Source organism: Euphorbia lathyris, chromosome 3 (assembly GCF_963576675.1).
Source record: "Euphorbia lathyris chromosome 3, ddEupLath1.1, whole genome shotgun sequence".
Lineage (NCBI taxonomy): Eukaryota > Viridiplantae > Streptophyta > Magnoliopsida > Malpighiales > Euphorbiaceae > Euphorbia > Euphorbia lathyris.
In genome coordinates, this window is record NC_088912.1 from 90085520 (window position 1) to 90157608 (window position 72089).

Sequence of the window (72089 nt, forward strand, 5' to 3'; positions counted from 1 at the left end):
GAGACAGACTCAATAGTTGGGTTACCTCCGATAGTACCTGAGCCGACTATCTTACCCTTCTTATTGTCTCCGAAGCTTACACTTCCACCTCGTTTAAGCTCTAGTGTGATGAATTGAGTTTCATCACCAGTCATGTGTCTTGAGCATGCGCTGTCTATATACCACAGCTTTGATTTCTCCACGCATGTCAAGCCGACCTGCATTTTAAACTATTCATTTTTAGGTATCCAATTCTTTTTGGGTCCTTTCTTGTTAGTGTAATCAGGTGCAAAATCATACTTTAACTTATGACGACATACTTTTATAGTGTGGCATGATTTTCCACAGAAGTCACAGAAAGCTGCCCTTTGAGGGTGATACTGAGTGTGGTCAGCATTGTTATGCTGAGCATGCCAACATACCTTAGTGGTATGTCCTTTTCTTCCGCAGAAGTCACATTGGACAATCCGCTTGTTGAACCAACACAACTCTTTTGTGTGCCCCCTTTTTCCACAACATTCACATTGAGTGAACTGCATATACTGACTAGTACTTGCGTACTCAGCATGGGGTTTATTTCTTTTTGAGCCTTTTATTTGACTTTGTAAGATTGTAACATCCTTCCTAAGTTTCTTTGACTCAGATTGAACCTCCGTGACAAGCTTATACATTATTTGCATGTTGGTATGTAAATCTGAGTTATCCTGGAGGAGATATCGGAGGTCACTCAGCTTGACCTCTTCAATCTCGTCACACCGCCTGCTGAGTGATTTGATTTTCTTTTTACACTTTTTGGTTAGTGTATATAAATCACTCAAGGCATTTACCATTTCGTTTCTAAACACAAGTAGGGATGTTACCTCATTGTTGTGTTCCTCCTGGTCAGTTTCATCAGAGAGGTCAGCTTGCTCATATTGAGATTGGTCAGCTCCATCATCTGCCATGAAACATATATTGGCAGTTTCATTTTGCTCAGCTTCTGATGAGGTTGACTCATCACTATCACTCCATGTTGCCACCATTGCCTTTTTGCTTCCTTTCTTTTCTTTCTTTAAATTAGGACAGCTTGACTTGATATGCCCAGTTTGGTGACACTCGAAGCAAGTGACAGACTTGGAGCTATCTTTCTTATATCTGTTGTCACTTGGCTCAGCTTTATACCCATCACCTCTTTTGTATGGCCTTTTGCTGTTCCTGTCATTTCTTCTGAACAGCTTCTTCATCTTTCTAGTGAACATAGCTATTTCCTCATCATTAGTTGACTCAGCTTCTGTGGAGTCAGCTTTCATCACCAGAAATTTCTGTTTCTTATCTTCAGATTTTTCTTTTGCCTCAAAATTTTTCATAGAGATCTCGTGGGTCAGCAGGGATCCGATTAGCTCATCATATTTGTAAGTAGTCAAGTCCTGAGCTTCTTTTATAGTTGTTTTCTTTGCTTGCCAACTCTTAGGTAAGCTTCTCAAGATCTTCTTCACTTGTTCTTCTTCAGTGAAGTTCTTTCCAAGCCTTTTAAGCTCATTTATAATATTTGTGAATCTTGAGTTCATTTCAGAGATGTCCTCATTCTCGTTCATCTCGAACAGCTCGTAGAGTCTCATATGCTGATTGACTTTGGACTCCTTAACTTTAATAGTGCCTTCATAGGTCACTTCAAGCTTTTTCCAAATCTCCTATGCTGACTCACAACCTGAAATCTTATTGTATTCTGCAGCATCTAACGCACAGTGAAGCATATTTATAGCCGAAGCGTTATTTTGTAATTTCTTAAGATCATCCTCTGTCCACTCAGCCTCACTCTTAATAACTTTCTCATTGTCAACAGTTTTGTATGGCACATGTGGACCTTGAACAATTGCAAGCCAGGCACTCATGTTTGTGGCTTGAATAAAGTTCTTCATTCTATTCTTCCATAATGTATAATTAGACCCAAAGAATAAAGGAGGTCTAGTGATTGATAATCCCTCAGGGAGTATCTGTGTTGTTTGGTTTCCTGGAAGGAAACGAGTGCTATTCTCACCCATTTTTCGGGATCAGCTCAAGATTGTTAGATCTTTGAGTAGTGAGCTTTGGATCTGATACCACTTGTTGGTCCCGTGTGATTAGTTCCAAGGGGGGGTTAGGAACTAATATACCTTTTTCTTTAATTATTTATGCTGACTTGTATGTTTTGGATAAATTTCGTCAACCTAGTTCTTGGTCAGCTTGGGCGAGCTAAGTGCGAAACAGCTTTAGTCAGATATTGACTAAGGCTATCAAGCTTGTGAGTTAAGAATTGACGCTTTAAGGAGTCAACTTCTAACTCAGCACCTTAACCTTAATTTACTCAGGGTCAGTTTAAGCAATTTATATGATGAGTAAATATGTCAAACAACACATGCAATATATATATATATATATATATATATATATATATATATATATATATATATATATATATATATATATATATATGGAGAGAGAGAGTTTAGAGATTACTCAGTATCACTTATCCTGGTTCGGCCTCTCTGCCTACGTCCAGTCCCCAGAGTCCTCCGGGCTTTTAGAATCCAATACTGAGCTCTTTAAAGGTAGAGCACAAACCGATTACAAGGCAGTTGAATATGCAAGAGTACCTTCCTCTATTCGTTTACTCAACTCCTACTAAGTGCTACAACCCAACACTTAGATTTCTCTACCATTGAATGTTTACAACCAAACACTCAGCACAACACTCTCAATGTTACAATTGATAAACACTTGTTCCTTTTCACATAAAGAGCACTTTAGAAGATTACAAGTAATCACTCTAGCATTTACACAAGGAATAGAAGATGGGTCTAAGATCTCTTTTTGTATCTAAGTGCTTTTTGTATCTTTTCTCTCTTGTACTTTTCTTTTTGTGAATCAGCAATGATCCAAGAGTTTTGATTGTCCTTATATAGGGAAAATCTGTGTTGGATCACTTTGAAATGATTTAGCCGTTAATGTTAAAACGGCTCTTTTAGGGGATAGATTCTGGTCAGCTTCAGACTGTTCCGGCCATTCCCTTCCTCTGTTTTCCTTCAGACGTCAGGCTTGTCTTCTTGCGTCAGGCTTGTCTTTTTATGTCAGTTCTCTTTACCAATAATCCATTGACCCATACATCTCGGAATATGTCTTCTGCGTATTTCCAAGGATTCAATTATTGGTACAGAGGGGCGGTAATCCTTGTCTTTTAGCGAACGACTCTTTCATGCTGTCTTGAGGGATCTCTCAGCTTCTACTGCGTAAGACTTTGTCTTCGGCAATTTCTAAGCTGAGTACATTTTTAGTCAGCTCAGCTTTGTAAGATAGTTGTTGTTGGGGCTTCTTACACTGAGCTTTATTTCGCTTTTCTTTGTTGGGCGTTTATGTCTTTGTCTTTTGATGCTAAGTTTGATTCCACTCAGCTTGATTTGTTCATCTCATGCTGACTTCGTCTTGTGTTGCTTTTTATATTTATCTTTATTTATATTTATACTCAAAATTGAACAAACGGATTAGTACAATTAAAGTAAAGCACTTAAATTTAATTGTCTCTTAATCGTGGATGATTTTGTCAAATCAAAATCTTGTGGAAAGGTGTTTCAACAGATTAGAGTTGTCCGTTTACATATTTCTATGAGAAAATGGTGGAATTTGGCTTCTATAACTGTTGTTTGGTACATTTGGTACATCAGGAATATGGCTATTTTTGAAAATGACCTCCCTTCAATCCAATTCCTTCAGAATTGGCTTCACTTTTACATTCAGGAACCAAAATGGATTGTCAATTTGTTGAGCCATGCTAGGCCTCCACCGGACCCTATCATTGTTCGCTGGTGCCCGCTTCCGTCGAGCTGGATAAAAGTTAATACCGACGGCGTGGCGGACGGTGCGCCGGGTATCGCCGGAGCTGGTGGAATTTTCAGAAATTCCCGTGGTTTTGTTATTGGATGCTATGCTATTAACCTCTCTAGTTCCTATGCGCACATTGCCGAGCTGTCTGCCATTATTTTTGCAGTTGAATCTGCCTGGGAACGGGGGTGGCACAATCTTTGGATTGAATCGGATTCTGCATATGCGGTGGATATGCTAAACAGAAGGATTACCATGGCTCCCTGAAAAATTAGACAAGACTAGCTTCAGTGTTTATCTAGATTCTCGAATATGAATTGTAGAGTCACTCATATCTATCGAGAGGGCAATCAGGCGGCGGATCAACTTGCCCGTTTTGGCAAGACGGCTACGGCTCTTACATGGTGGCATTCGGCTCCTCATTTTTGTCAATCATTTATTTTTGACTACCTGTGTAATGTTGCTCATGTTCGTTTTCTTTAATTTTCCTGTTTTGAACATTTTTTATTTTCATTTTCCTCCCTTTGTAATTTTCTTTTTTTTTTTATTAATAATATTCCGGGTTGATTTGGTGTGTTAGGGGTGCCAACCTAGTTGGGATGTCTAGCCACTTAATCGCGTTCCAATCTTTCATGAAAAAAAAAATTATGGATAATTTTTTGTTTTTTTTTAAATTTCAAAATAAATTTAGAATATTTAGAAAATAATAAATGTTTTCTTCACAAAAAAATAAACAAAACACATAAAAAAAAGAGAAAAATTGCCAAAATCTAGTAGCCAAAAGCCACCTAGAACAACTCTCACTTGCCGACACATGCCTCCAACGCGCTCGACACGTGGGTGCCATGTGCACTATGCAACGCGCAGGAAGTGGAGAATAGGGAGCCACATGTTGCAATGTTATTGGTATCTGTATCTCACGTGCTACATGTGGCGCACAACAGTTGATCCACATAAGAACCACATGTCGCACGACGATTAATTTGCACTTTTATTAGTTTTGCAACCTTTTTTGGTGAGGTCCATTTGTCAATACGATGAATAACACTAGGGATTTCGAATCATATATACCCTCTGTTGAGATTGGGATTCATATTATTCTAAATTAGAAACTCTAAAGCTAAAATACATCGTGTTTTCTATGATTCCAGGGTCGTTTTCTAGAAAAAAGTTCGCTAAACATATATTTATACGTAATAAATTAAATCTAACATAAAAGTTAATTTATATGCATAAAACATATAATTTTACACAAAATCAAGGATCAATTCTGACATCACACGAAATATGTGGCTCTGATACTAATAAAAGATGTTATCCACGAAGAATAAAATCTTAATATAAATATAATGGTTATCAAATTTCCTCTTGTAGTGGATACCCATCGAGTTGATTGCATTGCTGCAGGAGAAACGGACGGAAACCACGATCTTATATTGACCGATCACACAACAACTACATCGACATTAATCGGGAGAAAAAGCGACTTAGTTTGGATTTTAATGAAATTTTATTTATTTTCATTTTTTAAGTTTGTATTTTTTTTGGAATAATATTAATATATGTTTTTTTTATATAAATTTTTTTTTTTTTTGGTTAATAAACGAATTCAATGGGCGATGACAGAGTTTTAAAAAATATATTAATAATAAGAATCCCTAAATTATAGGAATTTTTTTGAAGAAAAATTATAGGAATTTTAAATCATAGAAAAAGGAAAGTTTTTTTTTTTTTTAAAGAAGAAAAAGGAAAGTTTAAAAATATAATTTAGTATAAATATTCCCTATAATTAAGTGATATTATGTGGAAAAAAATTCCATAAAAGTATAAATACCATGCGATATAATTCCTGAAGACAATCTATTATAAACTTTATGAAATCAAACTGTATTTTTAGCATGGCTTAATATCCATTTTGGTCACTCTTTTTTTCCAAAATTGTAATACAATAGCCACCGATTTATCAAATTTAAAAATAATTGATTCCATTTAAACCACTGTTTAAAATAAAGTCGCCTTGATCGTCTAGGCGCTTAAAATTGAGAACTTGACCCGATTTTCTTCGATTAGTTTATCTAGGCATTTTTTTATCTATAAACAATTTTTAGTCACCTAGAACCCGCCCATCTTCGATGCACAAATGAAAAAAAATACATAAATATAAATTCGATTAATCCTCGAAAGCCTTATTCATTTGATTAGCGCCTAACGATTTTTATAACATTGGGTTAAACAAAGTCTTCAAATAATGTCTAAATTGATAATAATATTTCTTTTCTCAATTTAAATGGTATAAGAATATTCCCCATAACCAGTAAACACACTATCAAACGGATAATTCTTTTAAAAAATATCTATTTTGAAAATAATTTTAATAAAAAAATCCGGTTAAAAAAATTTCTTCATGTAATGTTATATAAAATCTGACATGGTTAAATGAAACCGATATAAATCACCGACTTTATCAACTTTGAACACCGGCTTCTTCACAAAAATGAAACCGGTGATTTATTCACTGGTTTCATTTAATCATGTCGGATTTTATATAACATTACATGAAAAAATGTTTTTAACCAAATTTTTTTATTAAAATTATTTTCAAAATAGATATTTTCATTGGTTGCATAAATATTATTGCAACGCTAGTGGAGATGCACTTAGCATTTGCAATATTTTATTCGGAGCCAACAAAATTGCTCAATCATATTATTTCTTGAAGTCAGTGCAAGATGAGAGTTAATTTTATTTTTAGGATAAAAACCAAATTTAGTCCTTACATTTTAAGGAATGTGCAGATTTAATCTTAATGTATAAAATTATATAAATTTGATCTTAACATTTCTAAACAAAATCAATTTTAGCCCTATATTATTAAAAATTAGAAAAACTAGTTTAACTGGTATTTAACTATCACTTCAGACTTTCCAAATATCAATTATATCTAAGATATTTAGTGTATTACTAACGAAATTATAAAATTTCTGTTAAAATGTAAAAATTAAATTTGTTACATATAAGTTAAGCATATATTTTTTTTGTCAAAATGTCTAAAATATTTACTGTGTTATTAATATAGTAATGTTACAACAAAACCAACAAAAAAAAAAATATATGGAACTCCTTTCATTTATCGATAAATTTATTTGTAAAGTCCGATATGATAGCTAAATAATAATAAAATCCCGTCTTTTTAAATTTTTGATAACACAGAACTAGAATTAATCTTCCTTACAAACATTATGATTAAATTTGCACTATTCCATATATTACCTGCAATTCACTTTGAAAGCATCAATTTCTCTTGTTCCTTTACTTTCTTATGGATACATAGCATTTTGTTAATGTTTTTTATATTTAAATATTAATTTTAATCGTATAAATTAAAAAAAAAATAATACATTATAATATAAAATTAAATTCATATAAATATATTAACATGACAAATATTATTGGTTCAAAAAAAAACATGACAAATATTATTCTTTTTAAATGACAAATATTAAAAAGAATACATGGATTTAAAAAAATGACAATTTTTTTTTATTTGTTTGAATCATAATTCGATATATTTTATTTAATGCTATGCAAAAATTTAGGGCATTGATATCCTTCAATAATTAGGACATTTAGACAGATTTTCCTAAACTGTAAACCAAAACAGTATTTAAACTACACTGTTTTCCTATTTTCTTGCAAAATTCCTAATCGGTCGACCATGGAAGCAACACTCAATTCCGATCACCACCGTCTGCTGCGGAAGACATCCAGAGGCCGCCAAAAGATCGAGTTGAAGAAAATTGAGAATGAAAGCAGCCGATTTGTCTCTTTTTCCAAGCGGAAGAGCGGAATTTTCAGAAAAGCCACTGAGATTTCCACCTTGTGCGGTGCCGAAATCGCCGTCATCATCTTTTCTCAGCACGGTAAAGTGTTCTCTTATGGCGAACCGGAGGTGGATATGCTCTTAGACCGATATTTAGGGACACAGGAGGCTGGATCATCGTCTTCTCAATCGCAAAGCAGTCAATCACAGACTACAACAGTGGAAGAACACGAGTATTGGAAAGCTCTGGCAAAGAAGGAAGAACTTAAAAGAGCCCTAGAAATGGCGGAAAGTAATCGGAATCTGATGAACAATAACGGAGGGGGCTTTTGGTGGGAATCTCCGATTGAAACAATGGGGAAGGAAGAGCTTGAAGGTTTTAAGAAATCGCTTGAAGAATTGAAGAAGAATGTTATGATTCGGATTGAAGAAATGTCAGTTTATAATTCTGTGAATGATCAATCGTTTATGTTCGATAATCAGAGTTATGGAGGTTTGAGTTCCGATTACTTCTCTTCATTCAACAATGGAGGTAGCTTCTAGAATATTTATTCTAGTTAATTAGTCATAATTTAGTTTATGAATCTCATGTTTTGCTGCTAAGCAAAACATAATTGAACTTTGTTTCTGGTTTTAAGTTTTTCTTTAAGTGTGTTTTGGTTCTTAAATTCCATGATTAGGGTTGGTACTCAAAATATTAATTGATAATTTAGTGTTTTGAATTTAATGTGTTTTTTCAAGGGTAGTATTAGTGTTTTGATTGTTTAGTTTAATTTAGTATCCCTAAATTAAATTTTAATTTAGGATTATGGGCGGAGATAGGCCCGACCCTTTTAACTATCGGAATCATCCCTACTATAGGTAATTTTACCCTTTTATTGTTGGAATATTGAAATTGAAAGTGCAAAATAGTGTAATTTTTTTTTATATATACGGGGTTGTAAAATTGCTCGCCACGTAGCAATTATGTATTAACTACTGTTTAGGATAATGGGTGGGTAAATTTAGTAAACGATTTTAGTTTGGCATGCATACGGGCGAAAGTTTAATTCTCGATTCTTATCTAATTGTATTTAATAACTCCAAAACTTCAATCTTTCCGCAAACTTTTAAAAGTTTCCAAGTATTTGTCTATTTGCCATTTTCTTTTTAACACGTGACAAATATTTTGAAACGTGGTGGAGTGTGTCTCTCATCTCTTAGATCCAATAAATTCTATTCATATATATGAGTTATTGAATACAATTAGATAAGAATATGAGATCATTTAAAAGTTTTGAAAGTTTGAGAGCCAATTGAAGTTTTTGGCCAAATTTAGGAGCCAAAAAATATATTAGCCCATATTATTTGTTTGAACATTTAAATTGATATTGACAAGATTTTTGTATTTTTTTAGAAAAACAAGATCTTTTTATCAACAAGACATATCTTTGTTAGGGAATGAAATCACAATAGTTGATTAACCATACATTGGTTAATGTTTGATTTTACAATTTTAATAATGACATTCAAGTCATTACTGTCATCCTTTCTATTCAAATATGATTCTAATTCTCTTGTAAATTTAATAACAAAAAAACAAAAAAAAAAAACAAAAAGGAAACAGACAATTTCGTTTAATAGATTATATACTATAACAACCTAATTCAAACAACTAACTCATGTATCCTAAAATAAAAAAAATATATATTTTTATAATTAATTTTTTTTGGTTAACTTATGGTTAATGGTTTTCATATATTATTTATCTATTAAAATTTAAGAAATTTTTATTTTATCTCATTTCGATTTGATCCTAATTCCGAAATTTGAACCAAACACCTTAAAAGTAATCCAATTCCGATTTCGGATTAAACCATATAAAAAAAATAAATAATCATTCCGATTCTGATTACGTAAAATTCTAATTCCAAAATTTGAATCAAATGTTCCAAGGATATATATGCTAAGCACACTATTGTATGAGTATTTATTAGTTTTATTTTTTGAATTGTTTTTATTAGTTTCGTCACAAATTATTAAACTAGTTAAATAGATTAACCTGACTAACCCACTAGCTAACCTATTCATTAAATAAATAGGGATTAGTAACATATTTTTACTTTTAATATTTTGTAATCAAATTGTTTTTAAATAAAAAAAATATAGCAAAGGATAAAAAGACATAATTTTTTTTTAAATAAAAACCAATCCAACCCAACCCATTAGAATTGATTATTTCAGGCAAAAACTATAATTAAATTTTTAAACTTTACATGTTTTAAAAATCAAATTCATGATCAATTATATTTCGATATTAATCATTGATTTTGTTATGAATTTAACCCTTATTTTAATTTTTCTGTCGAGTTTGGGAGGGTACAAGATCGATTTGACGATTATAATACTGAAAATCTATAAATGGGAGAGAAGAAAATCGAGTTCGGAAGAACCTATTAGAAATTAATTTTTGTAATTTCTTGTTACTTTTTACTCTCTAGTCAATAAACTCTTATTTTTATTTATTCATATCAATAATCCAAATCGTTCTAACAATGTGTGTCGCCCAAACTTGACGGAAAAGTTAAATAAATGCCGAATCCATAATAAAATCAATGATAAAAGGCTCAATTTGGAAAAATAATTGTTAAAAGACTTGATCTTTAAAATAATTGTTATTTGTCCCATGAACTTGTCCAAAAAGGTTGATTGATCCCTGAACTCTCAAAGTGTCTCGATAGCCCCCTTAACTTGCATAAAATATTCAGTTAGTCTCATGAACTTGTGTAAAATGTAATCAATTGATCACTCGGTTACAAAAAAAATAAGTTATATGCGGAAGATGTATTCCATGCATTTTATGCAAGTTTTGACATAATTCAAAAATAGATTAAAAAGAAAGTTATTACTTGCTCAACTATAATTGTCTTCTATAGTATTAGAGCTGAATACCCCGATCGTGGTTGTTTTACCTTTTTTTTTAAAGACGCGTGCAACACATCTTCCTCATTTAACAAACTATTTTGCATTCGAGTTATCAATTGATTACATTTTGCGTAAGTTCAGAAAACTAAAATGAACATTTTATACAAAGTAAGTGAGCTATCGGAACACTTTAAAAATTGAGAGGGTCAATTAATTATTTTAGAAAAGTTTAGAAGGCTTAATAATGTATTAACCCAATAATTTCTTATACACCCATAATTTCGCGTATAATTATTTATAAACTTTTAATAAAATAATTATTTATAAACGAATATACTTAAAAAAAAACAAGTTTCAATATACGGCATAAAAAAATGAATTTGATTGGGCATTTCACATCGCACACGGATTGCAATCCGCGTGATTTATAAGATGAAGATTTATGACCGTCGATAGCGTAACGATCCAACGCCTGCAATTTACCCAATCAAATCTGTGAGAGTGTAAATTGCTTTTCGCTTCCCTCCCTTTCCTCTCCACTTCAGTCATAAATACCCATCCAATTCCTCATTTCCAGTCAACAATCTCTGAATCAGCTTCCCAATTTCTAAAAACTCCTTCAATGGCTCGAACTAAGCAAACAGCAAGGAAATCCACCGGAGGAAAGGCTCCTCGTAAGCAGCTAGCGACCAAGGCAGCCCGCAAATCAGCTCCGGCAACCGGAGGAGTGAAGAAGCCACATCGTTTCAGGCCCGGAACAGTGGCTCTGCGAGAGATTAGGAAGTACCAGAAGAGCACTGAGCTGCTGATCAGGAAGCTTCCCTTCCAAAGGCTGGTGAGGGAAATTGCTCAGGATTTTAAGACGGATCTGAGGTTCCAAAGCAGCGCTGTAGCGGCTCTTCAAGAAGCTTCAGAGGCATACTTGGTTGGACTCTTCGAGGACACTAATCTATGCGCTATTCATGCCAAGAGAGTCACTATTATGCCCAAAGATATGCAATTAGCCCGTAGGATTAGGGGTGAGAGGGCTTAATTGTTTCTGTTTCTCATATATTTATGCTTTCAATTTAATTTCTGTATTTTGAGTTTTGGATTAGTTTAATTAGCTATGTAAATCTTTGAATTAATGGCGAAATTTCGAATGTTGTTTCTGTTTACTGGTTTTTTCTTTTCTTCTGGGTTTACATTTTGTTAAGAATCATATATGTGCGGTTTTGGAAGAAGGGCATACTTAAAACGACAACGTTTCATCAGCCTTTTTTCCATACGCCAGAGTTTCCTCAGCCTTTTTTCCATGTTTTGCTTCGTTTATGAGATAATAGCACATCATTGTGATTTCCATTAATCCGTGGATGTAAAAAGAAAAGCACGCGCACGTTAGCATTTCTGTCAATGGCGGGAAACATTTAAGATGCAAATAATGAAACAGAAGATAATTTCCCACCAAGCCCTAAAAATGAAGGGACCAATTTGAAACTTCAAGATGGCTAATAAGAGCACTATAGTTTAATATTCAATTTGGTATCAATTTAACTATTTAATTTGACATTTGATATCAAATTAGGTTAAAATAATACATGTCAATTATTTTATATGCATTAGTTACTCAAGTTTACATGTGTATGGTTAAGAGAATTTTTACAGTGGATTGAGTGTAATGGACTCAACTAATTAAAAAAGAGAATTATACAATTTCATTGGGAGTGATTGGTGTAAAAAAAGAAACTACACAATTATTATATTTATATTGGCAAAGTCCAAGTTATATTGGCAAATTCCAATAGACAATGACTATAGTAAAAAATTTCATATGGCCAAATTGATACTCAAACTTGATTTAAGACTATAAATTAATCTTATTAGCAATGTTATCAGAACTGGATCGGATATCAAACCGGATTGGTGATTGGATCACGGGTCATTTGGTCGGACGGATGGTTCGGATTGATCGAACTGGATGAAATAATAAATAAATCAATAATATTTATATATATTAAATATATATAATTAATTTAAAATTATTTTTATAAATTATATATATCCAAAACAAATTATAAACAACATTGATTTGTTATTTTTTTGTCAATTTGAGACTTAAATATATAACGGATAAATAGAATTTAGAATAACTTGAAATATGTAAACGTATTCTATGACATTCGGTCTTTTTAACGATATATTATAAACTCAAAACGGACAAGTGATGAATGAGAAATTGACGCTTAAAGTGAATCACTTAAAATGCTTTAAAAGAAGATAAAAATAAACTAACCATTCTTATACTACATAGGAAAGAAATGAGAATGTTAACTGTAGTTTATAAGTAAATGACTTTTACAAGCCTTTAAGTAATTACTAAGGGAAATGCTCTCTCACGCGCAGGGTGCAGTCGTTCCACCATCGGGTTAGGGGCGCACCCACGCGACGTGGGCGATGCTCCTTTTGCTAGATTTTATCTCTTTTTCTTTTTTAAATTTTTTCCTCTTAAATTAAATATCATTTCCTTTTTCTTTCCATTAAATTTTTTTTCCTTAAATTATATTTTCTTTTCTTTCCATTAAATTTTTTTTCTTAATTTTTTTTAAGTTACAACCGGGGTGAACCGGATTGACCGGTTTCCGGTTTAACCACCGATCGAACTGACCCATATCCGGTTCACACCAGTTTTTAAAGGGTTCATCAACCCAGACAAGTTCAGACCGGACTGCCTACCGGTTCCCGGTCAAACAGGTCCCACCGGCCGGTCCGGACTTGATAACATTGCTTATTAGCATGAACCTAGTTGTTCTTTAATTCTTTGGACTTTTTACACATTCAAACTTATCAAAATCTGCATCCTTATTTGCTTATTAGATAGTGACATGGGATGTAACATATTTTTTAATCCTTAATAACACAAGGTGCGGTTTTAACAAATAATGGTCTTAAAGCTCCAAAATTGAAAATACAAAGGTGTTGTTTGGTTCGCGGAATGGAATAGAATAGAATAGTATTCCAAAGGAATGATTCTTCATGTTTGGTTGGTGGAATAAGATAAAATGGAATATATAATTTTTTATTCAAAAGATAACATTACCTTCAAAAGTAATTTTTTATTTCTTTTAAAATTTTATAAATTGTTCAAATATATATTATTTTAAAAAATATATATAAAAACAGAAAAATGAAAAACATGAAAGACGAAAAAAACACGAAAAAAAGAAAAAATTAATTAAAAACGAAAAAACAATAAAAAAAATAAAAAATTATAAAAGCACGAAAAAAGAGAGGTGAAAAATAGTAAAAACACAAAATGTAAAGCCAAAAAAAACATTAAAAATATAAAAATAAAACAAAAAAACGAAATAAAAGTGTAAAAAGGTGAAAACATGAAAAACATACAAACATGTTAACACAAAAAAAAAAATAAAAAAACACAAAAAATGTACAAACGGTAAAACACAAAAAAAAATAAATAAATATAGAGACGTGAAAAGTTATGATAATGCAAAAATAAGAAAAACATGTAGACAAAGCCCATGAAAATAAGAAAGTGCAAAAAAACAAAATAAAAAAGATGTGAAAAGGTATGTGGAAAATACGAAAACGTCAAAAACACAAAATTCTGAAGAAAAAAATATGGAAAATAGAAAATGTGAAAAAAAGCAAAAAAAGAAAACGTGAAAATTTGTTAAAAACACAAAAAAGTGAAAAATTCGAAAATCACGAAAAATAAAAAATATTAAAAACAAAAAGTGGAAAAACACAAAAATGTGACAAAAGCGAAAAACACGAACACTTGAAAAAATGTTAAAAACACAAAAATATGAAAAATGCATTTATTATGTTTTTCATATATTTCGTGTTTTTTTTATTTTTTACGTATTTTTGTGTGTTTTCCAAGTTTTCTTGTTTTCCTCGTTTGTGTGTCTTCGCGTTTTTTCGTGTTTTCACGTTTTAGTTTTTCGGTTTTCCCTTTTTCACGTTTCTTTTTTTTTCGCATTTTATTACTTTTTCGTGTTATTCAATTTTTTTCATGTTTTTTCGTATTTTTTCACGCTTTCGTGTTTTGTTTATGTTTTTCACATTTTAATGTTTATCGCATTTTTCACGCATTGTCATGTTTTTGTGATTTAGCATTTTGTACGTTTTTGTGATTTAGCATTTTATCACGTTTTTGTGCTTTAGCATTTTTTACATTCACGTGTTTTCCGTATTTTCACGTTTTTTACATTTCGTATTGTCATGTTTTCGCATTATTCTTGTTTTGTGTTTTTTCGGGTATTTGCTTCTTCTTTTTTGCGTTTTGTTGTTTTTCACTTTTGTTCACATTTTCATGTTTTTTCGCATTTGTTTTTGTATATTCTTGTGTTTGTAACGTTTTTACGTTATTCACGTTTTTTGTGTTTCATATTTTTCGTATTTTTGTATTTTTTAACGTTTTCCGGATTTTTCCATTTTTCACGTTTTTTATGATATAAATTATGGATTCGTCAAACTATATAGGATTTGATAAATTGACTATAGAGAAGATTGAAGATTTAATGGAGGGTGATTTTGTAAATTACAAAATATAATATTAGGAATAGACTATTCATTGAATAAATTGAAGAATAGCTATTCCATGAAAACAAGGAATAAGAATTTCATGGAATAGCTATTCCATTAAAAATATTGAAACAAAAGTGAGATTAGCTATCTTTAGGAATAGTTATTCTATTCCCTCTCTATTCCGCGAACTAAACGAGCCAAAAGTGTTAAATGATACTCCCTCCGTTTCCTATTACATATCGTTTTAGAGACTTGCATAGAAATTAAGGATATTAGAGGAAAGGCGTTGTCCCTTATTTATTGATTCCGCTATTTATTTATTCTATAATAAGTACATTACGCTAATTAATTTTTATAAACAGACGTTTTAGATGACTTAACGGGGTAAATTACATACGTGGTGTACAACCTTTACTCCAAATCACATTTTGGTGTACAACCAAAATTTTATCACACTAAACCGTACGAACTTCAGATGACCTCCCACTAAAGTATACATCCAATTTTTATGACAGGTCAACGCTGGTCAACTATGCCACGTCAGCATTTTTAATTGTAGGATTAAAAAAAAGTGGAACTCACTCTTTATGGAATGACTAAAATACCCTCATCTTCTTCCTTTAACTCCTCTCCCCCATTTCTCTCTATAAGGCTTCTCTCACTCCGCCCTCCTCCTGACTAAAATAACCAGACCTAATTTTTTAGTCATTTCATAAAGAGTGGGTCCCACTTTTTTAATTCTACAATTAAAAATACAGACGTGGCATAGTTGATCAGCGTTGACCGGTCATAAAAACCGGTTGTACACTTTAGTAGGAGGTCACCTAATTCGTACGGTTTAATGTGATAAAATTTTGGTTGTACACCAAAGTGCGATTTGAGGTAAAGGTTGTACACCACGTATGTAATTTACTCTGACTTAACGTGTACTGATCATATAAAATGACATGTAAGATGAAATAGAGGTAATAAAATATTACAAATTCTATGTATGACCATTTATAAAAAGAATTTTATTTGTTAAATTATGGATGGTAAAATTAAGAATTAGAATCATTAAGTTGGTTGAATTTTTAAGTAAGGCCTTGTTTGATAAACCACTTAATTGCTTAAATTAAAATGTTAAGCACTTATTTAATTTAAGTACGTTTGATAACAGTTATTTTTCCATCACTTAAATTAGTTAATTAAGTTAAAAACCATTTATTTTGATAAGTCAAAATATTTAACTTATCATTTTAAGTTAAACATTATCAACTAATATTTTTTAAAAAATTAAATCATTCAATATTTTCAGTACTTATAATATTCAGCACTTAAATTCAGTATTTATTTTTTCAGCACTTAATTTTCAGTTTTATCAAACAACACCTAAATTAGTTGTTAGCGGAGTTGGATGGAGTAAATTTCACTTACTCTTTCTTAACTTATAAATTTATATTATACCAGTTACTAAATTCACTTTCATAACCAAATCACCCTCAAACTTTAATATTTTTCAATTTTCATCCTCGGGCATTGTTGGCAGGTACTTAAAAGGCATTGAAAGAATAACTGAGCCTCAAGAACGAATTGATAATGATGAGAGTATTTCCGACACGGCCTGAAGGATAGAGCAAACTATGTCGCAGCTGACAACGCATGCCACGACAAGGGAGGGAGCTGCTGAAAATGCAACCCACACGCCGTGTGAGCTGTTCACAAAAGCTCATGTCACTTGTTGTAATTAGTAGACGACGTGTGGCTTTGATGAATTTTGTCACACGCCCGTGTGCAGGTGGCCACACACTGTATGACCCCATTACGTACTAGACTTGATCCCGGGTAGTTTCCGTCCTCCTATCTCAAAAAAAAAAAAAATTAGTGGAGTATTGAATTAGCCTCTCCAAGATGGCCTATTACGTGTTAGATTTGTCCAAAATTCAAAATTTTAATATTTTGGCCATATTAGTTACTCCCTAAATCCAAATTTCTAAATTTTTTCGGGCCTGTTAGATATCTCTAAATCCAAATTTCTAACTTTTTCGAGCTGTTAGGCATCCCTAAATCCGAATTTCTATTTTTTTTTTGTCTGTTAGGTCCTCTCAAGTCAAAATTTTTAATTTTTTTTTACTTGTTTGACCCTTAAATCCATTTCTTTTACATGTTAGGAATCTTAAATAAAATCTAGCTTAATTTTGAGAAATTGTACATTAATACTTAAAAATTGGTTCTTAACTACTCAAATTATAACATGCATATATACAAAAAAAAAATTGAGCAAGTTCGATTTAGCAATTTTTTTTTTTGCGAACGCACGTGTAAACTTGGCCCCCCAACCGAGTAATTCTATATCCGCCACTGCCTTCAACAATGAGGAACTCATATTTCCTCCGAATTTAATCTATAAAACCCGTGTAGACAACTTCCATTATATATTTTTTATGAAGCTTTTGTTAAGGTTTTAACTATCAATAGCTTCTAATTAGTCCTAAGCTTAATTATATGATGCGGGGCATCTCCCTCTGGGACCGGGTCTGTATGAAAGGGGGTCGGAGGAAGAACCAAGCACAAGCAATAAGCGAGTAAAGAGGCCCAAACAGTGCCACATAACACACCAGCAGCTCGGGCACGTTCCGCGTGGGTTAAAGCACACTCCGCGTGAAGGAAAGTTTGATCTGGAGAAAGTTCAGCAGCCAATCTACGTTCCGCGTAGATTTGGGCACGCCCCGCGTAGAATTGGGCACGTCCCGCGTAAAGTGAGTACTGATCCAGAGAGGAGCTCAACAGCCAAGGCACATCCCGCGTAGAATTAGGCACGTCCCGCGTGCCTTCAGCTTAAGGAACTTGCTCCTTACTCTAGCTTCCTCCTTAATTACACCTTTGCCACTCCCTAATTACAACTCTACCACTCCTTATTTATAACCATGCCACCCCTTTACTATTAACCCAAGTTACCCTTTAGCTTTGTATTCTAATTAGTTAGGTAATTTACCCTTTTTGTAATTTGGCAATTAGGTTTTTGAGATGATATAAATTCACCTCTTTCTCTTTGTAATGTTTAACTTTTATCAATACAAATATATATCTTCTTCCTTGTGAAGTTTGTTAAGGTTTTCACCTTCAACAATGAGGATTTCACTATTCCTATGGATTTAGTCCATGAAACCCGGGATTCACTCCTTTGTTAGTTTACGATTAAAACTAACTTCAGACAAAACCGATCTGTATCAGTTGGTATCAGAGCCGATCGTTTTCCTTGAACGAAGACTTCTTTCGACTATGGTTCAACCAAGTTCATCTCATGGATCCGAAGAAATCGCCATCAAGAGGGGAGATAGTTTTGCATCTTGGAGTAAAGGGTTTGAAGAGAGGTTTAGGGAAAGTAGCCGTAAGAGCGGTGAGTCTTTGAGGAGATTTCTAGCCGTTTGTGAAGGTCTTAGCCTAGAGATCCGAAAGCTTACCCAACCAACCATGGAGGTTCCTCCTAGAGATCCATCACCAATCTTTTCTCCATCACACATGATAAAGGTAAATCCCAAACTTCTAATTTCTAATGTTGAAGTTATGGATAGTCCTATTGTTAGGAAGAAATTGGATGTTGGTGATGTTGTTTGTGATGATGAAGTGGATTTAGATTCTTCTTGTGAATTTATTGATAATGAAATTGTGGAGGAGGATTTAGATTCATTTGTGGATGAGGAGGAAGGGATGATTGTATGTGAGAACATGGGGGAGGTTGACTTTGTGTGTGCTAAAAATGAGAAAACCTATGTAGTAAGGGATGCTCCTTTTGTGTTTGATAAAATGCCCCTTGAACATAACTTCATTGATGTGCTTGAGGGAAGTGATGGCATTGGTTTTGAGGTTGAGGAGAGTGAGGAAATCACATTATGTGTGGAGGTTAATGACTATGGAGATGGGAGAGATGTTGGTTGTTCAACCATGTTGGGTGATTGCATGTCTTTGGAGTTAAGCGGCTTAACACGTGAGTTAGTCGGCTTGAACGATGGAGAGAAGCCACTAGGAACGATAGGTCATGGGAGAGAATGGATCGAGGATGGAGAGGGAAGTGAAATTGCATATGGTCAAGAAGAAGATGATCTAGGAGAGGAGATTGATGGGGAAGGGAACTTCAACATTGAGCTAGTTAACGATGATGAACTTGACTATTATGAGCGAGAGTTCCGGAAGGGAATGGAGGAAAGTGGTGATGTGGGACCAACGTCCGAAGATGGGAAGTATGTGTCCTTTAACGGACAACCACGGGGCATTCTACCTTTGGGGAAGATACCACATGACATTGCATGGGATCCGGGAGGTCGTATGCTATGTCTTCCTCATAGTCGCTTGAGCTTCAAGGAAACGGATAAAGGGTACTTTGTGATGCCTCTAGGAAGAAATGAGATTCCTAGCATATGCACATTAGGAATGAACCGAGCCTCCTACTTGATAAAATCGGAACTTATTATTGTGCTCTTGATTGAGATGTATGTGTTGGGATATATGTTGTGTTTGTTGAGGGGGCATCAACCCTATGAGGAGTCAATGAAGAGTGATTTTATGGTGACGAGAGTGAGCTTCATAGAGTATTTGGTGAATGGGAATGGCCGTCCGGGTGATGTAGAGACAATGGGAGAAACTCAAGAATGGCGGGATATTAAGCAAGTTAGTGAAGAGGCGACTCAAGAAACCGCGAGATTGTTAACCCAAGACGAAGAAGGAGTTGACACAAGTGTGCTTGGGGTCACTACGAATTGGGTTGACAAGTGTCGTCGGGACATCCCATTTGATGTCGGCTATGAGTGGAATGAAGTTTTGGCCAATGTCCATGTTCGTAGAGTGGAGGTCAAAGAGGTCCCAGGTTGGTCGGTTCAACATGTTGTGGGAGTGTGGAGGAGCTTCCAAGATATTATGGAGGATTGGTTTGATCAACTTCGTCGAGATATTCCGTTCGATGTCGGTCGGGTATTGAGGCGAGCATTACGGGGGATGAGCACCGGGGGCAAGACACAAGTTGAGGTGTGGGGAGAGTTCATGAAAAGAAGGAGAAACCGACAACATATGGAGTGGGTCACACCTACCAAGCACCATTCTTGTTCTATAGTTGAGTTGGGGACCAACTCTTTTGAAGAAGAGGTGTATGATGCGGGGCATCTCCCTCTGGGACCGGGTCCGTACGAAGGGGGTCGGAGGAAGAACCAAGTACGAGCAACAAGCGAGTAAAGAGGTCCAAACAGTGCCACACAACACACCAGCAGCTCGGGCACGCTCCACGTGGGTTAAAGCACGCTCCGCGTGAAGGAAAGTTTGATCTGGAGAAAGTTCAGCAGCCAATCTACGCTCCGCTAAGATTTGGGCACGCCCCGCGTAGATTTGGGCACGCCCCGCGTAAAGTGAGTACTGATCCAGAGAAGAGCTCAACAGCCAAGGCACATCCCGCGTAGAATTAGGCACGCCCCGCGTGCCTTCAGCTTAAGGAACTTGCTCCAACTTCCTCCTTAATTACACCTTTGCCACTCCCTAATTACAACTCTACCACTCCTTATTTACAACCATGCCACCCCTTTACTATTAACCCAAGTTACCCTTTAGCTTTGTATTCTAATTAGTTAGGTAATTTACCCTTTTTGTAATTTGGCAATTAGGTTTTTGAGATGATATAAATTCACCTTTTTCTCTTTGTAATGTTTAACTTTTATCAATACAAATATATATCTTCTTCCTTGTGAAGTTTGTTAAGGTTTTCACCTTCAACAATGAGGATTTCACTATTCCTATGGATTTAGTCCATGAAACCCGGGATTCACTCTTTCTAATTTAACTAGAGAAGAACATCTTTGTTAGTTTACGATTAAAACTAACTTCAGACAAAACCGATATGTATCACTATACACATGTTTTGTAAGAAATGATATTAAAAATAAGAATTCAATCCGCGTGGACAGAAGTTTTAGAAATATATTAAAAATAAGAATCCCTAAATTATAGGCATTTTTTAAAGCTAAATTATAGGAATTTTAAATCAATAAAAAAAGGAAATTAAAAATATTGTTAAGTATAAATATTTTATATAAATAATTGCTATTATGTTTCCATAAAAGTATAAGGAATAAGAGACAAAAATATCCCTAATATTTAAAGTCACTAATTTTTTTATCTTAACATCTAAAATGATGCAATTTTATTTCTAACTTTAATACAAAAGCAATTTTATCCCTAACGTTATCAAGTTGGGTCAATTTAAGAAATAATTCATCAAATTGTCTTCTTGATCATGAATCTTATTGTCATCTACACGTCATATGTGCCTAATTTTATCACTAATTAATTAGTTAGATCACAAACACATGATTAGACGTGAAAATTAAATAAATAAATAATATAATGTAATTTGTACGAATTGGACATAAAAAATTCAAATATTTCATTAGATTTAATTTTTTTAATATTTAATTCTATTATTAAATCACAAAAAAATATGAAATATTTTCTTTAGAACCAACTGATATGCAATTGGTACAGAATAAAGAACACAATATATGTGTTTTATAATCATGTATGAAATTGACTCAACTTGTCAATATTATGAATACTAACTTTAAGTAAAATTAAATCATTCTAAACGTTGAGGATAAAATTGTTCATATGTTTAAATATTAATTTTATTTTTACACCTTATCCCAAAGTATAATGATAATCCTGCGTTATAATTTCTAATGTCAATTTATTTTCATCAGAGTTTATAACTTTATAAAATAAAACTGTAACTTTATGATTTGATATAGTTGTAAATACTTTTTAAAATATGATTTTCTGTGTAATTTTCTCTAAGAAAATTCCATATAAGCATTAAACAAACTATTAAATTTAAAAAGGGAATTTAAATTCTCATGGTTATTGTTGAGGCAGTTTACTCTATTACTATGGTTTATGATTTTAAAAAAATTGTTTCATAATTTTTAGTATAAACTTTATTTTGATTGTTTGAGTCTTTTCAATAATTTTTCTATTGAAATATTATTATTTGTAGAAGAATATATTATAAATATACATGTTTCCTATCTTTCTTGATGTCATTGTAGAATGGGAATATATATAATATGACAATAATATTAATACATATTGTATTTATTAATGTTTTTATATTTAAGTATTAAATTTTGCTGCCTTCTATGATAAAGTAAGCTTTACTTTGTTTTTCCTACCATTGGATGAGCTTACTTTGTCAAAATTCATCACCATTCAATGGTGGAAAAAACAAAATAATACTTACTTTGTCAAAAACAAAGTAAGCATAGTCTAACCCAAATTTTAATAATTCTATAAATTAAATTTGTTTATAGTCAATTTTATTTAAAAAAGATCTTATAATATAAAATTAAATTCATGTAATAAATTAACAAGACAAATATTGAAAAGAGTATATCATATTTCTACCAAAAAAAGAGAGTATATCATATAGATTTAGAATCCGTTTGTTTTACATGTGGTTTGATGTTGTCGTTTGATATTTGTTGTTATAGTTTTATTTTAAGTAATCTCAAAATTATCCGTATGACTTTCGATTCGACAAAAGATTGAAAAAAAAAATCTCAATTAATTTTTAAGTAATATTGAATTAATAATATTTTTCTATTTTTATTTTATTCCTGTTTCATTTCTTTTTGGATTAAAATTGCTAACAGCTTCCAATTGGTCCTAACCTTAATTATACACATGTTTGTAAGAAATGATATTAAAAATAAGAATTCAATCCGTGTAAACAGAATTTTTTTTTGTTAATAAAATATTCAATCTGTGTGGATAGAAGTTTTAGAAATATATTAAAAATAAGAATCCCTAAATTATAGGGATTTTTTTAAAGCTAAATTATAGGATTTTTAAATCAATAAAAAAAGAAAATTGAAAATATTATTAAGTATAAATATTTTTATATAATTAATTGCTATTATGTCAAAAAAGCATAAGGGATAAGAGATAAAAAAAAATATCCCTAACGTTGAACAATTTTATCTTAATGTCTAAAATGGTGTAAATTTACTTCTAACTTTGTTTCATAATTTTTTAATGAATTATATTATTTATAAAGTTTATTTTTATTGTTTGAGTTTTTTCAATAATTCTTCTATTGAAATATTGTTTGTACATTTTTAAAAATATATCCTATAAATATACATATTTTTCGATATTGAATCATTTTATTTTATGATATGTAAAAAATTAGGGCATTTATATCCTTCAACAATTAGGACATTGATATTTCCCCTTAATTAAGGAAATATGACAATAATATTAATACATTTTATTAATTTTTTTATATTTAAGTATTAAATTTTAATTCTATAAATTAAATTTGTTTGTAGTCAATTTTATTTTAAGAAAGATCTTATAATATAAAATTAAATTCATATAATAAATTAACAAGACAAATATTGAAAAGAGTATATCATGATTTTAAGATCCGTTTGTTTTACATTCCGTTTGCTGTTATAAAAAGCTACTTGAAAAGACAAATAAAAGCAAGTAACCAAACACTCCCAAATAAAAAGAATTGTTTGTTTGAATCATAATATTTTATTTTATGATATGCAAAAGATTAGGGCATTGATATCCTTCAACAATTAGGACATTGATATAATAACCCCTTAATTAAGGGTAAAGTTTTCCTAAACTATATATTTATAATTACCAAAACAATATTTAAGCTTTCTTACTTTCCTTGCCAAATTCCTAATCGGTCGACCATGGAAGCAGCACTCAATTCCGATCACCACCGTCTGCAGAAGAAAACCAGAGGCCGCCAAAAGATAGAGTTAAAGAAAATTGAGAAAGAAAGCAACCGGTATGTCTGTTTTTCCAAACGGAAGAGCGGCATTTTCAGAAAAGCTACCGAGATTTCCACCTTGTGCGGTGCCGAAGTCGCCGTCATTATCTTTTCTCGACAGGGTAAGGTGTTCTCTTATGGTGAACCGGAGGTCGATATGCTCTTAGACCGATATTTAGAGACTCAGGAGGCTGGAAAAAACGGATCTTCATCTTCTCAATCAGAAAGCAGTAAATCACAGACCACAACAGTGCAAGAACAGGAGTATCGGAAAGCTGTTGCAACCAAGGAAGAGCTTAAAAGAACCCTAGAAATGGCGGAAAGTAATCGGAATCTGATGAACGATAATGGAGGGGGCTTTTGGTGGGAATCGCCGATTGAAACAATGGGGAAGGAAGAGCTTGAAGGTTATAAGAAATCTCTTGAAGAATTGAAGAAGAATGTTATGAATCGGATTGAAGAAATGTCTGTTTATAATGCTGTGAATGATCAATCGTTTATGTTCGATAATCAAAGCTATGGAGGTTTGAGTTCCGATTACTTCAGTTCATTCAACAATGGAGGTAGCTTCTAGAACATTTATTGCGGATTTTAATTACATAGGATATTAATTATAATCCAGTTCATGTTTTGCTGCTATGTTATAAGCAAGACATAATTGAAATTATTTCTGGTTTTAATTTCAATTTAGTTGGGATATTTATTGGCTTTTAACTGTGTTTTGGTTTTTTAATATCATCATGTTTATGATTTGTTCTTAAATTTCGTGATTAGGGTTTGTTTTCAAAATTTTAATAATTGCTAAATTAGTGTTTAATTTGATGTATTTTTTCAATTTAGTGTTATTGTATGATTGTTTAATTTATTTTAGTACTGTATCATTTAGTAAAAGGATACCATTTTTAGAGTCTAATTCCAATACTGAGTATAGTAAAAATTCATTTATCAGCTTTTTTTTAACGCCTAATATACCTCACTTAAACTCCACTTTTACTTATATTTGCATATTAATTTAGTCCAATATTAAAGTTTGCATACTTGATTTTGAGATTAAATTACTCCAAAATGATACGAGTTAATATATGATTGATAATTATTTGATACATGTAGGTTTTTTTTTATGTTGACATGTGTACTAATTTGATCTCAAATATCGAGTTAAAGAACTAGATTGATATCAAAACTAGATTTTGGATTAAATTGATCTTATTAGCTACCTTCACAACCAAATTGATTTTTAATTCCTTTGAAACTATTACATATTTAAACTTATCAATTTTGAATCTATTTGCTTATTAGAAATATATCTTTGAAAGATATATTTCTTTTTTTTTTTTTTTTTTTTTCTTCAAAAAAAAAGAAATATATCTTTCAATCCTTCAGAAAATAATGGTGCTAATGTCCAAATTTGACAAGTTCTTCTAAAATTGATAAGTTCAAGGATGTGATAGATGAAAATATAAATACAAGATGTCAAAAGGTAAAATGTTATAAATTTAGATCTGTGATTATATATTAATTTAAATAAAATGTTTGTTGACATGCAAAATACTGCTGATGTAGTAAGGATTCCATCAGTTGCTTTCTTTAAAAAAAAAAATTGCATATATCTGAGCATTTATAAAAAGATTTTTATTTGTTAATTTAAGGATGGTAAAGGTGATATTTTGGCAAATCAGGCGGCGGATCAGCTTGCTCGCTTTGGCAAATCAGCTTCAGCTATTACGTGGTGGTATTCGGCTCCTCATTTTTGTCAATCGTCTGTTTTTGACGACCTTTGTAATGTTGCTCATGTTCGGTTTCCTTAATTTCATTGTTTGGAACCTTTTCCTTTTTCTTTCTCTCCCTTTGTAATTTTTCTTTTTTTTATTAATAATATTTCGGGTTGATTTGGTGTGTTAGGGGTGTCAACCTAGTTGGGATGTCTAGCCACTTAATCGCGTCCCAATCTTTCATGCAAAAAAATGTGATATTTTAAATTGCTTAATTAGAATTAAGTTGGTTGAATTTTCAGCTAAATTACTTAGTGAGTTTTAGAGATTAATATAAAAACTATTATTGTATCTTAATTATCCGTTTAAGTTTTTAATTCAATTGGAACATTGACATGATATATCAGAGTCTCTTGAACCAAGTTGTCGAGGTTTTGAATTCAAGCAAGCCCATTTGTTGATTAATTTTGTGTCAAATACATGAATATCACAATTAAGTACAAAAGTACAACTAAGTCATATCACCAAACTTAATTCTTAATATGTCATTATTCTCTATATGTTATGATTTTATACCATAATGTAAAGTCTAGACTGCAATTCATAAATCATAAACCCTAGAAAATATATTCTAGACTTCTAATTTATAAATTGTAATCCTTAAAATATATTAAAAGTACTGATTTTACTAGTTTGACATAATTCAAAATTATGATTTGATATAGTTGTAAATAGTTTTTCAAAGATGAATTTCTGTGTAGTTTTTCCATTGATTTTCAAACATAGTAGAAACAGTATGTGTTGTACACGCTTCAAACTCATAAGGTATTCATATACGGGAATGCCGGAAATTAATATGAAAGCTATTATTGAATTTTAATTATTAGTTTAAATTTTTAATTCAATTGGTTATTGACCGTCTGTGGAGTTGGATGAGGTATAAATTTCACTTATGGTTTCTTAACTTACAAAAAAAATGAATTTGGTATAAATTGATAAGTTGAAACACAGTTGATGAAATTTACATGCTTTACTTCATGTTTGATATTTTATTAGTTTGTGTGTTCATGCATATATACCTATGGAATCCTTGGTTAGAGTATATTTATTGTACCACCAAACACATGGTTCAGGTGGTAAAATATGTATCATAGTTTGTGAGTTGATATTTATTATACCGACATTGAATCAACACTACAAGAAAGTTGACTTTTTGTGGCGAAAAAATAGTGGGGAAATATGTTTCCCCACAAAAAATAATAAATTTGTGGGGATTTATAAATTTGCCACGAAATAATACATATTTGTGGGGAGTAAAATATGTCGCCACAAAATTTTATATATTTGTGGGGAGTAATATATTTCGCCACAAAATTTTACATATTTGTGGGGAGTTTATAATTTCACCACAAAGTTTAAAATATTTGTGGGGAAATTGAAATTTCGCCACTGAAAATATAATACAATAGTGGGGAGAATTGACATTCCCCACAAAAATATAAAATATTAGTGGGGAGTTTATAAATTCCCCATTAAAAATACTTATCTTAATTATCTGTTATTATTATTAGTTTAAAATAATTAGTAAATATTATTATTATATTAAAAAATTATGTAGATAGAAAATTAAAAAATAAATATTTCAATATAATTTTTTTAAAACTTATAATATTAATTTTATTATATATATATATATATATATATATATCATATTAAATTACAAAATTATTTACAATTTTAATTTTATTAACAAATTCAAATTTTAAGAAATTTTTAATTTAATTTACTTTATTTATTAATTAACAATATAAATATACTTTTTTAAACAAATATAAATATACTTTTAATAATATTGCGGGTTTGACGGTTCATGGGCCATGTGTGCTCACCCCGTCCTTGTTCTGTCTCGTCCCAATTTCTATCAAAAAATAAATATACTTTTAATAACATAATTTAATTTTTTTGTGTTACCTACTTATTATTGTATTTTCTAAAAATATACATATATATTTTCTTCACATAAATATATCTAATAATGATTACATATTATAGATCATTTTTTATGAAAAACTTAGTTTTACGAGTAGTTTGAGAAAATAAACAAAAATAACGGGTACAATTTGAATGTAAATAAGTTCACTTCACTATAATGCGTGGAATTTTTTTTATTTGACTTGATAATTAACTAAGAAAATTATACTATGCAATGATATTTTTGACAAAAAAATATAATTTATACGTTTTTTTAAATCAAATATAATTTATACTTAAAAACAATATTAATGAAAAAAATAGCTAAACCAACCATATTTAACAATTACACAATGCTAGTTTTTTTACCATTTTTTTTAACATGCTTTAAAAATAAAATGTAATTTAATATTTAGTGTAATATAAAAATAAAATTTCATAAAAAAAATCAAAAAATAACTTAATATTTGCGCCCAAATGTTGAAGTAGGGAAGAATTACATTCCCCAAATATTGAAATTGAAAACCCTATTTCCCCTTTTTCCACCGCCTCCTTTATCCCGCTTGTTTTCTAATTTTCCCATTTTCATTTCCCGCTTCACTTTCTCCCTTCCCCCTTTCTACTTGCCCTCTTCTCCGTCTTTCAATTAGTCCAACAAAATCCCGAATTCCCCATTCATATTCTCTTCTCAGATGACCCAACTGCACCACCGTTACCACCACTTGGGTTCATCGGCTCCCTCCTCCTTGTTGGCCAGCCCCCGCTCGCTTTCCTTTTTTTGAGGCTTCCCGCAACACAATCACAACTGTAGTCCCTGGTCGACCTTTATTGAAGCCATTAGCCATTTCAAGCTCGATCCCTCCTCTCTCCGTTAAGATAGCCGAGTCAATTTCATTCATGTAAGTACGAACCCTAATTTTATGGAATTGAAACTTTAAATGGGATTTTGAGATGAAATATGGAATGCTGGGCGATTCGAGTAAACATATGCCTAAGAAACAATTGATGTTACCTTGATTTGTGTTTTCATCTACTCTATAGTCGGTCTCCAACCCGAATCCAGTTTTCATTATATTTCATTAATTTGATGCGTTGTAGTTAGGAAGTTCTAAGAATTGCATTTATACTATCAATTCGATGCATTTAAAGTTTCAAAATGGTTATTTTGTATTGTCTTTTATTTTTAAAGTTTCTACATGGTAATCTCTGTGGTATGTATGCTGTTTTTTAGATAGTGCATTGTTTGAATTTTCAATTGGGATGCAATTTTTGATCTTTGGTTAATCAATGTCTAGTTACTATATTTGGGCAACTGTGGAGACTTGAGCCCTTACCTGTAGAGAAGAAATCAATGTGGAAAAGAGAGATGGAATGGCTTTTCTGTGTTTCTGATCACATTGTTGAATTAATTCCCTCTTGGCAAACATTTCCTGATGGAAGTAAGCTTGAGGTAAGCTTAAATTCACAATTAGATAGATATAATTTGTGCAAGTCCTTTGAAAAAACTTAGAATTTTCCTTCTGAATATAGTTAACTCAGCTACTTGGTTGCTTATGATTGTAACTTTTCAGCTTTATTTCAAGATGTTAGTCTGGTATGTAGCCTTTCTGTATTGTCGGGTTGGCCATTTCTGATACGACTACATGTTTTACACTATTGTCATTTTTCTAGAATTTATATCATATAGAACCATATGGAAGATGTATATAACATTACACGATTTTGACACTATAACCCGAAATTGCTACCCTCAGAAAGCTTAACCTGATCAATAGTCTTTTTGCTATTGTTGACAAATTTGGTTCAATTATTGGGAGAGAACTTATTTGGGAAAAGCTAATAGTGTTCTGTATTTGTTAGGTGAGGAGTTGCAGTCGAATGTCAGTTCTTTTCATTAATCTTCCAGCTCTGAGTAAATTGGATAATATGCTTCTGGTAAGATTTAGAATTTGATTGTTTGTCTATTGACATTTTCAAATCGAGTGATCATTCATTCTGACAGGGTTGCTCTTCTTTGATTTTCAATTGACATGATGTGTTGTAGAGTTTCACATATACAAAATTTTGGTATGTTGATCAAGGGATTGCAGGCCCAGAAGCAGATGGTTCAACCTCATTCTGCAAAGCACTCCAGAGGCAAGAGGAGGAATGGTGGCTGCTTGTGCCCCGTATTCCTACTGGTGGCCTTACTGAGAATTCAAGAAAGTAGTTGAACCATACTCATGAATGCACGAATCAAATACTGAAAGCTGCAATGGCAATCAACAACATTGCTTTGTCCGAAATGGATGTTCCTGACTCATACTTGGAGTCACTTCCAATGGTCTGCTTCTTTGAATGTTCGAACACAATTACATATTCATGTTTTTGTTATATGATATTGAGTTCTATTTCTTTGTTTTCAGAATGGGAGAGCTTGCCTAAGGGAGCTCATATACCGCTATTTCTTTGATATATCACTGTTACAATGCATACTGTAACCTAAATTTTTTTCCCTGAATTGCATTGACAAGCGTATTTTACACAGAGTAGCAGTTCGGTCGGAATCCACAAGCAAAGGTCAGCTATGGAGGTTTGTGTCCATTCCCTCTCTCTCTTCCCGACCTCGGCTTTTCTTTGGTTTTTCTAGCGATTTCTGCTCCATTGCTTGGGTTTGAGATGCTTACTGTGTTTCTTTTGTTGGAGATTGGTGTTTTACTGTGATTAATTGTTTTGAGATGCATATGGGTTTGTTTACTGTATTTGTTTGATTTTCTCTTTGTTTATATGCTTCTAGAGATTTCATAATCTTCTTGTTTTTGATTTTATAGTTTCTATCCTAGGGTTTCTGTTTCTCTGCATTTTGGATTGTTGAACTTATTATAATTATGAGATGAAGAGCAAAACTAAGCTTTGTTTTGAAAATTGGCCTGAGTTGTTTATTTTTCTTTAGATAAGTCTCTCGAACTTTGGAAGGGAAATGTGAAAAGGTCAACATGTTCTATTAGTTTGTTGTATGCTCCTATTATGCAATTTACTTATTAGTTATTTTCTTCTACTTCTAATGTATGAATAGTTACCTGTGTTTTCTTCTTTGCTATCTAGCTTAGTTACCTCACTCTGGAATGCCATTAAATGCATAAAGAGAAGCTGAGAATTTCCTCTCATATTTCATCCTCTTCATTGCTGTTCTAAGCATTGAAGGCTCATCTCCATAGACATTCCCACATCGTCTACAAATTGGAAATCTACAGCTCCTATATTGTTCTCTTCTCCTCCTTCTCCCTCCACTTCTGCTTCCAAATCCATTTCTATTTTCTCTTATTTCTGATTTAAACATGACTCAAAGATGTTTGCCATCACATCAATGGCAGTTAAACTAGTACTACTGTTAATGTAATGATCGTTTAAGAAAGCATAATCTACTTGACCATTGAGAAAATCAGAGAATTGGGTATCCGAAAAATCGGTTGCTTCTTCTCTATATTCCTCAATTTGATGCTTTTGTTGCTCCTTAACAGGCAAAGAAGGAGAAGAACAAGATGAAGAAGAGTTATTGTTGTTGTTTCGTGCTTTAAGTCTTGGGAGAAGAAAGAGTTGCAGAAGAAGCTGCAGAAGAAGAAGAAGGCCAGAAGTTGCAGCTTTATCATAAGCTCTTGCTGCTTCTTCTGCAGTATCAAAAGTACCTAACCATACTCTTATTTTCTGTATTGTGTCCCTAATCTCAGCCACCCATCTGCCTGAGGGCCGCCGGACACCGACGAATTGCTTCTGTGGAATCTGTGCTCTCGCCGGAGTCTGCCAAGGACAGCTACCTCGGCTGCTTCTTTGACCATCTCATCCCAACCTAGAGTGAGTTCTTCTGTGGAGGTGTTGTTGTCACTAGTCTTTCTTTTCCTTCCCATGTTTTAGTTTAGTTTAGTTTTTGAGGTGTTAAGGTTGTTATTTCAGTTATGTTTTTGATAGCATTTATTCCAGGAGTTCTATCACCTCTACTTCAAATCTGGAGGTTCTGATCTTCCTAGGATATTTGGGATGATGGCTTCTCTTCTAAATTCAAAGGGTATTCATTCATTTCCTTGTTTCTGCTTTATTTCATCCCCGCTGTTCTATTCTCTTCATCGGTTTATGTATTACTATTGGTCATTTCTTTCAATCTTGCTTGGTTACCGATCTTTCTGTCATCTGGTATCACTCAAATTGGTCTAAGCTAAGTTGTCTTGTTCAACTGGCAATATGTCCACATATTCCATTTTACTTTATTGATTATTATATATCGACCTCTCATTTATACTTTGGTTCTTTGTCATCAAGGTCCGTAATCAGACCTCATGCTTGGAAACTTATCTGCAGCTTAAATGGACACAGGTGATCCACTTAACCTCATGCTTTTAAGTAATTAATGTTGAAAAAGTAAATAAATGTTGAGGAGGCTTGTACTTGGATAACAAGTGGTATTGAATTTTAGGTTCAATTTGAGTGGCGGCAAGAATACAAGAGCATTGTTCGGTATTTGCTTGGTAAGTTCCACTCTCTAGACTGGCAAATTTCATTGTATCTTTCTTAATTTCATTTATACAATTAATAGCTTAATTATCTTTAGGAGTTTAGAGCTCATTTTTACGGGTATTTATGCAGTGCACGTCTGCCACAACACAAATTACAAAGGGCGAAACAAGGAAGACAAGGTGACTCGATGCTTATCAAATAATTAACAAAGGTTTGGTTTTCTAATTCTGAGTTTTTTGCCTCTTTTCTTGCATGATTATTAGCTGTATTAAATAAGAGAAGAATGAGTCAATGAAGCATAGCTTTTCAATCCTCTGTTTCTGCATGTTTTTACTACTTTTCCCTGTTCCTTAGATTCAATGTTAATGCCATGACTAAACAAAGGTAATGTGGACTTATGTTATTCATTTTGTGTCTTAAAGTTATGATGGTACACTTGTACTTAAAATCTTTTTTCCTGATGCAGAGAATGCCTTGAGGATTGTAAAGAAGTTGTGCAATCTCTAATTTATGCTGCAATAAGAATTTCTGAGATTCCGGAACTACGAGACCTTCAAAAAGTGTTCACTGAATGATACCAGAACAGTCTCGAACCGTTTACTAATAAGCAGGTGCAATAGATTAGATTAGATTAGATTCTCTAGTCCAATAAAGATTAGTAGTTTCATATTTCATTTGCAGCTGACTTGTTAAATGAAACATGCAGTTTGATGAGAGTTTTGTGCCGGTTTCTGCTACAAAGGGATGAAGCTTGAGCTCCTTGATGAAATAGCAGCAGAATTCAATCTGAATTGGAATTCTAAATTCTTGCAAAATGCTCACTTCACATGTAAGCCTCATTCTCTACGTTCCTTGATGCTTTGTGATACTTCTCTTCAGTAGTGTTTCTGTGTTCATTTCCCCAATACACCCTTGTGGTGGGACCCCTCCCCGGACCCTCGCTCAGCGGGGACGCGTAATGCGACCGGGCCGCCCTTTTTTAATGTACCAAAATAGACCTAAGGTTTTTGGGGAAGTACCAATTTAGGCTCAACGTTCAAAATAGCACCAATATACATAATATTGGTGCTATTTTGAACGTTGAGCCTAAATTGGTACTTCCCCAAAAACCTTAGGCCTATTTTGGTACATTATCCCTATTTATAATGCAAAGATTAGTTGGAGGGAGAGATTATTTAGCTAGTGAAGATATGATGGCTGAGGAAGATGGCAGCAAAGAAATTTGAAACCAATTACAAATGGTTAGCTTGATGTATGTAAACATTAATGTTTGCACATAAGGGATTTAATATTCAGATTGTTAATTCACTTTGCAGTTGTAAAAGCAAAATGTAACTTTCTTTTTGTCTGGTTGCTTCTTGTGCTAGTATGTATTTCAGCAACTAAAATATACAATTTTCTATTGATCACACGAGCTTTAGATTTCTGTTTGGCTTCATTTGATAATAATAATTTCTGGATGATTTTTGTGCTGGAAATATAGTAAATCATGTAGCCTTTATTCTGAAAAGTTATTCTTTTATGGTTTAACAAGTCATAACATTGTCTTGTATGGTACATTTTGTCTTGCATTTTACATTTAGGATGTTGAAATACTTTCAATTAATATTCATTTGACTGGAATCACAACTATTGCTTTATTTTTCTTATGTGAATAGATGGAATTCATGTAGCTTACCTGCACATGGAATTTCAGTTTTACACCCTTTTACTTCTCAATGAGTGTAAATTGATTTACTATTTACTCTCTATATATATATCGAGTTCCCTTCAATCCAAATAAATTAATCAAAACTAGAAAATATTACGTATTATTTGTTGGGATATAAATATTTGCAAAATTGTGAATTTGTGAGGAAAATTTCCCCACAAAAAGCTACATATTATTTGTGGGGATATAAATATCTCCCCACAGTTTTTCTTGTGAATTTGTGGGGATATAAATATTTCCCCACAGAACAGCGGTACGATTAGTGGGGATAACTAATCGCCACAGAAAAAAAAACATTTTGTGGCGAACTAGGATTTCGCCACAAATGTGTATCTATTGTGGCGAATTAAATTTTCGCCAAACTTACCTTTAACGTCGCTCTAACAGTGGCGATCATGTGGCGAAATTTTTTTCGCCACAAAAGGGTTTTAGTGGCGAAATTTTGATATTCTGTGGGGAATATTTTCCCCACAATAAATCTGTTTTCTTGTAGTGCAAGTTAACCATCCATTCAATGATCGAATTTTAAAGATGTGAATGTAACTATGATTAGAATATTTGGTGGGAGAGTTTTTCCTACAACAGAATCTTATCCGATTTAAATCTAGATTAGTCTAAACTATCGGTTTATAAGATACTGGTTAATTAGATAAAATTAGTATATCTATTGTTTTTTAAGGATTTATTAGTTTGTTAAAATATTGATAGTTATATCGTATAAATTAAGGATCTATGAAATTTAATGATAGTTATATAGTATAAATTGATAAATTGAATACAATTGATGAAATTTATCCGATTTTAATCTTTTTATTGATGATTGTAGTTTCATGTTTCTCATTCACATTGCTTGTGCTTATTGCTCTATAAAGTAACTCATTTCAGTTTCAAAAAAAAAAAAAAAAAGTAACTCATTTGATTACAATAACTGTTATTATATCATATATTTATAAAAGAACTTTTATTATATTTATAAAGTAGTACACGAATTTCATAAAAAAAAAATCACTTTATAAAATATTATTAAATTTAAGAAATAAATATATAAAAATGATGGATTGATAGAATGTTGTATTGCTCCAAAACATTGTAAAATTTCTCTATAATTGCTGCTACTATAGTACGTTTGTGCTCGGATCCGAAAACGGATCATATTTCCTTATTAAAAAAGGTAAATATCTAATATTAATTTTATTTAGGAAATATCTAATATTAATTTAATTTTAAATTAAGAAAATGAGTTATTACATTTTACAGATATTTGAGAAAATACAAATAATTGGAATGGAGGAAGCAAAATATCTTTTGAGACTGTTATTGTAAGAGACAAATTAAAATTATAGTGATGGTCCTGAATAGACCAAACACTCATCTCTTGAATTGGACACTATTTAAATTACTAAAAAAATATCAATAAAAGATATTATTATTATTATTTAATGACGTATTAAAAAAATTGGATAACGTTTTCTTAGGAAAGTGCAAATTTAACCTTAACAATTGAAATGATGTAATTTTACTTTTAAAAGTTGTCAAACAAGTTCAATTTTACCCTTACACGACTGAAAATTTGAACTAATGAATTTGACAGTTATTCAACTATCATATCGATCTTCTAAACAAGTTTATCGATAAAATAAATAGTTATGTATAGTTTGATGGGTTGTTTATACCTTCTAATAACACAATATACATTTTATTCAGTTTTTTGTGATTAACTTTGTACCTGACAGACTTAAATATTGTAATTTCAGCATGTTATTTATAACTATGTTAGTAACAGAATAAATATTCTAGACATACTTGATTTTTGCAATATTTGTAACCGTGTTATTAAGGGGTAACATTAATCTTGCTTGATAGCATTTGAGGCAAAATTGCACCATTTTATATGTTAGAGATAAATCTGTCATTTTAAAAAAAAAAATGTTAAAAGGACAAATTTGCAGCTTATTTTATTTTTTTTTTAAAGAATTTTTGCAGAAAAAATTAAAAATTTGGCCCCTCAATCTGTCCCATATACATGATATACATCTTTAGAATATCATTGTAATGAGCTAAATTAAAAAAAAAAAAAGTCTAATGTAATGTAGTTTTCTATGTTAGAGATAAATCTGTAATTTAAAAGAAAATGGTAAAAGGGCAAATTTATGTTAGGGGTAAATCTGTCATTTTATTGTAGAGAAAATTAAAACTTTGGCCCCTCAAATCTGTCCCATATTACATATATACATCTTTTAGAATATCATTATTTTATGAGCTAAAAATTAAATTAAAAAAAAAGTCTAATGTAGTTTTCATTATCCAATTGAATATCTAACTACTATGAAAATGAAACTATGGCCCAATGGTTTTGATGGTCAGTCACAGTGACCGGAGCATTCCTCCGGCGAAGATCTTCCAGGAGTTGCCGAGTTTCACGGCGGCCGGAGGAGCTACAGTACCTATAATTAGATCTCCTTATTGATGCTTGTTCTATTTCTTGAATTTCATCCAAATAAATCTGTCTGTTCCTGCATTCTATACTGCAATATCCTTGATCACCCCTGCCAATTTCAAATAAACCCTCTTTCAACTTTTTTTATTTCGGAATAGAACTTTATATAGCTATATAAAAAAACATTCTTTAACCTGCTCCCAGATATATTTTAGAAGTAGGATAAGGTATCCATTTAACATATGAAATTGTATAATTTTACATTCTAACATTACCAAGCAAGCAAGATCAATTTTACTCTTATGTAACAAAATACTTTACTGTTATTTGACTCATTATTTAATTATCACAACAGATTTTTCAGACATGTTCACACTTACAAAAAAAAAAAAAAATCTGCAGAAATATCAATATTTAAGTTTGACCGTTACAAGAACATTATACATATAAAATTGTATTATCGTTTCGTATGTTAGAAGTAAATTCATACTTGCTAAAAAAAACGTTTGAGGCGAATTTGGATATTATTGTGAAAAAGTAATTACGAATACAGCCGAAAACATTGAGGTAGAAGAAAATACCTGTACATGTAAATTTCTTTGTCCATGCTGAAGTTCTTGCTGCATAAGAAACAAGATTTGAGGAAGCAAGGTTCCATGGAAGCTGGAGGAAGAGTTTGATGTGTAATTTTCATAGCAGATTTTAGAATTATGTTGGATTGTTCTTCATATGATGTCTGAATTAGGCTTTGAAGCCCAATCACCATTTTAGAAGAAGAAGCTATATAGCTGGATTTATTACAGCTTTTCCCATATTCCTGGAAGTAGCCTCCGAGAAGTTTAAAGGAGCTATTCAGTTTTGTTAACATTGAGAGAGAGAAAGGGATAATTGAAGAGAGAAAGAAATAAGTGAAGTGAAGAAGTAATTTAAGAAAATGGAGGAGATATAAAGGAATTTGTTGGCCACATACAAATTATATTATTATTATTATAACTTGAAATTCTTGTTTTGTTTTTTGTGTTACTCACGTGCTGTATTTTGGATTTTTAATAGTATATTTTATTATTCTATGAACTGTTGAATTAATCGAAATCTATATTATAATAATAGGTAACAGTTTATAAGAAAAAAACACGTGGTTGCTTCATGGAAACAAATGCAATAATTCGGAGGAAACTTTTTGGCCTTTCATTTGTGTAATAAATGTCCCAAGAAGTAAATTATAAAACGTGGAAATTGTGAATGAATTTTGATTCTTACTGACACTGTTAAACCATTGACTTAATGCTTTCACTCGCTTTGAAGAAAGAAACACTACACGTAACTTTTTTTTTTTTTTTTATAGTTAAGGGTATTAGATCAATTTAACAATTCAATAAAATTTGAATTAATTATGAATTACAATACTTTGATGAGAGAGTTATACATTTTGAAAGTGATTAATTCAGTTCCAATTTAACTAATTAGAACTTGTTTGATTTATTTACTGTTGGTTATTATTTGCTACTATTGCAAAAAAAATTCCTATTTATATAAAATACTTATTTTTTATGTATAAAAATCAAATAAAAAATCATTAACTAAACATATAAAACGGTCATTTTTAAAGTGAAAAGCTAAATAAGAAGAAAAAATAGAATAAACAAACACTCGCTTAGAGTAAACAATTAAGATTCTCATACTTTTATCTAATATAAAAATAGTTTTATCATAATTAACTCTTAAATTACTCCATTTTGTTTTTTAACAAGAAAGTACAAAATTGTAATTATATAAGAAAAATATATAAAAATATGTTTTATCATTAAAACATAGTGCAAAGAGTAAAATAAGTATTTTAAATTCTATTCGTGGTGAAGCTTTTAGCCTAGTGGTTGAGAGCTTACCTATGCCTTGGAAGGTCATGGGTTCGAATCACATCCGGGTCTGGGGGATTTTCCTTTCTTCTTTAATGTAAGCACATTGTGCAAAAATTTTTGTAAAAAAAAGTATTTTAAATTCTATTTACTTAAATTTGACCATTAACTAAAACATAAAAATTAAAGAGTCGATGAAAACAAAAACACATGGACTAACTGAATTTTTTAAAGAAAAAATACAGGAATTTTATAATTATTTATTTTAGATGTAAACTAAAATTGAATTTTTGGGTAAATAATTGCATTATATAGGATAGTGTAAGGTTGATTTTGCCTATTAGTAGAGCTGTAATCGACCCGAGCCGGGTTGAGTTTTGACTTGTTCATGCTCAGCTCGTCAAAAAATTAACGAGCTTAACATTCTGTCTGTGAGCTGTTCACGGGCTTGTTAACGAGTTTTACTTGTGAGCAGCTTGTTAATTCAATTCATGAACTTTGCTCGCAAATGACTCAATAATTATGTTCATAATTATATTGATTTGAAATTTCTTTAACACTAAAACCTACAAAACTAAATTTTACAAAAAAACAAATACATTGTTTTACATTTCCCTCTTCATAGAAATATTATTTTTAAAATAATCAAAATAAGAGGATATTTGTTTGCTCATTTTCATGCTCATGTTTGTCTTTTCAGTTCAAAAGGAAAGGTTTTAGGTGTTTAGTTAGTGACATCTTGTTTACCTTTTACACTTGAAAAACAACCTTTTAGAAAAACAGGGAATCCCTATTTTTTTTAAAACAATTTTTTCCAACAGCAAATAGCAAACCGTAACAGCAAATATCAACAGTAAAACAGTCGGTAAAACAAAGGGGCCCTAAGCTTGCTCATGAACATTAGAATCGAGTTTGTTCATGAACCTATAATCGTTTCATTGTGCTCAAACTCAGCTCGTTTATAAATCAAACCAAAACACAATCAAACTTTTATCGAGCCGAACACCAAACCACTCATAAACGGTTCGCTCATTTACAGCTCCACCTATAAGTTTTCAATTGTATCTTTATAATGTTTTTTTCAATGCACCTTGAAATTACTATTAAAGTGCGCAGCAGGAAGTGCAACAAGGGGAATAATATTTCTTAAAAGATTTACCTTTTAAATTGTTTATTTGATAATTTACATTATAAAGTTATCAAAAGAAACAAAATAAACATAAACATAAGAAATAGGTTGCAAGGATTCAAGAAAATGGTTTTGTTGGGTATAATGATACCCACCGTCCATGTTTTACTTCTTTATGGGATTACGAGTTGTCGGTGATCCATGCCGTACATTTTATTAGTTTTCTTTTCTAATGTCAATTTGTTTATAAATTACATTTAATTAAGACTAATAGTTTAGACATGTTTTTTTTAAGCAACATGTTAATTTGGTAGTCAGTTCGTGAGCGATTTGAGCCAGACATTATGATGTACATATAGTGATACAAATTAAATCAGGATGTGTTAGTTTTAATCGTAAAGATGTTTTTCAGAATGTGTTAGTTTTAATAGTAAAGATGTTTTTCTCTAGCTAAACAAGGAGTGAATCCCGGGTTTACGATCTAAATCCGTAGGAAAATCAAATATTCCCCCATTGTTGAAGGTTAGAAACCTTAACAAGTTTTAATGAAGAAGCTGATAAAATTGATTTGATAAAAGTTGAACATCCTTACAATAATATGAGCTTATATAGCTCATCAAAGTAAATGCCAAAAGACCAAAAAGCATAACTAGGGTTACAATTAATAAAGAAAGGTAAGGGGTAGAGAAGGGAGGGAAACGACAAAATAACATTTAGAAAATTAAATCAAAAGTACAAACAATAAGGTTAAATGACATAGTTGTAATTAAGGGATGTAAGTAATTGGCAGCCTTCCCCTTGTCCCCTAACATTGCGTGTCTTTTTCTTATTGGCTGAAAAACTGATTCATCGTTGCTAAAGATCAACATTTTGTCGCTGAAAATCAACATTCCATCGCCGAAAATATATTTGTTTTTGTCAGATTTTGCGAATTTTTCTTTGTTGAAGATTTGACACTTTGAGTAGAAACGTTGACAAAATCAGCATGAGGACCTTCTAGAGACATTTCCTTTTTGTTTTTCAATGCGAAGTAGCATAGAAAAAGCCTTATGAACACTAGAAAGTAGATCCATAAATAGTATTTGGTTCATGATATATGCATAATTACTATTGAGATCACACAAAAACTGCATGAGATTATCTTTTTCTATAAGAGTCTAGGAGATTCTCCACATGAACAACCATGCATAGGCCTTAGCACAACTAATTCATCCCACAATCTCTTCAATTTATTGAAAAAATTGACAACAGACATAATTCCTTGCACAATTGCATTTAATTCTTGCTTTAAATGAAAAAACAAGTGATTATTGTCTTCTCCATAATGTTGTTCCAATTCTTTCCATAGTATTCTTGAAGTGTGAGCAAAAAGAAAAGTGTCAGGCAAATTCCTTAGACAGAGAATAAATATCCATGAAAATACTAAATTATCTACTTGTTGCCAATCCTCATAAGCAGTTGAATGAATGTTAGGAGCGAAATTGTCTTTTAGAACAAAATCAATACGTTTCTTGACACGTAAAGCAATTAACATCGATCTCCTCCAGGAAATGTAATTATTTCCTGTAAGTTGACAACTGACTAATATCAAGCCAGGATTATCAGTATTTGTAACTAAAAAGAAATCACAGTTCGAATTTGTATTATTGTAACGAAAATCGTTAAATCTGTTACGATTATCATTAGAGTTATGATTTTCACCAGAATTGTTGTTGCGATTACCATTGTTCTGATCGTGATCTTCTGGTTGATGATCTTCATGATTTCGAGAATTGATACGATGACTTTTCTCTATTTCTGGACTCTTGATTTGTGAATCCTGATCTTCAACTCGTTCTTCGCTCATCTTCAAGCTCTCTGTATCGTGCGTTTGAAGAGCTTGGATATAATTTCTTCGTTTTTCCACCATGATTGTAGAGAAAATTGAAATCTAAAACCTAGAGCTCTGATACCATGTTTGAACAAGTAGAAAGAAGTAATGAATTCTTATTGATTTCTCTTAAATTGACTGATATAGAAAACCTCGCTATATATAGACAGTGGAATCGTACGACATGTTTACAGAATAAAACTGCCTAACAAAATGCTAACAGAATACTTAACAGAATCCTAACAACCCAGTAACTGCTTGTGTCACATCAGCATAAGCTGTTAACTACTTCATTCCAACACTTGGACACGCATAATCTATCCCACGTAACCAATTTGAAGACTTGTCCCCTTTCTCTTTTTATTACTCCACCAAATGGAATTTAGCATTTTCTGAAATTGGCTTCTCTCGTGCAGAAGTAGACAATAAGAAGACCCCATAAAATATATGTTGTACGAAAACTCTTCTTTATTAGTGTTTTCCTTGTTTCGTGTCCGCTTCCATTTCTGTTTCTTTTCCATTTCTATTACCGTTTCCTAGCAATTTTTTCTTTGAAATAACATTTTCCAGTATTTCTGTTTCCGTGCAACATAGCATAAAATACACCGGAACGACTATTAGCTGTCCGAATAAAACCATATTTTCCTATTTGTAAATGCATAAAATTAGTATTTCTCTTTCTCTTTACTACAAGAAAATTGATTTTTGGTAACGAAAAAAGTCGTTGCAAAAAATATTTTTCGCAACAACATGTCATCTTTTGCAACGACTATTGGTCATTGTGATCCATTCCGTTACTAAAGGTTTCTGCAACGACTTACTGTTGTTGCCGAAAATATATATTTGGCAACAACCCGCTTGTTGCGAAAGCTTTGTCGTTGCCAAATATTGACCGTATGTGAGAGATTGAAAGTTTTCTTTTGCCACAAGAATCAGCGTTGCTATATATTATAACATTTTGCAACACGTTTTGACGTTGTTAAATATGTTGGTTTTTTGCAACAACATCCGACGTTGCTGTTTATTTTGACGTTTCGCAACAACACCCGTCGTTGCTATATATTTTCCTATTCCGCAACAATACCCGTCGTTACTATAAATTTTGATATTAATAGTAACAACTTTCATGTTACCAAAGTAAATTTTATAAAATATTTTGTTTTCCAATTATTTTAAAAATTATGATTTTTTTATTAATTTATTTGGATTGAAGGGATCTCTATATTACAAATAATACAAGAGTTCACATTATGAAAAAAAAAAGAGTTTAAATACACCATAATTATGTAAATTGAACTCGAAGAGATTCTGTTGAGGTTCGATTTTGCTGGAATCTGTAAATTGAGTTAGGAATTTACCCAATTATATTTGAAACATATAAATAGGAAAAACAAGTTTAAAAAATTACATGCTTCTGTCTTTTACCAAGAAACTCATTAACAACAATTGCATTCTGACCATACATCATTGCTGAGATCTAAGAACCGCATGACCACCATTTTTTCGTGTCCCCTGTTGCATCCAAAAGTAGAAAAAGTAATAAAAAGATCAGTTCACATTTCTTAATGGTCTCTTGAACGACACTAACAATATGCATCTTATTGTGTTTGCAATTTAAAAAAGTGCAGAATACTAATGACATGATTTCAGAGACAATAAATTTGAAAGAATAAACTAATAATATAATTTTCTTCAGGTTTGATATCAATTCATGTAGTCACTTTTCCTATTTCGACATATATGAAATATTCAGGAGCTTTCAAGTAATAAAACCATTGCAACTGTTAGGTCTCCAATAAACAAAATTAACAATAATCATCTCCAAACCATTCAATTTCTTTATCAAAACAGATCAAGCAGCGTGCCTTTTAATAGAACCTCTAATTTAATATAACAATGACTAGCTCTACAAAAATAAAACTAAATGTATAACCAATCCAAAAGCACTAACACCACACCAGAAATACTAACTTGGAAAAAATGACCCACCTGTCGATACTATTGAGATTGGATGGAAGCCAGATTTTGAGGAAAGCCAACTAATTTTACTTCTCCAAAGGCATTGCCAAATAATTCTGCTGCTTCCACTTATAATTGACTAGTAAAGGCTCCTAATTAAGATTGAACCAAATGAAGATAACGATTTCAAAAGTGTTGGCCTCAATCACCAAAATATGGAGAAGATTAAGATTTATAGTGAAGGAGAGAATCTGAAACATGGCAACAGCAAACACAAAAGATGTTTCTGATTATCTTTATTAACATTTCAATCAAAACAACAAAAACAAAAAAACAAATACTTAAGCCTGAATAACTAATGTAAATTAGGAGATCACATCCATAAAAGCTACCCAATTAAAGGCTAAAAGGAAGAAGCTCTAGGAGGACAAGACTTGCCAGCAATCTTACAAGCCCAAAAGGAAGAAGCTCTAGCATCAACAATACCTCCATAGATAGTATCTCTACTAACCTTATAAAACAGTATCCAAAATCCAGATGTTCCAAATGACCAATAATTAATTGGTGCTATTATCTTACCATCAATCCTAAACAATATTTTACTCTTGCATGGCCCATTAAACCTTATCGGCTTCACCAAATAACTCCCCTTCCGAACATACACCGTCGAGGCCGTCCGTGAATTACAGGCAGAGGCCCACGCCTTGAGAAATGCCGCACTCGACTCAGTCCGCCCATCGGCTCTCGCCCCGAAACTAACCACATTATAGTCTGCATTTGATGCTTTCAAACTTGATAAGAACATTATCAGGAATAAAGCCTAACATATTGTCATGTAATTAGACATTTTGTGTTGTTAATTATGGGTTGACGATATGAGTTAATGGGGTGTCTAAGTCTCTTTCTATTGTGAAACTTTAAGCTATATACACTTTACCCTTTGAACACTTGAAAAATTATGCCTGGAAGAATTACCATTTGAGAGAAAGAGCAGGGCAAAGTCAATAGAACCTGAGCAATTTGAAATTACACAAAATTAGAAGTTCAGAAGAGCAAAATTTGTAAAGTTCTAATGAAATTATGAATTGGATTTTCGTTTGGCTTTATTACCTGATTTGAAGCACAACAAAACCAGGCACCATTCACATGCCCACCATGACAAAGTAAGCTTCAGACACTAAAAATGGAGTCACCATCTCCCTTGTTGTTTTCTTCCTTCTCTTCACTAAAGCTAGACACCATTTCTCCTCAACTTGTTTCTGTGCTGCTAACATTTTTTCTTTATGGAGAAGGAGCTTACAAAATAGAACCCATAGGCAGCGCCTCCGGAGAGTTAGAGGGGACGATAAGAGAATGTGACCGTTGGAAGATATAGTCATCGTCGCTGCGAGAGTACAGATCGCCGTTGACGGCGAGAGAAATGGAGAAACGGATCGACTTCAATCTTCTTAGGGAGAGGCACAGTGAAATTGAGAGGAGAGAGATAACAAGTTACACTAGCCTAGGTTTTTAATCACAACCGTCAGATTTGGATAGATCAACGGTTTGGATTTTATTAATAGAATAAATAGGTAAACAACTCACTAACTTTTTTTAAATTAATGGTTATTAATTTATTATTGTTAATATATATAATATGTTTTTATATATTGCATTTGAATTTCAATTATACATTTTATTAAAAAATTTAAAATTTAATTCGTGTAAATTCAAATACTAAATAAAATCTATTAGTATTAAAAATAAAATAAAGAATATTTATCTATAGATAAAGACTATGCTTATTTATAATATTTATTAAAATATAAAATAAAATATTATATACATTTTAAATATTTAATTTAATCTATATTATGAAAATAATATATATTTACAATTATATTATTCATAATAAATTTCTACCAAAAAAAATATTATTCATAATAAATAATTCAATAAAATTTAGTCTAATAATTAATTATTTATATGATTAAAATGTATTTTGATTTTTGTAATTAATATAATAATTTTCTTTGGCAATAACTTATTTTGTAGCCAATTAAAATTAAAATTACAAAATATAATAGTAAAAATATTTTGAATGTTTAATTTTATATTAAATAATATTATTTTTGTTTGAGGGGAATCGTTTTTTCTCTAAACATTTGGAGTGAAATTAAAAAATTACTTGTTTTTTGCAACAACCACATTGTTGTCGTAAAAAATTATAATGTCTTACAACAAAACTTTTGTTGTGAAAAATAGTAATTTTCTGCAACAACTTTATTGTTACGAAAACTTATTATTTCACAAGATTAAAATTTAATTTTTTCACAAAATAATTTTTATTACTAATAATTTTCTTTGTTGAAGATTTGACACTTTGAGTAGAAACGTTGACAAAATCAGCATGAAGACCTTCTAGAGACATTTCCTTTTGTTTTTCAATGCGAAGTAGCATAGAAAAAGCCTTATGAACACTAGAAAGTGGATCCATAAATAGTATTTGGTTCATGATATATGCATAATTACTATTGAGACCACACAAAAACTGCATGAGATTGTCTTTTTCTATAAGAGTCTGGGAGATTCTCCGCATGAACAACCATGCATAGGCCTTAGCACAACTAATTCATCCCACAATCGCTTCAATTTATTGAAAAAATTGACAACAGACATAGTTCCTTGCACAATTGCATTTAATTCTTGCTTTAAATGAAAAAACAAGTGACTATTGTCTTCTCCATAATGTCGTTCCAATTCTTTCCATAGTATTCTTGAAGTGTGAGCAAAAAGAAAAGTGTCTGCAAGTTCCTTAGACAGAGAATAAATATCCATGAAAATATTAAATTATCTACTTGTTGCCAATCCTCATAAGCAGTTGAATGAATGTTAGGAGCGAAATTGTCTTTTAGAACAAAATCAATACGTTTCTTGACACATAAAGCAATTAACATCGATCTCCTCCAGGAAATGTAATTATTTCCTGTAAGTTGGCAACTGACTAATATCGAGCCAAGATTATCAGTATTTGTAACTAAAAAGAAATCACAGTTCGAATTTTTATTATTGTAACGAAAATCGTTAAATCTGTTACGATTATCATTAGAGTTATGATTTTCACCAGAATTGTTGTTGTGATTACCATTGTTCTGATCGTGATCTTCTGGTTGATGATCTTCATGATTTCGAGAATTGATACGATGACTCTTCTCTATTTCTGGACCCTTGATTTGTGAATCCCGATCTTCAACTCGTTCTTCGCTCATCTTCAAGCTCTCTGTATCGTGCGTTTGAAGAGCTTGGATATAAGTTCTTCGTTTTTCCACCATGATTGTAGAGAAAATTGAAATCTAAAACCTAGAGCTCTGATACCATGTTTGAACGAGTAGAAAGAAGTAATGAATTCTTATTGATTTCTCTTAAATTGACTGATACAGAAAACCTCGCTATATATAGACAGTGGAATCGTACGGTATGTTTACAGAATAAAACTGCCTAACAAAATGCTAACAGAATCCTAACAACCCAGTAACTGCTTGTGTCACATCAGCATAAGCTGTTAACTACTTCATTCCAATACTTGGACACGCATAATCTATCCCACGTAACCAATTTGAAGACTTGTCCCCTTTCTCTTTTTATTACTCCACCAAATGGAATTTAGCATTTTCTGAAATTGGCTTCTCTCGTGCAGAAGTAGACAATAAGAAGACCCCATAAAATATATGTTGTACGGAAACTCTTCTTTATTAGTGTTTTCCTTGTTTCGTGTCCGCTTCCATTTCTGTTTCTTTTCCGTTTCTATTACCGTTTCCTAGTAATTTTTTCTTTGAAATAACATTTTCCAGTATCCGTTTCTGTTTCCGTGCAACATAGCATAAAATACACCGGAACGGCTATTAGCTGTCCGAATAAAACCATATTTTCCTATTTGTAAATGCATAAAATTAGTATTTCTCTTTCTCTTCCCAAAAATTTAATGTTAAATTTATTTTTTAATTTTGGCCCTGTTTGGGATAAAAAGAGCGGTTTTGACCAACTTTAGCGGTTTGACCACTGAAACCGCTAATTGGAGTGTTTGGTGGAGAGAGGTTTGGGAGAGAGTTTTGGGATGAAAACGCTAATTTAGAAAAAGCTCCTAAAAGGAGCTTTTTCAATTAGCGTTTTGCAATATTAAAATTAATGGACTTCTTTAACCCTAATTATTTTATGTATATTTTTATGTATTAAAAAAAGAAATGCCCTTATTCGTCTTTTTACACAAACCGCTATTATCAATCAGCTAATTTTTACCAAACAGATCTACACAAACAGCTAGTTAAATCAGCTAATGTAATCAGCTAACAGCTAATTGCCAAACATGGCTTTTATTTATCAGAAAACGATGGATATATCATATATGGATTCACTACAGGAAACTGGAATATCTATTAGCCAGTGAAGGTTTTACCCAAGGATTTGACAGATGCAAAAATCCTTTGGACCACCTTTACAATGATCCTCTAATTTTCAACTTCTTGTTTTTTTTTTTTTAAATAAAAAGAAAAAATGTTATCATGGTCCCCAATTTTAAAATATGTTAATTGTTAGTACTATTTACATTAAAAAAAATATGGGTGAGAATAATTTGGGATAACTAGCATGAAAATATATTCCTTTTTGCAAGATAAAAAAATGTAATTCTATTCAAGTTTGGATGGGGAATATCAGTTAATTATTTAGCACCTAAAATAAATCTTGTTGTTTTTTAAGTATTTTAATACAAACATCTAAAACTATATAGTCCAATTATAATTTTATTTTTATTTAAAAAAAAAGTACATTCCTACTTTATATACTTTCTCTTGTGCAAAATAATTTTAAAAGATGAACAAAGAAAAAATATATATATCAAATTTCAAGGTGCATCAGATGCCAATATCAATTGCATTTTATTGTTTGAGTAAGAGGAGAATATGTATATAGTATAGGGGATAATAATCAATTTGCCCAAAAGTTATTTGAAAAATCAATTTTACTCTAAAGTTGCCTTCATGATAGCAATCCTTTCTCAATTTTATTTAAACACATTGTTTATATATATATATATATATATATATATATATATATATAAAGACTCAGGTCTCATTATTTCATCTCGTGACTTTAAAATGTGTCTACATGTATTAGAAACACATTCTACTAAGGTAATCTAGTCGCTCTCTTTTCATTTTCAACACGGGATTCAATTTGTTGTTGTCCTACTGCTATAATTTATACTCTGTTTCGATAAAGTTTTATTAAAATAAAGTAAACTAAAGCAAGAAAAATGAGGAGTATGGTAAAGTAATATGAAGTATCTTATTGTATTTGAAACCAATGTAAGATAAGGTAAGTTAAATGTTTTATAATGTTGTCTTGTTTGGGTTGAGGTAAATAAAGAGAAAATTATATTAAAATTACTATTATATCCTTCTAATAAAATAAGTAGAAAATTAGTTTTAATATAAAATAATGAGAATATTTTTGTAAAATTATACATGAATTATCATGGACACGTGTAGTGTATCTCTCTTAAAATACTTGATGGCAGAGTTTTAACTCCCAAGACTGTCAGTCTAGAACACTCCGCTCAAATCTAAATTAGTCAAGACTGTCAGTCTAGAATACTCTAAAAGCCAGAAGTTTTTAGAGTATAATAAAAAAAATCAAAGAGGCCACATTCAGAAGTACTATAAAATTTCTCTTTTTTAATCTTCCATAATAATTTTAGGGATAAATTTAACCCATACATCTATTGTTTGTGTCCATACATTTTGGGAACTATTTCTGGGGAGATTTTTACTTTGCAAATTTGATTTCTTCTATTAGATATTTATAAACATATTCTATTACTATGGCAAAGAACATGCAAAATCCTATTTAATAGATAGTAGATACCCACAAAATGTGTACAGCCACAAGGTATCTTTATCAAATAGAATATCATAAAGTTAGGTTTTATTTTTTCCTGTAATTTATTTCACAATCACAAATATTCCCCAACCTCAAAAATTCAGGTAACAACTTAGGACTAGCACTACTAAACACATTCACACATAAAAACAAACTCAGAGCTCTTCTCAGATTGACTTGCTTTCCTAATCCTCTCTAACTACTAAGCATGAACAAGCTTCAAATCAGGAATTTTCTGCTTCTCAGGTTGGTTTTTTATGCATAACTCCTAACATGTTTGATAATCCAACATTAATGCTTAAGAAGTTTGTTTCTACGTGCTGCAGCAGACGGTCCTATGCGGCCGAAACAGAAAACCTATACAAGCAGGCAGTGTCATCAGTGGCGAAAGACGCTGATGACGCAGAGGAGGAGAAGAAAAAGAGCTGGATGAGAGATCCAGTGACCGGATATTGGATTCCTGAGAATCATTTTGGTCAGAGTGATGTTGCAGACATGAGAGCCAAATTCCTGGCTAAAAAGAAATGCTCCTAAATTATAGTTCTAAAATGCTCCTAAATTATATTTCTGCTCTATCAACAGTAAACGACAATAAAATAAATTGCCTTTTTTCGGCTTTTTCTCGCCTAGTTGTCTTTCCTTTTCTTCTTGTACATTAGCTATGCCCTAAATATAGATTGCAATTTTCCATACTAATTGCCAAAAGACTATCAACAACTTTCTCGGGAATTCACACATTTTGACAAAAGAATTCAAATGATACAGTTCTTCCTATGATTGTACTCAAAACTAAGTTTACTCATTGTATCAAAATGGTCAAGCATTTCAATGCATAGACATAAATTATGGCAAAAACTAGTTTCTGTGACTAGTTTTTGTTCAAAGAAATCGAGAATCAAAATTACATTCAAAACTTACTACAAGTATAGCTGGATCAGTTCATCGCTGACTACAGATGGAGTGAGTACACCTAGGTCAGTAAAGAGCAATGTGAGATATTGCGGAGGGGTATAATCCCTGGCAGAAGTTTCAACCTCCACCTTTGATGGGATGGGTACTCCAAAATCAATAGGCCGTAAGGCAGGAGCCATGTCTTTCTGGTCTAATGGATAAAGACGAGCAAACTGCAAAAAGCCAACAATTCATATGCGATGATCAATAAACTCACAAGAGATCTATGAACTGAACCCTGCAGACTCATATTGTGACATTCTACAATTGCAATTGTTAAACTATCCAAGGTTTCAAGCCAACTGCAAATGGTCGTCAAGTGAATTGATGATTTTTTTCTTAGATGTAAGATAATCAGCATACCTTATAACTTTCAGCAGCTACATATACAGGTTTGTTCATGCTGTGTGCCACCAGGGCAATTTGGTATGTTCCCATCATGTTAATTATGCCTCCACTTTCAACAACTCCGTCTGCTCCAACGAATACCATGTCTACTTCATCCATGGTATATGCCACTGCAGAGTCTATCAGGAGTTTCACAGGAACATCAAGCTTCGCCAGCTCATTGGATAACCGTAGTCCTGTGCGATCAGGCCTCCCCTCTACAATTTTAGAAAGCATGAGTTAATTGCTGGAATCAGAAACTATCACAGAAAAGTAATCTGTCAATTGTTTCTAGGTTTAGGAGCTATAGCATATACTCTACTCATTGAGAACAGAACATTAATAAGCAAAGACAACATTGCCAACTAAAGAACATGAGTTTGTTCTTGAATTAAGCACCATGCTTAATGATTATCATGATTTATTGGGTGAATAAAACAATATTTATTCTATTGTCGTTATTCCTCACAATACAGAGATAATACGCACTATATAGTTATCAGTCTTATCAGCAATAGTTTTAAAACTCCATGAGTATTGGTATGAAATGCCAAGAACTCAGGTTTAGATTATACATAATCTGTAATCCTGCTAAGACATAGTACATCATGAATGACAGAATGTTCCCAGAAAAGAAAGAACCTGTACAGAACACTCGAAAAAGTTTCTTATTCTGAGCCGCTGTCTTCAAGACTTCAAACACAACTCTAGAGAAACCATGCACCAAAATAGTGCAACCATCAAAAATGAAATCTTGACTAAGCATGCCAATAATCCTGCGTGCCTACAATACAAAACATCGATTCCTTTTACCATGTGTACTTGGATAAATGATATGAAGTAGCATTATAACAAAATAAATGCTTGTATGAGCCTTAATTTATATAAAGTAATACCTTGTAAGATATCTCTCCAAACTTCTCTGCACGTTCGATCAAACGAGATCTAGCCGAATTGAAGTCTTCATATTCTAAGGCAGATGTTCTGGTTACATACCGCATAAATAGATCACATCCAGCTGTCAAAGAGATGGAGGTTGTGTCCCATGACTGGACATCACAGATAAGGTTAATAATCTCTGCAAAAATAAATGACTAAAGTTGCTTGTTTTTTCTTTTTTTCTTGTTTGCTTTCCACTGCAATACTATGCTCCAGTTTTACTATCATTATGTTAATTGCAAAAAGTACCATTTAAACTTGCTCACTTTTTGCAATATGTTCTCCTATATAATCATTTAAAGGATCCTTGGTATGGTTCCCTTTGAAACCTGATTCCATGAATCAATGCATTCAAATAAAATTCAAAGCTCATAGTTTGAACTTTGACATTATCCTAAGATGGCTGCAGATGATCAAGATTCATCATTCATTGTTATTCTTCCTTAGTATGAAATAACAGCATCAATTTCTATAACTATCTTGAGAAATTGAAAGGCTAATACTAATTGCATTGCATCTCCAAGACTCTTAACCCCCTAATACATATTGATTTACTATGTGAATATGAAAATAATCTTGCAGGTTGGGCATATGCAGCAGCCATCATTTGTTAGTGAAAAACCACAAGGTCCCAATACATATAAAACTCTGTAACGGGCATTGTTCCAACTGTGTTCAAATGCAGAGAGAAAATCAAGCGACGGATTATTCTAAAAAACAAAAAACACAATTCACATTCCTCTCCAAAGCAAGAGATTGAAACCTTTGTTTCTTATTGACCAAAATAAACCAATAATCCAATTACTTCAACTAACATGGCAGACATTTGTCCAGAAATGAACACAGACAACAAAATTAACGAAAAGACCACTCACTTTGAGCGAATCCGAAGCCTTCTTAAGCTCAATTTCAAGCTCCATCATCGTCGTCGCTTCACTATTCCTAATCACCGCGGCAAGCGCCCTGATTGCCGCAACAGCTTCCGCCAAGTCCGGCTGCTTCCTCCAGTTATTAAATTCATCAATCACGCTAAGCGGCTTCCCAGCAACCTTGACTTCCGGCGGCAATACATCACCGGAATTCTGACCAACGGCAGCCTGCGCCTGGGCCAGCCAGTCGCTGGTGACGACACCATGGTGAGCCGCGCGAGTCTGATAATAAGCGGAGATGTTAGTGCTAGTGTTAGTGTTAGGGTTAGGGTTAGGGTTAGGGTTCTGGAGAGTATCGGCCATAGAAAGAGGTGGAGAAGAGAGTGTAAGGGTGTCCTGAGCGGTGTCGTTTTGCCGTTTGTCCAGGATGAAAGATGCTGATCTCCACCACATCTGATGCAAATTTCTAAATTGTACGTTTAAAGTTGGTAGGAAGTAGGAAGAGAACAGGTGCGTCACTTTCTCGGGAAAATTACAAAAGGATGCCGATTGCCGGGAAAAAGAGATTCCGGCGACTGTTTTGCAATGAACTTGTGTTCTGGTGTTGTTAAGCGCAAATCAAATTATTAAATATTTAATTAAAGGTAAATTACAAAAATGGGTCAAATGGGAGGCCCATTTACATATTTAACCCATTTACTCAACCTACTACATATCTAGACTGATTTTGTATGACTTTCCCATAATACCCTCAATATTTACGCGCGTCTCCCTCCCTCCCGTCTGACTTCGCAAATTGGATATTATGCGAAGCCTGCGAAGCTAATGTTTGGGTTTAATTGATGAATTTAATTAGCATATGCGAAGCCTGCGAAGCTAATGTTTGGTTTACTTGATGAATTTAATTAGCATATGCGAAGCCTGGATATGTTTTAAAGCTAATTCGCGAAGTGGTATATAACAAAAAATGCCAAACAACAACGGATTCTAACATTAAAATTATAACATTATCAAAATTTACAACAAGATTGCCACAATAACAATATTAAAATCATAACATTATCAAAATTTATAACAAGATTGCCACAATAAACTCCTAACAAATCACTTCATAATACATAGGCTACTATTCACTAAGATTGCCACAATAAACTCCTAACAAATCACTTCATTATACATAGGCTCTTATTCACCACCGATAGATGGATGTCTCACGACACATAGGCTCTTATTAACCACTGAGGGATGGACGTGTCCCATGGTGTGGACTCCTATTCACAACCGATGGTTGGAAGTCCTAGCCTTTTTGAATGGATGTCTCTCATGGCACCCTAACACGCCGGCTTCCAGGAATGAATATCATGTATTCAACCACCTTCAAAAAAATTTAATCGTATTAGTCAGAAAAAAGGAAGATTTTGGCTTCACGAAACGATGATTCGCTAAGTATGCGAACATAAATGTGCAAGAAAGAGGGTAATTTTACTTAGCGAAACAATGATTTCGCGATGTCCGCGAGGAGGAATGTGACGCTCTAACTTCGCGAAACAATGATCTCGCGGAATCTGCAAGGAGAAATGTGACGCTCTGAGTTCGCGAAACGATGATTTCGCAGAGTCTGCGGGAGAAATTTATCGAATTACCTCGCAAACTTCGCGTAATCATCGTTTCACGAAGTTAAATCGATAAATTTCTCCCCGAAGACATCACGAAAACCGCATATGCTAAGTGGATTGATCCAAGAAAACGCAGAAAAAACAGTATATACTTACATTTTTCGACGAATCTAATATGATAAACTGGGAAAAACCATGAAAATAACGTAGAATCACCATTTCTTCGAACGAGCATGAAATGGAAGATGAAGAACCATGGCTTCGTTTTCTAGGATTAGCAAGTTGCAGAATCAAGAGATGAAGAGAGGAAGAAGAGAAATACATTGTGATTTGAAGAAATGGTGCAGATTTCGTGCAATTTAAAGGAAGATAGGAAGATCAAAAGTCTTGGAATCATTAATGGAGGAGCTGCCACCGTTTCGCGCAAGGAGAAGAGGGGAGAGACCATTCGCGTTTGGGGAAATGGGAAGGTTAGGGGTATTATGGGAAAGTCACATAAAATCACTCTAGATATGTAGTATGTTGAGTAAATGGATTAAATATGTAAATGAGCCTCCCATTTGACCCATTTTTATAATTAACCCTTTAATTAATTGTACAGTGGATACTGTTTTACACTAAATAGCAAAGCCAAAAACGTTTTTGGATACTAAAAGGCCAATATTGAAGGTTATTTTATCAATTTTATTTTTGACACACAAAATTATTCAATATTAGTTTTATAGTAGAAGGAAACGCTTTGGTTTCAGAAATCTCGGGTGAAGAGGCTCAAATATGGGGATATGAATTTGAATTTCTTTCACATCTCCACTATTATACGCCGCAGATAGAATAAAATTGAATGCCTACGGGGCACAGATGGGGTCGGGTTATGGGATGCTACGACGCTTCAACAGTTGGCCACTAATGTTTATGAGCACTTGTATTTAGAGGGGAATCAGTTTCAGCACAGCTTACTACTGTCAGTCGGTTCCCCGTTTTTCCACCATCAGCCACGGTTCTCGATTCTCTAGAGAAGATATTCAATCGGTTCCCCGTTCTTCCACCGTTAGCCACGGACCACCCAAATTTCGGTTTTTGTGTTATTATCGGGCGTTGCATGGTTACTCTAGCCGAAATTTGGGACCTTTTATTTGGGCTATGTCTTGCCTGGAAAAGGGGATTCAGGAAGGTTATAGTGGAGCTTGACTCGAGGGCTGCCCTTCACTTATTGCTTGGTCCCACGGAGCTGCATCACCCTTATGGTTGGCTTTTGTTCTGCCATCAGGAGTTGTGAGTTGATTCACACTTTTAGGGAAGGTAATCGAGTCGCCGACTGGTTGGTGAACTTCACAGGTACTTGTCCATTGAGTCATCATGAGTTTGATGTGCCTCCTTCAGGCTCCCAAGAAATCTCGTCGTCTGATGGCAGATGATCTTTGCTTAGTAGAATGGTTCAATCTAAATTATTTTTTTGTTTCTCTTTGTTTTTCGTTCTTTGTACCTTATCCATTCCTTGTCTATAAAAAATAATTTATAGTAGAAATTTTATTTTAAATTTGTTCGTGTTAAAAAATCTTGTACTTAATCGTACTCTTTTTTTAATAAACATTGATTACTGTCGTATGTCGAGTAAATAAGCAAGATATTTAGAATAAAATCGATAAGTCATAGACTAATGGAAGGGTGTGTTGCAATTGCAAACTCTCAATTCCTATAGTTACCAGATAACAATTTGGATATGTTAAATTCAATTGTACCCATCAAACTATATTTTCTAGTGTCACCTATACATGTGTTCCCAATTACCATCAGAGCACACAAATTAACAGAATTATTAAAAAAAGTAATTGCGCAATAAAAAGAATATAAGCACAAAACTCTAGAATTCTTGATCATTTTCTCAACTCTACTAATTTAAGTATCGAAGATGGGATTATCGATTCTTAACCCCTCTTTTGACAAAATTTGTATTTTATCTCACAATATTGATTCTCCGCCAATGAAAATTACCCGTGTAATCCTTTGAAAAAGCATAAAATTTATATAGAATTTCAAAATTGGTTGTAATTTTGCACCATTTCATATTGTAACGATAAAATTAATCTTAACACAAAAACTACCCTTATTCATTGGAAAATTTATAAATCTGGGCCAATTTGAAAGCTCATTTGCATATTTAGCCTAGTTCTCCAATTCCTTACATATCTAAACACTTTAACCTAATTTGGACAAAAATGCCCCCATCTTTCTCATTTTCCCTTTACTGTGATTGGAGAAAATCGAAGAACTAGTTCTGATTTCCTTCTTCCCTTTTTCTTCTCGATTTCCCTATTTCCTTCTTTTCTTTCTTTTCATTTTTTACAACAATCGACATACGAGTTGCAGTCAATCGAACTTTATTCATTCCAACATTCCAATTCAAAAATCATGTAAGTCTTGTGTTGATCCTTACCTACATTTCAATTTCAAGTTCATACAATATTGTAAGATGATAGATACTTAATGTATATGTCAAATGCAAATGAAATTAACTTAGTTAATAGTAATATCAAACCCAAAAAACCAACTGGAACTCGTATTATCGTTGAACATGGCGTATATCAATACGTTTTACAATTCCCGACACTTGCCGCGTTGAAATGATGTGACCTAACGTGACAATGAAGCAGTGATTTCAATATTGTCGCGTTGTATTATAACGCGACAAACGCCAGTAGCCAACAGACTGTCCTTATATCATAACATGACAATACCAGCTGATTAAAATATTATTTAATAAAAGTATTAGAATTCTTTTCTTATTTTATTTTTAAATTTCACTCTTTTATTTATAGGTTGAAATTTTTATCCTTTTGATTATTAATTCAGTGTTAAGATCAATTGATGTATTTTTTGTATATTTATAATATTAAAAATTTAATTTTATTGGTATATATTTATAAATATTTTATAATTTAAAATAATTATGTAAAAAAATCACGCTTCTTTGACACTTTTTTGTATGGGGTCTGATGTATTTTCTTTTTTCATTCCAACTTGAATACACGCTTCATCACAAAAAAAAAGACATTTCAATTTGATTGAATAAAAAATTGAATTTAAAATTTTAATTCAAAAACTTTACGATCTTCCATTTCTTCTATCCTGACAACAAATTAACTAATATTGGTTTTATTTACTAAAATTGTTCTTATATTATAAATGATGACATAACTAATTAATGATAAAATTAGATAAAATCCTAATATATGAGAAATTTATATAGAAATTTAGCTTTAAGAAATAGTGTTTATAAATTAGGGTTTAGGGTTTAAAATTAGGTGTAGAATTTATAAATTAGAATATAAAAGTATATTTTATTTATAATATATAAAATATAAAGATATATTTTTTTAAAGGAAATATAAAGATATAATATTTAATATTAATTTTTGTAATATGATTTAATTATAACTAGTCGAAAACCCGTGCGATGCACGTGATATAGAACTTTTATATAATTTAGATAAATAAATAAATTGATATATTTACTTTTAATTAATTTTATATCATCCTATGAAAAAATTTTATATTATGTATATTTAAAATTAATATATATTTTTTTATTGATAATTCAATTAGATTAAATTAATTTTGAAAATAATTGATTAATTTTTTTATAGAATTATAATTAAAGGTGAATGATTTATTTATTTTTACAAAATTCAATGATTTGTACTTTTTAATAATTTTAATACATTTTTATATTTTTATATAATTGGAATTCTGTGAAACAATAATAATAAAATAGGAGATTAATTAAAAAATATATTAGAATATAATGAAAACCCAAAAATTGAATTAAACTACAATTAAAATTAAATATTATATCTAGGATACAAAAGAATTACAATCTATATTAAACAAAAATTGAATTAAACTACAATTAAAATTAAATATTATATCTACGATACAAAAGAATTACAATCTATGTTAAAATGGAAGCAACATCAATATATTATGCTATAAACTATTACAATCAATACTTTTCTAATGTTGCACATGAAAAAACTTTATCAATTAAATATGTTACATATAAAAAAAAAATTCATAAGAATTAGTCACAAATTCATCTTGATGACAATCATTTTGCTTGATGGAATTTCATGATAACCAAGTATTTGAATTTAATTATTCATTATGCTACAATAACCCAATATATCCAATTGAATCAGCTTAAAGTGATGATTTCTCCTATTTTCATCTCGTAATATCTCATCAAGACATTCAATCAATTTGTTCTTCATTCTTTCATTGTATAGAATATCAGTCACACTCGCAGATATCACTTATTTGAGTTCATTAATATTTTCTAATAATTATATATTTTTGAATTTCGTAAGCAAGAAAAACAAACAAAAGAATAGAAAACAAAAATGAAGGAACAAAAAATATAATTAGGAGAGAACTATATTCTTCTTGTTTTTTTTGAAAATAAGAGAGAGTGCCAAGATATAAACATATAAAGAGGTGAGTGAAAATACTTTTTGCACATTAATTAAATTTTTTATTTTTTTCTTAATGAAGTATTAAGTCTATAAATTAATTTTAGTTAAATAGAATTAAATCACAATTGTAACCATTCAGTACAAAAAAAAAGTTTTATAATTAATATGTGAAATTAATTCTATTAATTAGAATCATTATGCTCAATATTTGAGAATTTGAAGAGATTCAAATAATATTATTTTTTAATTAATATTTTCCAACAACTTGTCCTATGATCATGTTTCATTTTCATCTGTTAAAAACTCTTGAATTACTAACAATTTTGTACAAACCACGATATAATAGTTAAAAACTATATAAGCCAATGTTGCAAAAGCAATTATCTCAATATCTCATAATTAATGTACATTTTTAGGATTTTGAGCATCAAAATTTATTTTTATTTACCTTCATTTTGAATTCGTATCTAGCATAATCCAAATTCTTCAAGAATAAATATCTTATCAAATATATTAGACGCTTACAATCTCTTTGTCTAAAGAACTGAGAAAAAATACCTTCTTAATAATAATAATAATAATAATATAACATAATTTATAATTGAAATAAACTTCATTATAAGTATAACATTTCAATTCCTCTTTAATATTTTCTTCAATATGTCTCTAAATTCAATGAACAAGTATTGTGTGAAACTTTATATCTATTTGTACCAAAATACATAAAAATAAAAAATATAATCCATATCAGTTAGATAAACTCAAACTAAAAAAATGAGTGGATTTCAACAGGTTCTGAATTAGAAAAATTAATCTAACTTCAATTAAAGCTTATAATTGAGTTCATATAAAACCGAAAATCTAAATTTTAGTTAGAGTTAACAATCGAAATGATAACACCTAGCAACATATACTAAAAAAGAATGCAAATATACAAAATCTTTATTTTAGTCATTTTGAAAAAAAAAGACAAATAAAAAAGAAAACATGGATAAGGTAGCGAGAGGTATGGAACCTGGGTAATGACAGAAATGGAATTTCATCTATGAAAGATGAAACTATAATATCTATTGTTTAATAAAAATAAAACAACACAATTGAGAACAAAAATAACTACAACACATGAAAAAAATCGAATAATTACCTTGAGAAACATAATAATTTCTTGTAATTTTTGACACCTTTGTGTTTCCCGATTTTAATTGTCCATGCATCTTGTATTTCTATCAGATTTCTTCAATTGGAGATATCAGTTTGGAAAAAAAAAGACAAATAAAAAAGAAAACATGGATAAGGTAGCGAGAGGTATATAACCTGGGTAACAGCAGAAATGGATTTGAAAGATGAAAGTATAACAACTATTGTTTAATAAAAGTAAAACAACAACACAATTGAGAATAAAATAACTACAACATATGAAAAAAAATCGAATAATTACCTTCAGAAATATAATACTGTCTATCATGGCCAATGAATATATTGGTTGAATACTATCTATCATGCTTTATATAGAAGTTTATTTGTGACTTTTGGATTTCCTTTGCTTTGTGTTTTTTCATCTTCCAGTAACTCTTACTGTCTTTTATTATTTTAATTAATAGGGTAATAATTGTTTTTTTTTGTAGGAAATAGGATAATAATTGTTTAATATATTATAAATCAAATTAAATTTTTTTTATTTTGATTTTATACTACGATGACAACTCATCAAAAAGGCTTTTAAAACACTTCTCATTATTTCTCTCTGCTTCCGCTATTATATACATTATAGATAGATTTTGATGTAAAAAGTGTATATTCTGTTGCTTTACAACCTTCTACATTAGAACAACATAATGAAAATAGGCCCAACCACACATAAGGGGACTAGGCCCAAATAAAACTCCACCCAAGCCCACCCCCTAAAAGGCTAGAATCACCACTAAATCAAGGCAAAGGCACACTGCTAAGGCTGAATCATCACAGGCCTTTCAATAAAGGGGTTTCTATATATATATATATATATATATAAATAAAAAAAAAATTATAACTAAATTATACTATTACAATTAATTCTAAATATATCATTTTTTTTTCTATACAAAACATATGCCATGATTCTATACTTTATTTTATAAATTCTAAATCCTAATTCATAAATTTTAAACCCTAAAAAAATATCATATAAACTTATAATTTATGAATCTTAGTCCTTAAAATATATTAAAGATAAGAATTTACTATTGAATTATATTAAACTATCTTTTTAAAAATGAATTTCTATATAAATTTTAAAATGACTAATTTTTTTTAAAATATATTAAAAATAACAAAAGATAAATGATATTGCCGTGAAACATTAGTGTTCAAACAGAACTTGAATGACCAAATGAGAATTCTAAGGATTAGATTTAATAAGTCTATATCTAACGATGAATGATCAAATTGATTTGGTCATTCATAATCCATTTGAACACTAATGTGCCGTGAAAATAGATGTTTTTTTTATCAAATAATAATTATACAATTAAAGTATAAATTATGATTATAAAACTATATTTGTCGATGTCTCTTTTTTATCAGAAGAAAGGCTAAAAACTCGAAACAGAAAGAAGTAAAGAAAAACTACATATGAAAGTCTCATCAATTGAAGGTAAATATAAAACTATGACATCGACATTATGTGAAATTACTTCACTTTTAAGCATTTTAAATAGAAAGAAAGACTAAAATTAATTTAGATAATTAGACATACATTGAAAAAACATGAATCATTTTCAATAACAATTTATACATTGTAATATCAAAATTCAAGAACAAGAGAATTTATACACCATTATTTCATGTATCTACATAACAAGATACAGTATTCTTTTAAGGAAAAATAAACAAACAACAAAGAGAGAAATCTTCGGAATTAGTTCATATATATACAACATGGGTGTGGGATAAGAGTCAAAATTGCTCTAGTAAATGAATTTACTTAACTCACGTTTTTACCATAGTTCATTTAAATAAAAAAAAACGTGTAACTTAACGTTGATTAAGCACACAAAAATGTCGAGTTTTCCGAGAAAATTTTGTTATATGTCCGGTGTATCATGTTAGATACTTAATACTTAAAGCACGGACTGACATGATGTATCGGACATATAATAAAATTTATCGATTTTTTTTTTTTTTTTTTGAAATATTTACAAAAAGGTTCACATCCTAGAAATGATGAGATTGTAGACGACAAGAAGTGCCATGATGAGAGAATGATCCATAGAAGGCTCCACCACCATTGTTAAAACATCTTCACCTAACACAACTCCATTTTCCGATTGTTTTCTCTTCACCTACCATATATTTTACAATTAACATCACTATTAGTAATTATTATTATATGTTTAATTAGTCTAATCAAGTACTAATTATTAATTAATTAAATTAATGGCTAGTTGATTAGTGATTACCTCTGCAATTAGCACCCCTGCTTTGTCTGCAATTCTGCAAGTTGACTTGCTTGTCCAGTTGCTTTCGATGCTGTATTGCCGACTTTGATTCTGATCAGACCTCACAACCGCTCGGCAAGCGTGGCCGGATAACCTGAACTTTCTCCGTACCTGAAAACCTGGTTTTTTCCGGTCTATTTCGTCATTGCCACTTGCTCTGTATCCATCCCAGCAATCCAATAGCTTAAATTTCTGTAAACCAATTTATTCAATTAAAAGCATGACCAATTTTATAAAATTAAAATAAAAAATAAAAACCATGGGATGTGTCAAAAACACCCATGTTTTGATCATTGACTGTCAGATCTAGGTTTATTAAATATAAATTTTATGATGTTTGAATCTCCATCTTAGGATTTTAATAAACATGTAAATGACCAAATACTACATAATCATTAAGGTCTACGTGATCAAAACTGTGAGACTAAACATGATCCGTGATCCATGTAGTTCCTCTCCCATCAGATCCTACATCAATTAGTCGAGGATGAACCCTGATAATTCTATTAAGTGGTGAAATTTTAACATATGATAAGATAAATATATGTTGTAAATGTTTTAAGATAAGAGTCATTTTGCGCGATGTGTGTTAAAAATTAATATACAAGGCTATGGGTTAGGTTATGGTGACTTTGTTTTTGACAACAACAACAACAAAGTCTTAATCCCGAAATGATTCGGGGTCGGCTAACATGAACCATCATATAAAACCGTGAAATTAATATAAAAGCTATTAAAAAGAAGCGATCCGTTTAAGGAACACCTTCTTTATCAACCGTTCAACATATCAGAGTTAGTGAGATTGAAAATTACACTAGATTTTGCAACCTTGGATCTAATATTTTTGTTTGGTGTAAGTTATAAATATTCTTATTAAGATAATCTTGAACGGGATTTAGTCCGCATTAAAACTTATCACAATTCTCTATAAATGTATTTAGTGGGAATAGAACTGAAATCTCTTTTACAAACTCAACCTATATTGTACCAACTAAACTACAACACATAGATTTGTTGAATCGAATATTAATTGTACAATTTTTTACCTTAGTATCGACCCTTATCTCAAAAATCAATTAACCTAAATACTTAAAATCCGACAGTAGAATTTATAATTATTGCATATCTCCATGGTCCAATCCAAAAGGACCATGACCAGTAATAGATTCAGAATTCACTAACAAATATGTTTGCAACAGTCTTTTGTGATTTATCGATGCTAAATTGACACCGTTTTTATAGAATTTTTAGCATTTTCGGACACTTAGTGGGTACTCAAACCTTTATAGTGGTGAAGCTCTTAGCCTGGTGGTTGAGAGCTTACCTATGCCTTGGGAGGTCATGGGTTCGAATCACATCCGGGTCTGGTGGAGATTTTTCTTTCTTCTTTAATGTAAGCGCATCGCGCAAATTTAAAAAAAAAAATTAATCACCAAAAAATACTAGAACACTATAGAAATTGCATACACACCTTTAACTTTTCTTTTATGTAACAGCACTAAAAAAATACTCCCTCCATTCTCAAATAAGTGTCGTTTTAGATAAGTGTTTTTGTTTTTTTTAAGTGTCGTTTTCATTTTTCAATAAAATTTAGTATAGTTTTTTGGTCTAAGCATTTAAATTTTGTCTTGATTTATGTGTTTTTTAAGCTTTCAAAGTTTTTTCTCCAACCATTATAGGAGAGAGAATTTTTATTTAGTTAATCCATGTAAATTTATTAATTTAAGCGCATATTAATTATGTTTCTTAATTTGTGTGGAAAACTCTAAAACGACACTTATTTGAGAATGGAGGGAGTATCAATTAAACACCAGTGGATCCTAGAGAGCATAGTGAATTCCTGATCCGTCATTGTATATCCCGTATACAAATATTTTTTAAACTTGAAACGCGTGCAATACAGACTCATCCAAAATTTATTAATAAATGACATTATGGGGATTCAAACTCATTTTATCCTGTGTTCTAAGAGGCAAAGAATCAAACAGGTAACATTCAATAATACTAGTATTCAGCAAGTAAGAGAAATTTCCGTTACCTTTTTGAAAAAGGTGAACAAGACATGGCCTTTGAAATCCATGAGATGAACCTGATTGCTGTCCTTGCAGTTGTAGTTATCGACACGGTAAACGACATGGCCGTCGGAGTCGAAAACGGTGCAACCTTTGCCGCTGAGAACTAAAGATTTCATCCATATCGTGAAAGTTTCTTGCTTGGATGTGAAATAACAAGGAGCTGAAGGAATTAGCGCTTGAGGATGTACTTTATTTGCCATTTTTCTCTCCTTTCTCATTCTCCCTCCCCAACTTTTAAATATGTACAATTTCTCATCCAAAACTTTATAATAACATTAAAATTAACCTTAAAGTAATCTTTCAACTTGTTATTATTTTATTCATTTACTCATTGTTCAACTTACAAACACTTGAGCACTCTCATCTACCCACCCAGATTGTTTTTAAATTGGATTGGGTCGGTATAATTGGATTTTACACTAAATTGTTTTTTTTCTTTTAAATTTTACTATTAATTCAATAAAATAAACTTAAATAAATAAAATAATAAAAAATAATGAAAAATCGAATATAGATAAGAAAAAATATATATAATATAAGGTCGTGGCCAGATTCGGACTTTTTAGATAAATCTTAAGCTAACTTATTTTATACATAAACGGACCGAGCCAAATATCAAATATACATGTCTAACCAACCTATGAAGAAGAGCGTTAACAAACTCATGAATAATTCTACCGACTAATGATAAAGGAAGGCATCTCCCGCTATGTAACATTCTGAAGGCTCTAATAGTCGTAATATATATTATTTCTAACCTCAAAATGATGGGTCATGAACCCATAACTAACAATAAACAAATATCTGGTTCTATATCGCCGATCTAGGAAACTGCTATACTAGAGGAGCAATCACCGTTATTCCACGAACTAAGAACACATTTCGAAGAATAGAGGGGGCATTGACTAAGGAGAGTAGAGAAATTGGAAATGCCTTGGCTCCCTTAGGTTGTGTTGTGTTAGGTTTAGCGCTATCTATTTGTAGTTAAGCTAAACTTAAACCCCTAACCCTAATCCTAAACTTATTAGGTTATGGCCAGACCATAAATGGCACGATAAATGGGCTAAGCCCGTTTACTCTATTTATTCCTACACATTCCTTTCTAGATAAAGTAGAAATTATATTTTAAGTAATTTTAAATTTTGAACCTTTTGTATTTTAACTTCATTTAGATATTGTTTGGTAATGAAAGAGAAAATGATTGTTTAGAGAGAGAAATCGCCAAAGATAATAATTTGAAAAAATTGAATATGGCGATTCAATGTAGTTCTAAACTATTTTAATTCTTGGATTTTTCCATTTTAAGATCGTTATTAATCATTTTGACTTGGTCAGTAATAAAAGGAACGACTATGATAGTAAAGCCTAAAATTTAGGGTGAGATGTAATTATATCTCATAATTTATCAAATTAAAAGTTCAATTTAACTCTTATTTATGGTTGTTTGGGAATTAAATTTTAAAAAATTCCTATTTGTTTTAAATCCAAAAGTTTAGAGTTGTATTACAAGTTTATATTTTTTTTTTAAAAAAAATTTGCGTATAATGAAAGAAAAATCTCTAACTCCACACTGATGTGATTCAAACCCATATCTCCCTCTAGTTATAGGTAAGCTCTCAACCACTAGGCTAAGAGTTTCACCACTTTATCAAGCTTACACTGAATATGGTATTAAGTACTTGGGCACCGTTTATGTAGATTCTCTCCCAATTAAAGCTTTCTACGTATGTTCGAATTCGAAACATAGTTTAAGCGATTTGAAGTCTTTAACTATCAAACAAACCTTAATTAGTTATTATCAAATTATTATTTTTTACCAAATTTATTGATTAAAAGTTAGTTTTTTTTTAAGCAAAAAGTTAGTTCATTATGTCATTCATTTGGCACAACTAAAACATCTACTCCTTACAAATAACATACATATTTTGAATATATCTATTCAAAATAATATTCAATTTCAATAAAAGTATTTCATTTCTTTTCTCAATTTGGTTGATATAATTAATTATAATATGATCCAAAAGGCATCTTATCACTAGAGCATCAACAATCCATTTGACTCAAAACAACAACTGTACTCCAAATTGGAGATTTCGTCACTTCATCTCTTATATTTCCTATGTTATATACATGTTGCTTAAAAAATATGATTGCAAATTTTTTAAATATTTTGTTTGTAAAGAGATAATATCCAATTCGTGTACCTTTTTAAATATGTCTTATGTTGCCTACAAAATCCTTGTAGTTTCTGTTATCTTTTACTCAATATACATATAATCTATTCAACCACCAATTTCCTTTTTTATATTATATCTTTAATCTTGTATATATAAATATTGAAAAAAGTTTGATGTTCAACTTAGTTGATATTGAATTTTTTTTTAATGGTAGTTGATATTGAATTTCAACTGTTATATATATATATATAAACTCATTTTAAATTGGACCTGAACATGATATTTGAATCCGTAAACACAAGTTGTTAAAAGATATAGGCACGATGGAGTTTAAATCACTGGTGGATGATAGGTAGAGAATAAGGAAAGGAGGCTGTGATATCCCAACAAGGTTGGCACCCCCTCGATATCTACCTCCGAACTCAAATCAATAAAAAGAACAAAAGAAAAAAAAATAATGTCAAAGAGATAAACGGTAAGACTAAGCGAGTCGATACAAGTCTCGGACGTTACAATTATCCCAAATAGAACTAGAACAGAAATGAGGATGTGAGTTCTATCAGTGAGGCTCCGAACTGATCCTGCCAAAGTTGGTCAGCGCATCTACAACCTGATTACCTTTCCAAAAAAATGTGACACAACGAAATGCATTTCACGAATCAAGGCGCGACTCTAAGGACCATCTTAAACATTTTTGGGGTTATGTGCTAAATGAAAAAATTGGTCTCTATTCATTAAAAAAGATTAATACTTTCTGATAACAATTATGTTTATAAAGAATGAAATACCAAAATTGGCAAGCATGTACATTGAGGTTTATTCCGTTAGCAAACACAGTCCAAATTGACTAACAGTATTAAAAAAAAAGTCAAAAGTCAAAGAAAAAATAGTTAATTTTATTCTTATATTTATTTATTTTTATAAATTAACCCTCTTATTGATAAGTTTAAAGTCATTGTTTTTAGGAGTTCTAGTTTAATAAGACTAAGTCATAGAGTTGTCCTATTCTAAAGGATATAGCTGTTAGTTGCTTTTGGTTTATCAGTTAGCTATTTCGTAGTTGGCTGCTGCTTTTCCTCCTTTCTGTTTTGTAAAGGCTATATATAGCCAATTTGTTGATCAATAATAAACAGACGATTTGAAGTCCATTATTCACTTGTTTATTTCTGATTTGCTTTAACATCTGGTATCAGAGCAAACATCTGATTGAGTGAGAGTGAAACACCCGTGAGATTAGAGTGAAACACCTATGAGGTTAGAGTGAAACACGAGAGGTTGTCAATGGCAGGAGAGGGACATAACATGTTAACAATTCCCAAATTTGATGGGGATTATGAGTATTGGTCCATGCTTATGGAAAATTTGCTACGTTCAAAGGAGTGGTGGCATCTGGTGGAGATGGGATACACTGAACCTGGGAGAGGCGAGATTTTGAATGGGGCTCAGAGAGCAGAACTAGCAGATCTGAAACTTAAAGATTTAAAGGTAAAGAATTACCTTTTTCAAGCCATTGACAAGACGACCTTGAAGACAATCACGGAGAAAGGTACATCTAAGCAACTTTGGGATTCTATGAGGACGAGGTTCCAAGGAGATGCAAGGGTACGCAATGCACAGTTACAGGCTCTTCGAAGAGAGTTTGAGATACTGGAGATGAAGAGTGGTGAGTCCATCACTAAGTATTTCTCAAGAGTAGTGTTGGTATGCAATAATATGAGCAATCTAGGAGAAGTCATGGAGGATTGCAGGATCGTGGAGAAGATATTGCGTACACTTCCAGAAAGCTGGAATTTTGTTGTCTGTTCTATTGAAGAATCGAAAGATATCAAAAGTCTTTCGTTGAATCAACTCAGGAGCTCTCTCTTAGTCCATGAACAGAAATTTCATAAAAAAATTCAGCGAAGAACAAGTTTTGAAAGTTGAAAGTGGAAGGGGCAGAGGTGCAGGAAGAAGCTTCGGAGGTAGAGGCCGTGGAAGAGGAAGATCACCCCTGAACAAAGCCACCTTGGAGTGTTATCGCTGCCACTAGTTGGGTCATTTTGCATATGAATGTCCCACATTAGAGAAACGAGCAAATTATATAGAGCATGATGGGGAGGAAGAAATGATGTTGATGGCTTATGTTGGTGAAATTGGTGAGCAAAAGGAAGACATTTGGTTTTTGGACTCAGGATGCAGCAATCACATGTGTAGCAACAAAACCATGTTTTGTGAATTGGATGCTAATTTCCAGACCACGGTGAAACTTGGAAACAACACACGAATGCGTGTCTTTGGAAAGGGGAATATCAAAATGGAGGTAGATGGTTTTAATTGCACTGTTACTGATGTGTATTTTGTGCCTGAGCTTCGAAATAATCTGCTGAGCCTAGGACAGCTTCAGGAGAAAGGACTCAACATTCTCATAGGCTCCGGAAAATGCAAAATTTATCATCCAAAGAAAGGTCTTATCATTCAAACTGAGATCACTGCAAATCGAATGTTCATTCTCATAGCCAAAAGACTGTCATCTTTAGACCAAACAAAAGAAGAAATTTGTTTCAACACTTGTGCATCCATCGAAGCACACGACCTTGCTAACCTCTCGCATTGCAGACTTGGTCACATCAGCAACACCACTCTCCAAACCTTGCACCGGAGCAAATTGGTACGTGGTCTACCTCAACTAACGATCTCAGGAGAAGTATGTGTTGATTGCTTAAAAGGGAAACAACATCGCAAATCCTTCCCAAAGAAAAGTGTGGAGAGCATCTCAAAGGTTAGAGCTTATTCATGCGGACTTGTGCGGTCCAATTTCTCCTACTTCGAATAGTGGTAAGAAATATGTGATGTGTTTGATTGATGATTATAGTCGAAAAGCTTGGTCTTACTTTCTTAATGACAAATCAGAAACATTTAATATGTTCAAAATGTTTAAGATTTTTGTTGAGAAAGAAACTGGTTTAGCTATCAAGGGACTGCGAACAGATCGAGGAGGTGAGTTTACATCCACCGAATTCAACAAATTTTGTAGAGAAAATGGGATCAAAAGGAAACTGATGGCGACATATACTCCACAACAAAACGGAGTCGCTGAAAGGAAGAATCGTACTGTGATGAATTCAATAAGGAGCATGCTTTCTGAAAAGAAGGTTCCAAAGACCTTCTGGCCTGAAGCAGTAAAATGGGCGTTCTATGTGCTCAATCGTTGTCCCACATCAGCTTTAAAAGACACAACCCCTGAAGAGGCTTGGAGCGGAGTAAAGCCGTCAGTTGAGCATCTTAGAGTGTTCGGATGTGTATGCCATAGACATGTACCGGATGCAATAAGAACAAAATTGGAGGATAAGAGTATCAGTGGAGTGTTCGTAGGGATCAATGATGAATCAAAGGGTTATAGGATTTATGATCCAGTAACTAAAAAAATTGCAACCAGCAGAGATGTTGTTTTTGAAGAGAGAAAGAATTGGGATTGGGATGAAAAGCATGAACCTGAAATTGAAGAAGCTCTAGAATGGGGAGAAAATGATGACAAAGAAGTACATGCTGAAAGTGATTATGAAGATGCTGAAAACAACCAAGAAGAAGTAGAAATGGAGACAAATAATGAACCAGAAGTTGTGGTAGCATGAACAAGAAGGCCGCCTAGCTGGTTAAGTGAATTTGAAAGTGGCGAAGGACTGTCAGAAGAAGAAGAAGACGCTACTGATGTTGCTAACAATGTTTTCTTTCTTAATACAGATCCTGTGACTTTTGAGGAAGCAGAAAACCATGATGAGTGGAAACAAGCGATGGAGGCAGAAATCAAGTCCATTGAGAAAAATAGAACATGGACTCTTACTGATCTTCCTACAGGAGCAAAAAAGATTGGAGTCAAATGGATCTTTAAGACCAAGCTGGATGAACGTGGCGAAGTTGACAAATTCAAAGCTCGGCTCGTTGCAAAAGGGTACGTGTAAGAATATGGGATTGATTATTCTGAAGTCTTCGCACCGGTAGCTCGAATGGACACAGTACGAATCATCATTACGTTAGCTGCTGAAAAAGGTTGGAAAATCTATCAATTAGATGTCAAGTCGGCATTTTTACATGGTGAATTATTGGAGGATGTCTATGTCGAACAGCCCAAAGGTTTTGAGAAAAAGGAGCATCCACACAAAGTCTACAAATTAAGAAAAGCTCTATACGGACTGAAACAAGCTCCTTGTGCTTGGTACAGTCGGATAGAGAGTTATTTCTTAAGGGAGAGTTTTGAAAAATGTCAAAGTGAGCAGACCCTTTTTGTGAAAACAAATGGTACAGGTAAACTTTTGATTGTTAGCTTATATGTTGACGATCTAATTTTTACTGGAAATGATGATTCTATGATGAAAGAATTCAAGAGTTCTATGATGAGGGAATTTGAAATGTCAGATCTAGGAATGATGAAATACTTTCTTGGATTAGAAGTACAACAATTGGAAGATGGGATTTTTATTTGTCAAAAAAAATATGCAAGGGATGTGCTTAGAAGATTCCGTATGGAAGAATGCAATGAAGTTTTGAATCCTATAGTTCCAGGATTTAAAATTGAGCAAGGAGAAGCAGTTGATGGCACCTACTACAAGCAACTGATTGGTAGCTTAATGTATTTAACTACTACGCGTCCAGATTTAATGTATGTAGTGAGCATTCTCAGTAGATACATGTCACAACCAACCGAATCACATTTGATGGCAGCCAAGAGAGTATTAAGGTATATCAAAGGTACCATGGGCTATGGTATTCTGTACAAGAAAAAGGGCAGCAGTGAAATGATCGCATATACAGATAGTGATTTTGCAGGATGTGTGGAGGATAGAAAGTCCACTTAAGGATATGTGTTTATTACGAGTGCTAGGGCAGTAGCATGGTCTTCTAGAAAACAAGCAATTGTTGCCTTATCTTCCACCGAGGCTGAATATGTAGCTGCTGCTGCTTGCGCTTGTCAAGCGGTGTGGATGAAGAGAATTCTAGAAATGCTCGGGAACAAAAGCAAAGAGTGCACGACAATCCTCTGTGATAATAACTGAGCAATTAAGCTTTCAAAAAACTTAGTTCTACATGGGAGGAGTAAGCATATTCATGTGCGCTATCATTTTTTACGTGATTTATCAAAGCAGAATGTTGTCCAGCTGTTGCATTGCAGATCTCAAGAACAAGTTACAGATATTCTAACAAAACCTTTAAAGTTGGAGCAGTTTCAGATGCTTAGGAGTGTGCGAAATTCCAGAAGTAAACTAAGCAATATTGCTGAGTTTAAGGGAGGGTTTGATAAGTTTAAAGTCCTTGTTTTTAGGAGTTCTAGTTTAATAAGACTACTTAGTCATAGAGTTGTCCTATTCTAAAGGATATAGCTGTTAGTTGCTTTTGTTTTATCAGTTAGCTATTTCGTAGTTGGCTGCTGCTTTTCCTCCTTTCTGTTTTGTAAAGGCTATATATAGCCAATTTGTTGATCAATAATAAACAGACGATTTGAAGTCCATTATTCACTTGTTTATTTCTGATTTGCTTTAACACTTATTACCTAATTATCACAAACAAACCCCAAAATAAAAAATAAAAATCAAATACATTATCTTCTTCATCTCTTTTTAATTTCTTATATTTCTTCTTCTTTCTCTCTCTTCTCTCTCCTCTTTTTAATTTCTCTCTCCAAAGGCGTAAACACTGATTAACCAATGATCGGGGATAGTTAATGTAATTTCTGAGTATGTGTACTTCAACATTGTGCTTGTATAGATATGTGGCTATTTACTAATTACTCGTTATTAATCTTATGTTGTGAGCAGCACGTGGCAACCTTTGCAAATTACCTTAGAAAACATAGAGATGAAAATGAAAGATTAAAGAGATTGAACGTGAAGATGTTGCTGACGGAATGAACCCCAAAGTACTTATTTATCAACTTTTAAACCACATAGTCTATGTTTGAAAATGGTCTAAACCAAAAAGTTTGTTTTTTTTTTTTTTTTTTTTTTGTACTTTTCTCTATATTTTATTTGAGATGGATTATAAATCTAGACTTAATTGATATTAGATTAAGTTTTAATTTCTGATCTGAATCTTTTCAACAAAAAAAAAAAAAAAGAAAAAAAAAACTGATCTGAATTTAATTATCTAAATAAATAGTGTCACAAAATAATAATTCTCGACAACTTCTCTATATCATAATAATTGAACTTAATTTTGTCTATACATAATAAGTCGA

General features: G+C 31.9%; 7 protein-coding genes and 1 long non-coding RNA gene across 10 annotated transcripts; 4 read left to right on the plus strand and 4 right to left on the minus strand.

Annotated features, from left to right (window-relative positions):
* The first annotated feature begins 7528 nt into the window (after window positions 1–7528).
* Window positions 7529–8176, plus strand: LOC136222770 (agamous-like MADS-box protein AGL62). Its single transcript, XM_066010494.1, has one exon. It carries the CDS (start codon window positions 7529–7531, stop codon window positions 8174–8176), a length of 648 nt encoding a protein of 215 aa, XP_065866566.1.
* A 2920-nt stretch (window positions 8177–11096) lies between these two features.
* Window positions 11097–11694, plus strand: LOC136223179 (histone H3.2-like). The gene has a single exon (XM_066011052.1). It carries the CDS (start codon window positions 11160–11162, stop codon window positions 11568–11570), a length of 411 nt encoding a protein of 136 aa, XP_065867124.1. The 5' UTR covers window positions 11097–11159; the 3' UTR covers window positions 11571–11694.
* Window positions 11695–23793: 12099 nt separating this feature from the next.
* On the plus strand, window positions 23794–24447 carry LOC136222771 (agamous-like MADS-box protein AGL62). The gene has a single exon (XM_066010495.1). It carries the CDS (start codon window positions 23794–23796, stop codon window positions 24445–24447), a length of 654 nt encoding a protein of 217 aa, XP_065866567.1.
* A 3628-nt stretch (window positions 24448–28075) lies between these two features.
* On the plus strand, window positions 28076–33027 carry LOC136223671 (rop guanine nucleotide exchange factor 7-like). Of its 3 annotated transcripts, XM_066011787.1 has the most exons (12): window positions 28076–28455; window positions 28852–29006; window positions 29417–29491; window positions 29638–29879; window positions 29962–30128; window positions 31057–31387; window positions 31514–31598; window positions 31850–31903; window positions 32004–32055; window positions 32174–32255; window positions 32511–32655; window positions 32751–33027. In XM_066011787.1, exons 2-4 carry the CDS (start codon window positions 28908–28910, stop codon window positions 29767–29769), a joined length of 306 nt encoding a protein of 101 aa, XP_065867859.1. In that variant the 5' UTR covers window positions 28076–28455; window positions 28852–28907; the 3' UTR covers window positions 29770–29879; window positions 29962–30128; window positions 31057–31387; window positions 31514–31598; window positions 31850–31903; window positions 32004–32055; window positions 32174–32255; window positions 32511–32655; window positions 32751–33027. The 3 variants fall into 3 exon arrangements, with proteins under 3 accessions (XP_065867859.1, XP_065867857.1, XP_065867858.1); XM_066011785.1 differs by having other exon boundaries at window positions 29638–30128; XM_066011786.1 differs by having other exon boundaries at window positions 28076–29006; window positions 29638–30128.
* A 3001-nt stretch (window positions 33028–36028) lies between these two features.
* Window positions 36029–37118, minus strand: LOC136223401 (FCS-Like Zinc finger 17). The gene is made up of 2 exons (XM_066011365.1): window positions 36774–37118; window positions 36029–36301 (listed from the first exon to the last, which is right to left on the minus strand). Exons 1-2 carry the CDS (start codon window positions 37058–37060, stop codon window positions 36079–36081), a joined length of 510 nt encoding a protein of 169 aa, XP_065867437.1. The 5' UTR covers window positions 37061–37118; the 3' UTR covers window positions 36029–36078.
* A 5200-nt stretch (window positions 37119–42318) lies between these two features.
* Window positions 42319–44463, minus strand: LOC136223502 (uncharacterized). The gene is made up of 3 exons (XR_010685992.1): window positions 44117–44463; window positions 43037–44017; window positions 42319–42559 (listed from the first exon to the last, which is right to left on the minus strand). It is a non-coding gene; the product is annotated as an uncharacterized lncRNA (long non-coding RNA).
* A 5164-nt stretch (window positions 44464–49627) lies between these two features.
* Window positions 49628–52660, minus strand: LOC136223494 (uncharacterized). The gene is made up of 5 exons (XM_066011521.1): window positions 52075–52660; window positions 51157–51309; window positions 50903–51044; window positions 50237–50478; window positions 49628–50046 (listed from the first exon to the last, which is right to left on the minus strand). The coding sequence occupies exons 1-5, from the start codon at window positions 52519–52521 to the stop codon at window positions 49840–49842; spliced, it is 1191 nt and encodes a 396-aa protein (XP_065867593.1). The 5' UTR covers window positions 52522–52660; the 3' UTR covers window positions 49628–49839.
* Window positions 52661–61276: 8616 nt separating this feature from the next.
* Window positions 61277–63935, minus strand: LOC136223496 (protein LURP-one-related 11-like). The gene is made up of 3 exons (XM_066011522.1): window positions 63668–63935; window positions 61591–61821; window positions 61277–61473 (listed from the first exon to the last, which is right to left on the minus strand). Exons 1-3 carry the CDS (start codon window positions 63920–63922, stop codon window positions 61339–61341), a joined length of 621 nt encoding a protein of 206 aa, XP_065867594.1. The 5' UTR covers window positions 63923–63935; the 3' UTR covers window positions 61277–61338.
* Window positions 63936–72089: the final 8154 nt, after the last annotated feature.

Coding starts and splice junctions, on each gene's coding strand:
- LOC136223401 (XM_066011365.1), bottom strand. CDS start 37,060: ATGTTAACAAAACTGAATAGCTCCTTTAAACTTCTCGGAGGCTACTTC. Junction 36,302..36,773: donor AAAGAAATTTACATGTACAG/GTATTTTCTTCT, acceptor TGAAATTGGCAG/GGGTGATCAAGGATATTGCA.
- LOC136223494 (XM_066011521.1), bottom strand. CDS start 52,521: ATGTGGTGGAGATCAGCATCTTTCATCCTGGACAAACGGCAAAACGAC. Junction 51,310..52,074: donor AGGCTTCGGATTCGCTCAAA/GTGAGTGGTCTT, acceptor TGTGATGTCCAG/TCATGGGACACAACCTCCAT. Junction 50,479..50,902: donor TTTTCGAGTGTTCTGTACAG/GTTCTTTCTTTT, acceptor CTAAAATTGTAG/AGGGGAGGCCTGATCGCACA.
- LOC136223496 (XM_066011522.1), bottom strand. CDS start 63,922: ATGAGAAAGGAGAGAAAAATGGCAAATAAAGTACATCCTCAAGCGCTA. Junction 61,822..63,667: donor TGTTCACCTTTTTCAAAAAG/GTAACGGAAATT, acceptor ATTGGTTTACAG/AAATTTAAGCTATTGGATTG. Junction 61,474..61,590: donor CAGGGGTGCTAATTGCAGAG/GTAATCACTAAT, acceptor AATATATGGTAG/GTGAAGAGAAAACAATCGGA.
- LOC136222771 (XM_066010495.1), top strand. CDS start 23,794: ATGGAAGCAGCACTCAATTCCGATCACCACCGTCTGCAGAAGAAAACC.
- LOC136223671 (XM_066011786.1), top strand. CDS start 28,908: ATGTGGAAAAGAGAGATGGAATGGCTTTTCTGTGTTTCTGATCACATT. Junction 29,007..29,416: donor CTGATGGAAGTAAGCTTGAG/GTAAGCTTAAAT, acceptor TGTATTTGTTAG/GTGAGGAGTTGCAGTCGAAT. Junction 29,492..29,637: donor AATTGGATAATATGCTTCTG/GTAAGATTTAGA, acceptor ATGTTGATCAAG/GGATTGCAGGCCCAGAAGCA.
- LOC136223179 (XM_066011052.1), top strand. CDS start 11,160: ATGGCTCGAACTAAGCAAACAGCAAGGAAATCCACCGGAGGAAAGGCT.
- LOC136222770 (XM_066010494.1), top strand. CDS start 7,529: ATGGAAGCAACACTCAATTCCGATCACCACCGTCTGCTGCGGAAGACA.